The sequence below is a fragment of the Dipteris shenzhenensis genome, chromosome 17, assembly GCF_047967505.1.
Source record: "Dipteris shenzhenensis isolate YYH24624 ecotype China chromosome 17, Dip_SZ_1.0, whole genome shotgun sequence".
In the NCBI taxonomy this organism is placed as follows: domain Eukaryota; kingdom Viridiplantae; phylum Streptophyta; class Polypodiopsida; order Gleicheniales; family Dipteridaceae; genus Dipteris; species Dipteris shenzhenensis.
In genome coordinates, this window is record NC_141612.1 from 43,113,417 (window position 1) to 43,185,505 (window position 72,089).

Here is a 72,089-nt window from a genome sequence, read left to right on the forward strand (position 1 = left end):
AGAATGTCTTCTATGGATGTATAGAGGCACTTCCTGATGTACAATCATGTGATCATCATCGCTATCCAAATTTGCCCTTGTGCTCTGTTGACATGTTCACTAGCTGGTGGTGGATTCCTAGACGAATGCAGGCTTGCCTCATGTGGGAAGTCAATATCCTTGAGTGGTTGTTGCTCTAATGATTCAACCTATGATTCCAATGATGACTCTAAGAGTAAGCAACCTTTGTTCTTATTTTCTATAGAGTAGGGAGACTCAATATATGATTCCAATGATGACTCTTGCTGAAAATGATGATCATCATTGTTACTTGCCCTATGCACAGGGGATTCCACATTGGGTGCCAAGAAGTTGGATTGGACTTGTCTCACCACATTTTGTGGTGGGGTGAAGGAGACTCAATTGCAAAGACCCATCCTTTTGGGTTGAGGTTGATGGAGAAGTAGAATGGTAGGATGGAAGAGAACTAGTGCTCCTAGTCATTTGTTCTTGAGAAATGAGGAGAATGAAAGAATGGAGGACAATGCACATAACTTAAATGTGCATAACAGTGAAGGAGCATTGTTTGGTACGTCCTAACCCTAAACCCCAATTTTAGAAGCCCTAGAATCCAATATTACAAAAACCAAAAAATAAAGAAATGCACTGTTTGGGACATCCTAACCCTAAACGCTAATTGTAGAAGCCTTGGATTCCAAAAGTTTAAGTTTAAAAAAAAAAGCAATTCAAATCCATAGAGTATATAATAGAGGCCCCACAAGAACATTCCCCATTTGCAATGTTCATTTATGCTCTTACTCATACCAAGCTAGAGACAATATTTTAGAGCAAATTTGAGGAGTGAATCATAGTGTAGAGCTCGATACTTCAAGACGAAGAGAATGTTTGGGTATGTATTTTATATAAAAAATTAGAGATTCCACGTGGTCTTGCAGGTTGCTTTTCACCCCAAAATTATCGTAAACCCTTTAAAAATTTGCAAATTATGACAAAATTCAATGATATCATCGATTCATGTCATGAAGTCAACCCTAAATTCGATGACATCTTCGAGTTGTAGAGGGATTGTTATGATGAAAGTCGATGATGTCATTAAATTTTGGCATGAATGTGACAAAACTCAATAACAGCATTGAGAATTGTCATAAGTTATGATATAACTCAATAACATTATCGAACTTTGTCATAAGTTATGACAAAACTCGATGATGTCATTGAAATTTGTCATAATTTATGATATAATGCAATAACATCATCAAATGTTGTCATAACAAATATAGAAATAGTAAAATGGCCATAACTTTTGAGCCACGTTTTTGTTTTGGGACCTTTTTGGCTTAAAATTTAGAGCATGAATAGCTCTACAACATCATTTGTCCCTTGTACTTTGTTCAAATTTGAAGCATAAGGCACTCAAAAATTGGGTGCAAGGTTAGGGGGTCATTACCTACTACAAAATTCCTTGTAGAAGGAAATTTCATCTAACCAACACATATGCCCTACAAGAACCAAGCAATAATCTAGCATAAATATACCTCTAATTTCCCATTCTAACTCATATTATAGCTCATTATTATTTTGTTTCAACTTATGACATAACTTGATAACATCATCAACTTCTATCATGAAGCATGAGTACACTTGATGCTATTATCAAGACATATAGATGCCTTTGTCATGGGATGGAGATCCAATTTAAACTTCCACAAACATACTTCTTAAATTTTCCTCTCCAACTCGATGATGTTATCAAGTTTTGTCATTTGTTGTTCATAATAGCATTGAGTTAGGAAACAACACGTGACATAACTCGATGATCTTATCGAGTTTTGTCATAAGTCATGACACAACTCGATGATGTTATTGAGTTTTGTCATAAGTCATGACACAACTCGATGATGTGATTGAGTTTCTTCATAAGTTATGACTCAAGTTGATGATGTTATCAATTGGTCATAACTTCATCAACATTATGTAGATTTCTTTCAATTGATAAACAAAATATGTTATCAAGTTTTGTCATATGTTATGATAAAACTGGATGATGTTATTAAATTTTGTCATACATTATGACTTTATTTGATAACATCATCGAGTTGAGGCAGCAACAAGACTATGTTGAGGCAGATCTAACACATCGTCCCAAGAAAAGTGGTGCACATCAAAGGCCGCAATATGATTCGCAAGAGGAACTATCTCCTACACCTAAAAACAAGAGATAATTGGAGTCTTCCTTAGAAGCGTCTTCTCCTCATAGGGACATGGGAAAGAGTATAAGCCAAGAGCTAGCTATCAGGATTGAAGGAGACAACATTCCAAATGAAGCAAAGTAATTTTACATGAATCAACAGTGGGCACTAACAAAACATGCATCAGGTACTCGAGCAATCTTGATCATCTCAAGAAACAAAGGCATTGCTGAGTTTGGTACACCAAAACCCTTTCGTGTTCTTACTAGTTCTTGGTACGATGAGGATGACACTGATGCTCTGCACTTCAGTCTTATAAATAAATGGAAGGTATGTGATGTTGTTGTTGAATGGAATCTCTTTTTAGTGAAGATGTTGTTGTTATGGAAGGTATGTGGTGTTGTTGTTATGGAATCTCTTTTTAGTGAAGATGTTTCTACACCTTTGGAGTTTGCAAGACCAATAAGTCAATGTATCAAAAACAACATAAACATGATCACACTGAGCTATTGAAGCATATCACTTTTGCTCCCTCTCAACCTAAGCAGGTGCCGGCTTTACAACTCCAACAATCAAGACATTTAGATGAGGATATTGCGACCAAGTCCTTGCATGTTGCTAAAAGGAAAATATCCACGGTAAAATTTGGAAGATCTGAGACAAATAAGGATAACAAGAAAAAATGTGTGCAAGATCTTAAAGACATGTCCGTCATAAAGGTCCTTGGTGTTGCTTTGGGATTTGGAGCTATAGACTCAGAACAAAATAGAATAAGGGAAAAAATTCAAAGAGAAAATCTTGTGGATGTCAGGAATTATTACATACATATCAATAAGCTTCATCGACTTGTTATTGATGATGACACTAGAACGAGAGTATTAGAAATCCGTGCACCTTACCCTTTGCATGTCTATAACCTAAAGACTAGGATGAAGATCAATCCATATGGTAGTATTCTTCCATTTCTTGTAATGCTTCATCCTGCAAAATGTCCAACAAAATATGACTTTGATGCTAGTCAAGTGGATCAATATGACGATTGCATTGGTGGTGGTCATTCTGCACAAGCCAAGAGAGAGATAATACTTGAGTTTCTTGACTCCCCATATTTTAAGAACTATGAATGTAAGATATATGCAAGTCTTAATTCAGATAACATTGACAATGACTACAGATTGACTATGACATTCATTCAACGCATCAAATTCTTTCACAGTGAGTATGTGGAGTGGATTGCAGAATCTTGTAAAACTTCCATTGAATTGAGGAAAATATGCTGCTTTGAAACTAGATTGGTGTTTGATGAAAGTAAGGCTTCTGATGCCTTATGAAAATATGATAATTTCTTCTAGTTGGCATTTAGAAATGGTCCAATTTGGGATTTAGTGGATCAAATCTTTACCTTGTGGGACATTAAAGAATTGTTCAAAAGGTCAAAAGAAGGTTGTCCAGCGAGATGACCCAAATGTGTCCTACAAAGGGAGAAAGAAGAAGGTTGATGTATCTCTGAAGTCAGTTCTTATACTTTCATTGTTGATAGTTATAAATCCTTCCTTCCTCATGTACCTTATTGGACAACAATTTTCTAAATGAGCACCCCATGTATTTTTTGGCCACTCATAATTTTCACTGAATGGGCACACGTGATTCCATGTATTTTGCCCACATTTTAGGTACTCATAATTTTTTCTAAATGGGCACCCGATGTACTTTTCCTAAATCCAACATGGCTCTCCATGTATGCTTTAACCATGTACAATATAACGACAAGCTTTGTCCATGTTTCCTTAATATTCATGCTTACTGCATGGCAATTTTTGGGTAATGTCGATTGTATAGTTACTAAAAAGTTTACACTTTACTTATGGTTTAGGTGTGTTGCATTTATGAATTCTTTGAGTAGTTGTAGGATTGCGATGCACCTTGTGACATATATGAAATTGGCCTTTCATGAAATTATAAATCTATCCCTTAAAATTTCATGAGATAATAATATTTTGTGTAATCCTCATTTCATCGTCATATTGTGCCATCGATTATTGGTGAAAGTGTGCTAGAAAAGATTTATAATTGCATTAAAGGCTAGCACACAACAAAATGAATATTGCTATGCTCCCACCACTTGCATTATCGTGAAATCATTATTACGTGAATCTTTGCAACACCCCCATGATTATGCAAATGCTCAAAGTAACCCAATTGTACTTGTTGAAATAATGCTTGCACTATGAATTGATAATATACTAGGAAGTGAAAAATTTAAACTACTATATTAAAATAAGGATGACCACATAAAGTTGAAGAAATACACAATTTAAAAGACAATTTACAATGCCTTGGAACACTATTTCTAGTATGCAGAGCACAAAATGGTTGCAACAACAGCATTAGATCCTCATCCCTTGCATTTTGCAATGCCTCTCTGCACATCACCTGAGAAATGCAATCATATTATTTGGCCAATTTCACTATATTCTTGATGATAGACATTACATCTCCACCCATTTTTGGCTAGAATTATCATGTAATGTCAAACATTCTTGCAGACGAGCCTCTCGATTCTTCATGGCAAATGTCACATCTCCAATGATTGCCAACTAACATCATAACATATTGGCATGCAGACCTTGCATCTTAGGTCTTCTCTAAGGCCATAGTGTGCTGTCAAAGTAGGGGAAAAAAGAGTTCTACTTAAAAATATTTCATAATTACTGAAACAAATTTAGGGCTTCCAAAAATCTCACTTGCAACATATAAGTAGTACTTGTAAGCTTGCTAGAACTCAAGAGAGAGAAATCATCCAATTGTCTTGCCCCCTTTGGATGTAATCGGATGACTATGAGCCCATAATCTACCTCTCGAGGGGGTCACTCATCATATGTAACTATATCACGTGAGTTCAACAGAAGGATATTTTTATTTCTAAAATTTACAGAAATAAATATACATAAGGGACTATTTAAAATAGTTTTGAAAAAAATTTACAGGTTTGTATAGAAAAGGGGTACATTTTATTAATGAAAAATTTAGAGATAAGGTATTTTAGAAATAGGCCTTGAACGCACGTGATATAGAGGGTTTATACATAGTGACCCCCCCGAGATCTACCTATCAAAATAGGCTTGGGATGGCATATCACCCTTTCCCATCTCTCTCTCTCTCTCTCTCTCTCTCTCTCTCTCTCTCTCTCTCTCTCTCCCCCTCTCAAAAGCATCTATCTACACCATGATTGTTTGCAACATTATTCTTTGCTAGTGAATGTCAGTATTTCACACACACTAGTGCAGTAGCTAGTGTTACTTAAACAAGCACTTATAGGCTGTAAGCTATTTCACTTATTTCCAAGACAGAAACACATTTGCCAATGGTAAATATTTAAAGGCACAACTTTTCATGGGTCATAATGCAACCAAAAGCAAGAGTATCAATACTATTCCAAGTGGCATGGCATTAATCGGTAAAATTTAAATGGCACAATTTCTTTTGGTTCATCATGCAACCACAAATGAGTGTCAAAACGATTCCAAGTGGAATGACATTATACATCGCATGATCTTTGCATCCTCATCGTCTCGCTAGAGCTTACTTTGGCTTGCACTTGACCAACGATGGGAGGATCATTCAATAGACCTAGGAGATCACAATGTACCCACTTTCCTAGATCTCCATCATAAATCTCTCCCTTAACATCTTCCACCATTATACCATTTGCATAAACATATACCAATTTCTATCCTCTTTTTGTCTTCAACTGATTTCTTGCGACAGAATGTATAAACATGTACTTACTCCAATTTCATTCACTTGAGGAATTGCTGCAAGGATGGGATAACACTTTCAACACCAAGGTCTACAAATGAGGTGTTGATGCCCCACACTCTTCCCACCATCTCCATGTAGGCATCGCTTTTGCAAGGTCTTGTATTATTGAATATGCAAACACTCCTTCCCTATGGATAATTCCCTAACAATAGCATCATATTTAGCTTTATCCTCAAGAATTGTCCCAAGAGATTATGTGAAGGTTGCATTATCTACTCCAATGTTTTTGGATGATAATGCCACCATTGGGCATTTAAAATATGGCTAGCATAGTGAATTATAAATCATGGCTAGCATAATGAAGATCATTGTGGGCATGATTCCATTGTTTTTGAAAGCTCTTATGTAGAATTTTGTGACAAATGGCACTGTAGTTACTGTCACCAACTCTTGTATTTTCCTTTAGTAGGTCCCACTCAGCAGTGGGTCAGCAGTCCACCAAGACATGTTAATGTTGCCCAAACTTGGACCTTTCATGTCTAGTCCTCGGATGGTAAATCAAAATGGTCTCATTGCATTAGCTGTATCAGCTATTTTCTTCCAAAATTTAGTATTTTGATTGAGATGCTTCATCTTAGTGGAATCGACATGGGTGTTTTGGGAAGTTGACTCAGCTATCCACTCGTGAGCTCCTACACTAAACAATGTCTCTGTTATAACTCCTTGTAGCTTGAGAAAATGCTCTAGCATTATATAGTTTGTTCTAAAATGTGTTTTGCTAGGCTTCAGAAACTCAAGTGGATTATTAGTAGGTTGATCATTTCCAAACAATATCTTGTGGCTAACAAAGTATAATACCATTCTTCGACCTTCATCCATAACTATTTTGAACAAATGGGTCTTCATTGATTTAGACCAATCTTCAAGGATAAGGGCAAGATGATGGCAAGAGCATGGTGATGCTCAAATAGTCGAATATTTTCTATTTGTGATTCTTCCATCTTTTTGATAGTTCTTTGCATTATTAGTGATTACCTAACACTGTTATAATGCCAATGTCTAGAATTACTCTGTCCAACTATTCACCAACTATTCAGAGATGTATTCAATTGTCTCGACATGGCCACTGGTGTCGAGGGATTCATAAAAGGCCTGTCCCTTAAATGTTACAGCCATGATAATAATCAAAGGCCTCTTGGTGACCATTTTCCATCCATCGTCTACAATGGTATAGCTTGTTTTTTGTACATGAGTTGTTGGATATCTTGTTTTATCCTCTCATTATGTGCATCTAAGTAGTTGTTGCGACGACATTATAACTCGACAATGTAAAAATTGAACCAGCCCTTGCTATGGATACCATGGCTCTTTTTCAATGTGGGGTTCGGACCATGCTTAGCAAGATACTTGATGTGACAAATGGCCTAAAAAATGTGTTGTTTCACTTTCTCTATATGATCACTACTACACACAGGCCTTATTTTGATGGTTAAGTGCTGATATTTGTGCGCTAATCATCAGTACCTAAGGCAGGTTTGAAAAAGTGGCTATATAACGACTTTTGTAAAAGGTGGGTATATAGAGACCTTTGTAAAAGGTGGGTATATAGAGACGTTTACCAGACTTGTAAATGGTGGGTATATAGTGACCTTTACTAGACTTGTAAAAGGTCATTATATAATGACTCTGAGACACTTTACTGTACCGACATTTTAAGAGAGTGTTTTTCCCCATACCGACCTTTAAAGAGAGTTTTTCCCAATGATAAAAAATTTTCTTTTCATACTTGTTTGATCCTTTGAAAGAATAAAATACAAGAGCATGTACATCAAGCTTGAAGCTCATATATTCATGTCCAAGTTTGAGATGAAAAAAATCAATCAAGAGCATTTACATCAACAGCTTCATCCCCAGTGTGCCAAAAAATTCTATCTACAACTCTATACCGAGTTGATCTCCTATATCATCATCATACTCTAGCATCGTACGTTCACCTGAGGCTTGATCTTCTTCAATAAAGTCGGGTGATTATTGATTGTCATCTTCTTCCTCAATATCATGATCTCCATCTTCCTCCCATATAATGTCATTATGTGCATCTTCCTCTTGGATCATATTGTGATCTTCTTCTTCTTCTCTAGATCCATATGGATCAATCGGATCTGGCATTAGTAGTGGCATCTCCATATCTATATCTCTATCTTCAAAAATCTGTTTACTTTGTGGTGAAACTTGGATCACATACCATCATCTTGGATCAGAATGATCCGAATGAAAAACCACCTATATTGAAGATGGGTGTCAAATGCCATCAATTATATGAATTTATGCTTAAGTACATGTACCAATTGATCTAAAAAAATAAAAGCATTCGATTAATTAAATCATTAGTATGCACTTGCTCACAATGCTCAGGAAGAACAAAAGTATCACTTTCATCGGTCCAAAGTTTGGTGGAGTCTATCACAAAGAAACCACTACTGTCTTTCCTCACTGTCGCATGGGGATCGTTGTTAATAGTTCTAAACCATTTTACATCAAGAATGAAAATACTAAATCGTCTGAAATCAATTTCATAGATTTTGCATATGTTCCCACAATAATCCAAGAGAAGATTGGTATCCAAAGCACTTGATCGGCTATCTTGTGTGAAGTTAGCCATGACTCCATGATCATATGTGACTCTCTTTGAATCGATGCATTCCATGCCAAAATGTTGTTCATATGACCATAATGCAATGTACTTTTTATACTACAAAAGAGCATCATTAAAACAATGTGAGGATGCATCTATTTTATAGCGTATATTGCCACAAATAATTACTTAATTACGTCAAGAGGTAAGAAACTTACATGCATCATACATCCAGATGATAACTCTCGCTCGCGCTCATTTATTATCTCTCCACCACGTTTGACTTTACGTAGAGCTAGTTGCAGCCAATCAAGTGACATGTGAGTGGGGAGAGGGGTGCGATCCTATGGATATGGTTGCGCTCGCCAGTGCATTACTCTGAATCTCATCCTTGAAAATATTCTTTCTACTTTGGCCAATTCATATCTTTCAATCCACTTCCGCATCTCCTTGCTATTGAGGATACAAAACTGTAGTGTGGTCTCAGTGGTGACTCACGTGTCATGGGGTAGTTGAAGATATGCCGATGGAGCTTTCACTCTCGGCTACTCCGTGTGGGAGCAATGCATAGCACGAGCTATCCACAAGTGTCACTCAAGCGGCCTCCAGATTGTTGCAATGTGGTTTCATGCGAGGAAGAGGGAAGAGGAAGAGGGGAGGGGAGAGGGAGAAGGAGGGAGAAGGGGGGAAGAGGAAGGGAAGAAGGAGAGGTAGTGAAGGGGGATAGAGTGACAACCATAAAGGCACTAAAATGGAAACAAGAGAACACTTAAAACACTCTCTTGAAAGAGAAGAGAGAGCTTGTATTCAAGCTTGTGCAAACAACAATGAAGACCAAAGTCAACCATTTGGCCTTTTATACAAGTCACCTTTTGAAGGGAGGGCCAACCCTAATCTCTTTATACTACTCTCCCTATTCATTCTTTTACCATCCTCTTGGGCCCATCTAGCTCCAAGACACAATCCTGGCTCTATGAACTTGCCCTTGTCCATCAAATGTTAACCATTATGTTAACATGCCCCCCTTCCTGATCTCGATCCAATCGTCTAGATCATGTAGCATTCATGGTTGTCGGAGCATTGTCAATGAAGACCATACAAAGTAGTCGTTCATGTGCACTAGGCTAAATCTTCTTTTGGTCCATTGTAGCAGAGGGATGTAGTGGCTCCTTGTTATGGAATGCTTTTGGGAAGTATGGATGAGTGATTCTTCTAGAACTAGCACCTCAGCGTTTGTGTGAGCTGAGTTGAGTACTTGTGACCATTCAAAGAAGGAATAAGAAAAATACACAAAAAGTCTAAGGGTAAGTTATTAGGAAGAAGGTGTTAGTAAGATCCTAGAGGTGTTAGTTTTAGCAGAGTAAGTAAAGTGCATTCTCATGCTCTTCTTACGTCCTATATTTGATTTGAGTAGGACGTTTTAATGGATTCTCATCAGACTATGTCTTTGTAATGCCATGTTTGAACATCCGGAGCTATGCATGACATTTTGTGTTGCTTCTCTACATTGAAGTGCCTTAAAAATCCATTTTATGGATTATATTTCATCGAGGGATTTGCTTGGAAGTATTTGAGCCCAATAAAGTTATGGCACCATCTAGAGCTTTATTTGACTGAGTCAAATCAAGAGGAGTCTGATAATACACCATACAAATCCCTAAAAGGAAAACTATGGCTGAAGAGGTTTATGGAAGGCGGATTCTAGGAAAGGCTTTTGAGCTATAACTGAAAGAAAAGAAAAATAAAGAGAAGAGGATGGGTAGAAGTTAGATAGTTGATGGTGATGTTAGTAAAGAATGTGAAAAAATCTTTAAGGGTCACAAGAAACTCAACCAAACCCATATCGATGTAATCACCTTCATCCTGGAGTTGAATGCATCCTCAAGAGTTGCTTGTGTAGAACCACTTGTAATTCCATGTGTAAACTCAAATTCAAGACTGTGATGACTTAGGCATATAAGCCAGTGCCTTGTTCTATTTTGTCTCTGCTAATGGGATTTGTTGTTGTGGTGTACATCATCTAAGTGCCCTCAGTAGTTGGTGGATCTATTGTTGCCAATGAATGCATCCAATCAATTGAGTCTTCTAGATCTGGTAAAGGAGCACACCAAGGTTCATCAAGACTCTTCTCACTATCCTCTTTCTCATATTTTTTAACCAGCTTTACCAGCTTAGACCTATCAGTGGTATTCGACTCAGCTGCAAATAGATTTCCAGACATAGTGTGAGCCTTCCATGTTTGTAGATCAACCCTCATGACTTGCTGATCTTTCCTTAGATAGATGTTGTTGGAGCACCAATCATGGGTCAATCTTGCCATACACAAGAAAGGTCTCCCTAGAATAGCCTCATACCAGGGTTGTTTTGAAAATCCATTACAATAAGGCACACCCGATATGCGAGACTACAGGTTTTGATTTTAATGTCCTTGAGTACTCCTATGGGATGAGTCATGCCTCCATCACCTAATTTAACTACCAAGGAAGTACTCTCTTGGTCGGGACTTCCCCACTTTTCCCAACATTGTTTCGTGATGATGCTAACACCTGCTCCTCCATCCAAGATTGCCATAGCTTTCTTATCACAAAAGGAGATGGGTATCACTGCATTCGAGTCATCACTCTTTAAAATTTGGCCCAATTTGTTGACTGACACCCTTGGAAGGTTTTGGGCATGATTGGGAGATTCAACATTATCAGGATTTGTGGGTTGGGGTGTCACTATTTGCCCATTCATCCAATCCGAGAGGTCTCTCCATAGAGTAGGATTACCTTATAATAGTGTCACAATGGGTATGTTGATCTCAGTGGACACGAATGAGGCTAATCATGCGATGTCTCGAGGACCAGTGATAGATTCTGTGCCTATCGATTTAGACTCTTCTAAGCCAGAAAAGGACATGTTGTCATCCTCCTTTAGTTGTTGCAAGGTGGGGTCTTCTTCAAACATCCATTGCATTAGGGTGGATCCCTTTGTTGAAGGGCATGACACACCTTATTTCTCTACCCTTTTAGGCATTTGCAAGGCTTTTGAGGCTCGAGCATTTATCTCATGCCTAGGATAAATTGTATCAATACTCTTGCTTGGCTTGAAACTCTGTTGACATTCCTCTTGGCACTTGTGTACCAATTTATGCGCCTCGGTGAGACCTTGTTTCCCCACCGATTAGGTGTTGTGGCTTGGCACTTGTGTACCAATTTATGCGGGTGGTTGTTGCTATTACCGTTTGAGAGAGTATCATCAGCCGAAGATGATGTTGGTAGGGAGGCTGTCTCTTCATCCGATCCATCTTGGAGGATGACCTTATTTTTTCCCTTCCCAATCTTCATTGCACCCTTGGTGCTTACTCGTGCTAATTCAGTTGCCTCTCTAGGCTGTGACATGCTAGCTTTATCCCTTTTGGCTTGTTTGCTAAGCTCTTTATTAAGGGCTTTAGCTTGCAACCTCCTGATTACATTCAAGGGTACTGATGACACTTGGCCTTTGTCAATGCTTAACAAGTTAACTCTTGTGGACTTAGATGGCCTTCTCATCAAGAAATCCTTAAAAAGATGGTCCACACCACACCCTGTGCACAATGGCGATGGCGTATCAGATGCTGGTGCACATGTGATTGGCTGCTTAGGTTGCGCCTTATATGGACATTCATTGGCAGGGTGTGGCCCTTGGCACATATGGCATTGAATGGGTTGTGCCTTGGTTAAGTTGTTCCTATCTCCCATTTTTTGAGGAATCGGTGCCGTCTTGTAGACCGAAATATGTTGGTCACCTTGTATAATGTAGTGACTTATAATCTCCTTATAATGTTGGACCGATTTGCATTGTCACCATTTTGGGTATAGTTGTGTCCACTGTAGGTAGGTTTGGGGTCTCCCCAATCACTAGGTAGCTCTTCCACCAATACTTGATTCATGGGAGTAATTCATGGAGGTGGTGGTTGAGGTCCCAGTACTGGCACGGGTAATGGAGTATTTTGAGCCCTAAATTGCCCTTGATTGGCTGATATGGCTCCTTGTATTGCTAATTGTGTCTAATTGGGTGGATTGGGCAGTGCAGGAAATGGTAGATGTAGCCTTTGTTGATACATGGGTTGAGGAATCACCTTAGGATAATGACATTGGGATGTGTCATGATTTCCCCAACGAACACAATGGGCACAGTAGAGTGTTGGCCTGTCTCTAAGATGACGGCATTCTTGAGTGGGATGATTTCTAGTGCATACCCCACACCATATGTTCTCTTTGTGGAAATAGATGGGGGTTGCTAGGAGCATCTTTTGGTGCTTCCATATTCCATTGTTGGCTCAACTTGTTTAGTAGATCTGTGGCCAACTCTTCCATGTTGAGCACCTTGGGCCTAATGCTTGCATCCCTAGTTGCTTCAGAGGTTGAAGCTTGTGCTATTTGAGACATATCATAGGAAGCTAAGGATCTGTCCTTTTGGGGCATCTCCCTCATGTTATCCCCTAGGCGTATCACGATCTTGTTGTGTAGATCAAATGATGTGAGATTCATAGCAAACAAATGATCATGCAGCTTAGCATCTCATAGCCCTATGAGGAAGCGTGGCAGAAGTTGCACATCACTCATCCTCTCATGGGGTTCACATCGCGAGTTCAGATGCTTAATCCTAGTGATATAGTCTCTTAAGGACTCAGTGTCCTTCTTCTTCACCTCATAAAGTTGGTTAAGTGGGCTCCACTTGGGACCATTGTGGGCAAACCTCACAATGAAGGATTTACGCAATGTGTCCCAATTTATTTTCTCCTTAGGGTTTAAGACTTTGAACCATTGTCTAGCCTTGCCATCAAGGCTCAAGCTAAAAGCATTGACCTTGTCTAGATCCTTGATATCATCAAAGGTGTCACAAATTTGTTCAAACCTCTCAACATGGGAGACTGGGTCTCCTTCCCCTACAAACTTGGTGATTAGATTAGAGATTGTGATAGGCTTTCTCCTTGACGGGTTGGTATCCCATCGTGGAAACATTAGTGGTGGACTAGTGGCCCCCCTTCCTAATGCTTGCACTAGGATTCTCATAGCTTCATCTGTAAGGACCGTTTGTGATATAGTGGGAGGTTGTGGTGGACACTGTCCCATACATTGGTGGTCCTGATGAAGGGGTCCATGGATTTGATGACTTGAGGTTGGGATGGGAGGATTTAGGCCCACTAGTAGGCATTTGCATTGTGACTTGGGTTGGGTTGGGCCTAATAGGTTGGATTGGAGGTTCTCTCGGGAGTGGTATGTTTCTTGTAGGCATAGGCCTATAAGGGGTACTTGCTGGGTAGGGAATATCTCGCATGTTTTGTTGCCAAGGAGGCAATATAGGGGCTTATGTGGTGGAGGGTCTCAATTGTGGACCTCCAAGGTTACTCCTCTGCTCCCTTTGCTCTAGATTTTGGGACTCTTGTGAGAATGTGGGTCGAAATCCCTCCCCATAGGATTGTCTATCATCAAAGAATTAATACGATGGGGGTTGATTGCCATTTAAAGGTATTGTGGGACTTGGTTCCCTGAGTATGGCTTCTGACATCAGTGGTTGGGCCGACATTTGAGCCTCAGACATTGCCCTAGTTTGCTATCCAACAAATGGGTTTAGCCACTCTACTGGGTTTGTTAATGCAAACCTTCCCATGATATTGGAAAAGGTTTTCCTTAATGTAGCTGCTGCTGCTGTAGATGGGGTAGGAGAGTGGAGATCAATTGGGATGGAGTTCAAAGACACTGAGACTCTAACATTTAAGGGTTCACCCATGTCTATATCCTGACTCATGGACTCTTTTGAGCTAGATAATTCAGTTGGTGGTGGTTCTTGCAATGAGTGAGAATCAACTTTTGAGCTTACTGACCCTAAGGATGCCAAGGTTGTTATGGGGGTTGACAAGATGGTATTTGAGGAACTATCTTTAGTCTCAGGGACTCTTCCTGATCTCAAGTGCATGTGTTAGTATGTGCAGTTGATGCCCCAATTCTAGGTTGTGTCTGCCTCGACACGGGGTCAAGGGGCGTGGTAGCACCCTAGCGATTTTTTTGGCAAATGGGGTTTATTTCCATGCAAAATGGGGTTTATCTCATATGCTTTCTCTCTTTTCTTCTTTTCCCCTCTCTTTTTTCTTCTCTCTGAATCTCTTTCATCCTCTTCCTTCTCCTCTTTTTCCCTCTCTTTTCATCCTCTCTCTCCCCTCTCTTTTTCCTCTCTTTTGATAAGCATATACATTTGCGTATGCTAACGCATGAGCATATGCTCATATGCTAACGCATGAGCATATGCTCATATGCTCATGCATAAGCATAATCATATGCTTTCTCTCTTTTCCTCCTTTTCCCCTCTTTTTTCCTCTCTTTTCTTGTCTTCCCCTCTCTTTCATTCTCTCTTTCCCTCTTTTTCCCCTCTTTTTTCCTCTCTTTTCTTCTCTTCCGCTCTAGTTCATCCTGTCTTCTCTCTAATCATCTACATGAATGTCGCATGTCCTCTCAGTATAGAACCCCTTGTAGGAGGAGACATCATGATCTGTATTCTCCAGAGGACTTTGATTCCACTCACCCGACTCCTCAGGGTCCTACCCCTATGACTACCCCTAGCCCTGACTCCTCCCTGTGCAAGGGGGAAGACTAAACCTAGCTGGGTGGACAAAGCTGACTGGAAGTTTTTGAAGGAGTATAGGGACCAACCCCAAAAGTTTGATAGCTAGAGAAGGGCTGCGAGGAGGCAGCTGGACACCGTAGGTACTTCGCACCTCGGCAGTGGCAAAATGGCCGCGTTCGAGGCATGGATGGTAAGTTTACTTCTTCTCATATAATTTATTATGATATTTTGCTTTATTACATATCGCATGCACTTTATCTAACTCTCATAATTTGGGTCCAGAGCAAGCTGCGATGGGTCGCCTTCCCACAAACAAAGAGACGAGACTCGCATTATGCATAGGAGCAAAGCCGTGGTTTATCGAGATGGAGGCACAGGGAGCGACAGTCGATTGGGCTGAGATGGATGCTCGCTCGGTATAAGTCTACTCCTAATTGTAATCTCACTTTTTAAATTGTTTTATTCTTTAAGTTCCAATCTAATTTCCAATTAATATTGTTTCACTCTTAGGGTGCAAGCTCGAACGTACCATCAGCAAAGGTGAGTGGTGATGATGAGGAGGCAGGTCTCGAGGGATTTGGCTTAGATGACTTTGAAGAGGGCTAGGGATTAGGCATAGCTCACGAGGGCTAGGGATCAGGTCACTATGACCAGGATGACTCCGACGATTCGAATCAATAGCAGTAGTAGCAGCAGCAGCAGTAGTAGTCGTATTAGTAGTAGTTGTATATACCTTGGCATATATATGCTTTTGTATATCGGCTTGTTTGAGTGATTTTGTATCACCCTTTTCAAAAGGGGTATTTTGTAACAAACAAGGTTGTATATACTTTGGCATGTATATGCTTTTGTCTCTCTGCTCGTTTGAGCGATTTTTTGTATCACCTTTTTCACAAGGGAAATTTGGTAACAAAGAAGGTTTGAGAGTTTTATCTTGCCTATGTGCTTGTAAACATTCTTTTGTAATGTTTTAAAAAAAATTAGTGGGGCAAAATAGGGCTTGTTGTGGCCCTGTTTTGCCCCACTAATGTTTTTTTAAAGTTCTATTAAGGGTCGCTATATAGCGACGCTTTACCAGTGTCGCTATATAAAGACCTTTACTAGAGTTGCTATATAGTGATGCTTATATAGGGATGCATGTTTTCTGATGTTAATAGCGATGTAAATAATGACTTTTGCACTCATTAAAAAAAAACTTTTGAGTGTAAAAAAGGTCGGTATTCACGTCAAAAAATGGCATGTGCCTTGTAGTGGTTGTTGTTTGAACGACTCTTCCAATGACCTTTGTTGTGGGTGCACACATAATTATGAATGAGCCACATCACTGCCTTGTCCACTCTCCATATACATCATGGAGAAACTTTCCATTTGTGCCATTGAACCCATGCCACTACTCTGAGCTGCCACATTTTGTGAAGAACCATCTAATATTGCTACAGACTAACTAGCTTGAGATCCTCAAGGTGTGAGTATCTCATGAAATATGGACTCATGCCCTAGGGGGGGGAGGAGGCACTATGTAAAAACTCCATAGAGCACGTGCAATCAAGGGGTACTAAAAAAACCCCTACCTATGTGAAGAGAGTGGGAGAGAAGGAAGGAGTCTCACTTGCAGCTTTCTCACATACACAATGGGGGAATATACACAAAGGTGGAGGCTGAAAATAGTTTTCCTCTTCTTAGTTGTGAAAGCCAAAAGAACTCTAAGTACAAACGAATAGGTGAACCCTATATGTGGGTCTCAAACCAAACTTAGCTAACTAAGGTGGCATACTAACTGAGCCACTAATTAGAGTACATAAAGATAGCTATCATCCAGCTATTATTCATGGGCAGTGTACCAACCGCATCTGCAGCTAACAAGTCGGTGACATAAATGCACAATGGTCACCCTGGCATATCACGAGTGGAGCTCGATATCTCAACACTCCCCCTCGAGCTCAATCCCAATTCCTGCACACCAAGCAGGTCTCTGAACTTTCACAGCTTCTCTGCGCCCAATGCCTTCGTGAATATGTCAGCTACCTGATCCTCTGTGCTGACATGAACTAGATTAGTAAAACCTACTAGAATCTTCTCCCGCACCTAGTGATAATGCACCTCAATGCTCGAGGGGGTCACTATGTAAAAACTCTCTATATCACGTGCGTTCAAGGCTTATTTGTAAAATCCCTTATCTGTAGATTTTTCATTAATAAAATGTACCCTTTTTCTATACAAATCTGTAATTTTTTCCTGGAATGATTTTAAATAATCCCTTATGTAAGTTAAATTTTGTAAATTTTAGAAATTAAAAATATCCCTCTGTTGAACTCACGTGATAGGGTTACATAAGATGAGTGACCCCCTCGAGCCTCAATGTGCTTTGTTCTAGCATGATAGACTGGGTTATTTGCCAAGTGTATACTACTCATGTTGTCACAATAAATGACAACTGGCCCATCTGTAGACTGATGCATATCATAAAGTAGCTTATGCAACCAAGCTACCTCACATGCAGCCATTGCTACACCCCTGTACTCAGCCCCTATGCTCAACAAGGAGACTCTAGGCTGTTTCTTGCTGTTCCAAGTGACTACAACACTCCCAAAAGAGAACATATATCCACTTGTAGATTGTCTATCAGAAATACTACCATCCCAATCAGCATCAGTGTATCCATGCAATTGTATTCGAACCCACTTTCTCTTTTCCCTTTCGTGATACTTGCATACCACTATCTGTGTTGCTTTGAGGAGATCCTCCTGATCTCAATCTACGTGTCCATGGTGAAGTATGTGAACCACTGCTAGAGGACACTACAGGTCCACTAAAATTTTGTGATTGCTACTGTGAATTCTATGCAGCATTACCATTTTGTGCATCTACATCATCAATCACATTTACTGGTTTATACCAGCTGCTCATCTCATCAAAAACATCTCTGCTCACTGTAAACTTACGAGTAGAAGGGTTATAGCATCTATATTCTTTATGCTGTAGAGAATAACTAATAAAGATGCACTTCTCAGCTTTTGGATCCAACTTGGATCTCAACTCATCTAGCATAGGAACATAGGCAATGCAACCAAAAACTTTCAAATGAGAAATATCTAATTTCCTACCAGTATACCTCTCCTCTGGCATCATGCCATGTATTACTCTAGTGGGAGTCTTGTTCATTATGTAGATTGTTGTAGCAACTGCTTCAACCCAATAATAATCTGGCAGGTCTTTTTCATTGAGCATGGCACGAGATACCTCTCCAATATGCCTGTTTTTCCTTTCTGCAAGTCCATTTTGCTGTGGGGTATGACTGCATGAATATTGGTGCTTTATGTCATGCTCATACAGGAAACTTGCAAACTCATTTGAGAGGTACTCTCCCCCTCCACCTGACCTTAGGCATTTTATTTGTAGGCTTGTTTCTTTTTCAACCATAGCTTTAAAAGCTTTGAAATGCCCAAACACTTCACTTTTCTTTTTCATAAAATACACCCAAACTTTTCTGCTGTAGTCATCAATAAAAGTGACAAAATAATGACAGCCTCCAATAGGTGTAGCTTTAGTAGTCCACACATCAGAGTGGATTAATTCCAATGGCCTCTTACTCTCTTGAACATGTCTAGGAAATGGTTTCCTTGCCTATTTTCCAAATTGACAGGCTTCACATACCTTATGCATTTCTGCAACCCTGAATTTAGGCAATCCTGTAACAATATTTTGGTCATGCATTAATTTAAGTTGCTGTACATTAACATGACCAATGCGTTTATGCCAGATATGAATATTTGCAACTACACCGGTCCCATGTGCAAACATTTTTGCACTCAATTCAGGCATGTCCACATCCAATGAAAACATACTGCCCTTCTTCTTCCCTTTTGCTATCAAGCGACCTTTATTTTTCATATCCTCAACAAAGCATCCGTGAGGATTAAATCTGACCTGCAAGCCCTGCTCAACAATTTGACCAACAGAAACCAGGTTCTTGGTGATATTCGGGACATGAAATACATCAGACATGTATTTCCTTTTTCCATCCTGCATAGACAAAGGAATTTTACCAATCTGCACAATAGGATGTGCAGTATCATCACCAGTCTCCACAAATCATGGTCTTTCCATTTTCCTTGCATCCTGCATCCATTCTACATGACCTGTCATGTGGTTTGATGCACTTGAGTCAACATACCACACATCATTGCTTTCTTCTACACTTGTCACAGAATTGGTCATGTGCTACACGATAAATAAATGCTCATTTCTGTCATCACCTTGTCTACTAGAGGATGCATAATTGCCTTGCTGCAATTTTCCAATCATGATGTCATTCTGCTTTTTATAGCAGTCTTTAACCATATGACCCATTTTACCACAGTAGTAGCATTCAACATTGTTGTTTGCATTTTGGCCTCTCTGCCATCCACCACAACCTCTTTAGCTCCCCCTGCCTCTAAAGTTACGACATCCTCCTCCATAGGATTGGTTTTCTTGAATTTGCTGCATATTCTGATTTCTGCCACGGCCTCCAAATCGGCCTGCTCTACCTCTGCCTCTACCTCTTCCAGCATTTGAGTAGAAGACAACTTTTTTTGAAGTTCCGCCTGAAGAAGATGCACCACCATTTCTTTGCTCTTAAGAAATTAGAAGAGCAATCAACTCCTCAAAATCAGGAAAATTCTCACGAACGGCAATGGATGTTTGGAATTGTGCATAATCCTTTCCTAGACCATCCAAGGTCACAAAAACTAAATGATCATCTTCAATTGGCGACCCAATAGAAGCAAGTGCATCTACAATCTTCTTCACCTTCATGTGGTAGTCATTGATGCTCATATTTTCTCTCTACACATTATGCAACTCTTGCTTGAGCTGCATTTTCCTGGCTTGCGTATTTGTGCTATACATTTTTGTCAAAGTATCCCACGCCTCCTTCGATGTGCTTGCATCCTGAATATGCACAATCATAGAATCTGAAATACTAATAGATAGCCAGTACATAACTTTTCTGGCTCTCTCATGGTAGTCTTTAAATGCCCGCAAATCCTATTGATTGGGAACATTAGGAATAACTAGTTCTTGTTTAACTCCAGTAATGAACTCCCAATAGCCTTTTCCCTTAAGGAAATTCGACATTCTAAACTTCCATGCTTGGAAGTTGTTCTTGTCAAGCTTTTCAGTGACAATATATGAAAGAGCATCAGATGCCATTACAGGACACTGCAAAATATTCTGTCACTGCAAAAAAAAACACAACTTCTGCCTCATAAGGGCAAATCTGCAAAACTGACAAAAGTGGTATTTGACCACACAGTCACTTCCTAGTGATGATTATGCATCAACAGGCAATAAGAATGATTCTGTCACTCTCAATATCTCTACGCACATGCATACGATGTAATTCTTGTGATAACTTTTCATTGACTTGCAAAACAGTGGTCGCACAGCAAAAACATGGCACTTTCCTGAGTGTCTGCGGAAAACTTCCACCAGCAAAAAGGGCCCTGAAATGGCCTCAAATCAAAAAAATAATTTTACCAAGAGAGTGGGAGAGAAGGAAGGAGTCTCAGTTGCAGCTTTCTCACATACACAATGGGGGAATATACACAAAGGTGGAGGCTGAAAACAGTTTTCCTCTTCTTAGTTGTGGAAGCCAAAAGAACTCTAAGTACAAAAGAATAGGTGAACCCTATATGTGAGTCTCAAACCAAACTCAACTAACTAAGGTGGCATACTAACTGAGCCACTAACTAGAGTACATAAAGATAGCTGTCATCCAGCTATTATTCATGGGCAGTGTAACAACTGCATCTGTAGCTAACAAGTCGATGACATAAATGCACAACGGTCACCCTAGCTTATCACAATGGAGCTCGATATCTCAACAACCTATGGATTTTTATAACCTAAATACACCCCTTATGTAAATTTCCAAATGATTAAAGTATCCATTTTATGTATGAAAATTTACTTTTTGAAATAAAAATCATGTTATGTATGTATATTTTCTATAACTCCATAAAAATATCAAACCCTTTATGCTGATTGCATGTGCTATCTTACATATTTCTCAGTGATCCCTTGGGGGCTCACGAGTATGGGATTGGTGGTCTGCTACTATGTCACTCACTTTTAGGTATGTCTCCACCTAGATTGGCTATAACTCTCTCAACTCTTGGGCCCTTGAATTTTCCAATTTGTTTTTTAGGATCACCCAAGAAGTGACTTTGCATTCTTTTGCTAGATCCCGAGTACTCTTTGTGGAAAATGTTGCATTTCCACTTCTTACTATTTAACATCATAACATAATCTTGATCCTTTGTCGGGTTTCACCCTTGTTTCTCAGGAGCCATGGTCGTTGTCAAGGCTGAAAGACAAACATAAGCTATTTTGTATGTGATATGTTCATTTACAACCATTTCCATGTTTACATTTCAAGATATTTCTACCATGAAATTTAGGACAAATAACAATATTTGGCTTCATTCACACTTCTACATCCAAAAATTGATGTGGCCATTTGGCACATCTAACTTAGAATATTTCATGTAAACTTGCTAGACCTTAAGAGGAGAAATCATCCAATTGCATTGTCCCCTCGCGATGTGTTTGGATGATTATGAACATGGTAATATACCTATTGAAATAGCTGGTGTGCGATGGCATGTTGCCTTTTCCCATGCCCCCCTAATAAGCATCTATTTGCACCATCATCAATCGCAACATTATGCTTTGTTGACGAATGTTGGTATTTCACACACACTAGTGAAGTAGCTAGTGTTACTTACACAAGCACTTAGAAGCATGTTTTTTGCTAGACTCTAAGCTAGTGTACTTTTTAAACATCAAGATATATTTTCTACACAAGTGTGGTGTCACAGGTTACAAATTGTAACATTTGCAACACAATCATATCTAGATTTTCCCACTTGATAGCACATGAAAAACAAGGGTCATAAACCTATGTATACTACAATCTATCCACAAAAGTACACCATAATTTTGCTAGTTGCTATGAGCTGGCAATTGCAGTCTCCATGACTTGCTAGACTTCGAGCAAGATGCAAACTGTTGACATAAGTGAGCCCACAAGTGACTCAAAGTCTGCTAGTATTCTCTCTACACTCTTGAGTCTTACTAGTATAAAGTACAACTCATATATAATATAAGTTTTATATCCATGTGGGAGATGTTACACCACAAGGACTAATATTCTTCATCAACAAGCGATTTGTTACATGTTGGCTTATGCAAACCTCCAACCGTCCCATTGACTTTTCTCAAATAAAGTTGTAGCTATATATCTATAAATAAATGAATATGCTAAAAAAGACACGTGAAATATTTTATGCAACAAAATTAAAAATCCTAAGTCTTTCAAAGTAAAGTATTTCATGCCACATCTTAGGTCTTTCCAAAGACAGCTAAAATATTTCATGAGTAAAATTAAAATCCTAAGTATTTCCAAAGTAAAGTATTCATGGAACTATGTTCCAACATATTAAAATCCTAAGTCTTTCTTAAGACAAGTTAAATATTTTTTCAAAAAAAATGATGAGTCAAGGAAACTTGATTAAGCTAGCAACATTGAGAATGACAAAAAACATAGTGTCATTGACATTATGATGCGACTACCTACAAAGAACAGATTACATCAGGCCTATGAGAAGGTTGAAATGCACGTCATTGTCGATGAGTTTCCTTCTACTTATGATGATGATGTTTTCTTTGAGTTACCAGCTACTTCAGTGAAACATCACACAAAAGGTACGGAGTCAAAATTTGATGGTCATATTTGGAGTGATCCTGTTACAACAAATATAGTATTTCCTGGTGTGGTTCATAGAAAGGAATGTGGAGGTCACCTTCATTGTATGAATGCAGCTTGTGGTTATAAAAAAAGAATTGGGATAGAGAATGAGACACAATGGGATAAGAGATTGATTAGAGTGTCCCAGCAAATGTGTCAAGTGAATCATATGGCTCCTTATCATGTATACATTGTGGTCGTCCACCAGTTTCATTGGAGAGATGTTACTATGAAATGTTACTTTGCATGCCAAAATGTAGAGACGGTGTGAATCTTACTCATGAAGTCATACACCATGGTCATCATAATCATCCCATTGGATATGGTTTGACTAGAGCAAATGATGCCATTAGAACTAGACTTTTTGAAATGGTGTGAGGGATGGTGGTGTTGTATGCCCTAAAGGGATGCAAAATATAATTGTCCAAGACATTACTATGGAAATTTTATTGTCTAAAAACGTGCAAGACGGGATTAAGATGTTGGATGTTGAGCTACAAGACTTTCTAAAACAATGTGAACCTTTGCTCGACAAAAGAAGGTAATTGCCATATTATTTGTCATTGCATTGGTTTATTAAATTATCTTATTGACAATGAATATAATATTGACCAATTTTTGGTATGTGTATAGATTATTAAGATGGATTGAGGAGGGTCGACATGACTCTCGACCTATGTTAGATGGGCTAGATGGAATTTTATACTTGAAAAGACATTGTAGATAAAGTTTATTTCCAAAGTGTAGTGTTTCCTAGACAATCGCATAGTTCATTCAATAGGTGTCATGTATTTAAAATGTCTACCCAAGGTTGTGGTTCAAGGGTTGAATTGGGTAAATAAAATGAGACTTGGGGGAGAACTGGGTCAAAGATTGGACTACCATGGCTTGTCATGTGTATAATACTTTTATCCAAGAGTTGCAAACAATTGCAACTTGTGACTTCAAGGTGGAAAATACTAACACAAAAATTCTATTTTGGGATACTCTCAACAAAGTAATGGTTTTAGAAGGGTTTGACCATGTTGAATTCAAAGGGTTCATGGCAGAGATGAAACCCAAGCCAATTGGAGAGCTGTACATGCCACTTTCAATGGTGGCCTTGGCAATATAATGGAAGGGAAAGAGGGGTCTTGCCTTTTCCATTGGGAGCAAAGTCTTCATTCCCATGCAAAGGCATGTATAAAAGTTGGTTGCCAAGAGGAATTTAAAATTTGATGTAGATGCTGGAAGGATGGCTCTATAGAGAAAACTATAGAAGTCAAAATGAGAAGCCTAAGGGCATGGTGGAATGAAGGAGATGCAAGTAATCCAGACTTTCCATGGCTTGAAACTTGGTTTGCATGGTGGTAGGCTAGGATTTCCCATTGGGGCCCAAACATTATAGAGGTTGGTTTTGTATTTCTCTTGAATTTGTTTTTATCATGTTAATAATGTAAATTTTCCATTACAATATCTCTATACAATGCTTGGTTTGTAGAGTATGTTAGATAATGAGAAGTACTTGATACCTCAAACAAATCTAGCATACTCATGGTAGTTGGAGGGCTGGATTGAACCATGTCAAATATGTCGGTCTCTACAATGCCTTTGTCAGTGACCTCTCAAATGCAATTCTACAAAGTTCTAGATACACATATTTTTTGAAGGGCCAGTTCATCGGGAGGGGCCAAGTCTAGAGACCTTTAAAAAAATAAGATCTTCAAAATCTCGAATTGACATTAGCGCAAAGGAAATGGATGTTGCATCTGAAGTATGTTTTAATGATGGAGAGGACAAGACTGTGTGAAGGAAAAGGCCAAAGTCAATGCCTTCAAATATATGTGAGGATGATAGTCACCACCTTGAGTACAATTACGCAAATAAGAAAAGATACTCCATGTCTCCCAAATCTATTACTAAATTTGCAACAGAGAGTTTTGAGGATGATGATTCCAAGAATGTGCAAGAATATGAAGTGCATGATGCAAATTGGGCATTGCAAAGAGTTCCTGTAATAAGCGAAGTCCGTTGCTAGGCTTGGCTTGGACAAGGAGGAAAATGTAACAAGCTTGTCAATGTAAAGGATCATGAAAACTGACATGGAGTTGTTGCACCATCATTTTTTTGGAGGATTCAAACACCAAGTGGAGTATGCTCCCAAATGATTTGGTTTTGTGTAAATGATATAACCCACACGAGAAGCCATCAACTAGCATTACAGGTATTCCAAGGGAAGGTGGAAGGTCCAATCAGGAACATCCTTGATAAGTGCGGAGATTAGGAGTATCAACTCTAATGGTGGGTAAGTTATGCTTCACCAATTCAAGCCCATGATGAAACAATAGTATTGCATGAAGATCGACCTCGGCGTCGAGATGGCAAAGCAATCAGATGGCGAAACAAAATCACCAAAGAAATGGAAAATAGAATTCAGAGGTCATTGGTCATGAAATGCATTGTTAAGGATGCAACCATCATGAAGTCCATGGAGCATGCTGAGTTCATTGTGTCTACAAAAGGATCAATGCAAAAAGGTATTGAATACAAGGTTGACATTTCTCCATTTCCTCCTTGTAATTGTGAAGACTTCATTGGACAATCATGCAAATTGGATGCCTATATTCCATGCAAACATATTTATTACATCTTCTTTTCATACCTTGGATTGGATAGCATAAATAATATGTTTCTTCACCAAGCAACCTTGAGTAAAAAAGAGATCTTCTAGTCCTTGTCCCGCATGCCTTGAGGTTTAGTTTTTGGAGACTACACCTTCATGATCGTCAACTGAAAATGGAAGGGCTATTATAATAATCCTTTTTTCCATGAGGATTTGGAACCACAAAAATAGTATTTTTTTGGACACTGAACCTTCATGATGTTGAATACAAAACGAAAGATATTTATAATAATACTTTTTGCCATGAAGATCTTGAACCATAAGGATAATCTTTTTGGAGTCTTCCTTGTGTAAATTTTTGGTTTGTTTCTCTACTTGTTGATAATTGTGGCAGGACGCTTTGTAGGATGATTCTACAATCACAAGACTTTTAATATGTCTTTTATGTGATAAATCATGTCTTGCTTTACAGTGATGTAGGTTAGAAACTTATTTGAAATAACATGAACTCAACACAACAAATAGCAAAATACCAAACAAAGAGTGTAAAATATTTTTACTTAAAATTTGGCTATATTTGTTACATTTCCTTTTGTACCTTGGATTGGATATAAAAAATAATATGTTTGTTCACCAAGATTGATTTTCCAAGCATTGTCTCGCATGCAGTGAGCTTCATGAAGGACGACTATAATAATCCTTTTTGCCATGAGTAATTTGAACCACAAGGATAGTGTGCTAATTATTCTCCACTTGATAATTATGGTATGACATTTTGAAGGATGATTTTACATCACAAAAGTCTGAACATGCCTTTTATGTGATAAATCATGTCTTCATTTTCAATTACATAGGTTGAAACTTTATTGGAATACACAACAAATAGCATAATAGAAAATATTGTGAGTGTATTTGACTTAAAATTGGGCTATATTATTTACATGTTACTTCTATGGATAGCAAAGGTAATATTTTTGATCACCAAGCTAACTTGAGTACACAAGAGATCTTCACAGCATTATCCTACATGCCTCAAGGCTTGGTTTTTGGAGAATGCACACCTTCATGATGTTGAACAAAATTTGAAAGGACTATTATAATAATCCTTTTTACGATGGAGATTTTGAACCACCAAAATAGTATTTTTGGAGTCTTTTTCATTGCTCCTTATGGAAACTTTGGGTTTATTTATGTACTTGATACTTGATAATTGTGATCGGACACCTTGTAAGATGATTTTACAATCATAAAACTTTATACATGTCTTTTACTATGATAAATAATATCTTCATTTGTAGTGATGTACGTTGGAAACATATTTGAAAAAACATGTTAAACTTGTCCATATAAAAAAAGTAGAAAACTATGAGTGGAAAATCTTTTGAGTTAAAATTGGGCTAGTGTAACAAAGATACGGAATACTTGATTTTTCTAAGGTCAAATGTAATCTTTTCTCTTTTTTGGGACTATACATCCCTTTTAATTAAAAAAGGGGTCTAGCAACTTGATTTGTTTTTTGGTTATTGGTTATTGTGGTATTTAAGGTTTACAAGGATAACCACTACACCCCTTCATTTACAAAATGGTTTCATAATCATGGCTTCATTTCATGAACTTCAAGAATTAGAAAACTTCTAAATAGTCAAAAATGAGGATATCCATTTCTTTTCTTAAGCAATATGACCCCTTTATTCACAAAAGGGGTCCATAAACATGGATTGTTTTCATAAAGTTTGACACACAAAAAATTGCATTCTGATCGAATCTACTCAAATGCTCAGATGGATTTGCTAAAAATTTGGAAATCCCCGTTTAGGACCAAAATAGACAATATGGCCCTTGAGGGGTCCTCTCTAGGGCCAAGGGCCATATTGACATGCCATATCCATCCAATGGCATCCTAGATATTGTATGCAATTGTCAATATGGCCCTTAAGGGGTCCCCTCTAGGGCCAAGGGCCATATCAACATGCCATATCCATCCAGTGGCATCCTAGATATTGTATAATGCATGTCGATATGGCCCTTGCCTCTATAGACGAGACCCCTCAAGGGCCATATCGTCTCGCATATCATCAATTGAATTTTCCTTGGTTGCACAAGGAAATACATTTTCCTTGGTGCACTAATATATAACTCCAAGAACTAGCATAGTGGCTGTCATAGATCTCCTTATGTTTGCCAGTGTGGTGGTTGCCATGGATCCTTCTATAATAAGTAAAAATAGGTAAGTCCATAACTCCAAGAACCAGCGCGGTGGTCTCTCCAAGCTAACCTTGAATTTTCTTGATCTGCATGGGTGCGCTACCCGGTGACATGTGGCAAAGCTACTACAAAAGCTTGGGTGATAATAGGTAGTTAGTCCAGAGACTACACTACAGTGGTACTCAGAATGATAGATTGTGTCTCATTATTACACTAAGAACCAATTGTGGTCTCTCGAAGACAACATGGTCTGCATGGGCATGCTACCTAGTGACAGGTGGCAAAGTTGTGACAAAAGGATATGCAATGACAGGTGGTTAGGCCAAAGACTACACTGCATGAAGCACGGCAGAGCTGCCATGTGTTGAGCTCTGTAGTGTTCAGAATAAATAGGTTGTGTCTCATTATCATGCTAGTGCGACATCATGACATTGGGGAAAAATTTCACGAGAGCATAGGTCCACTTAAAATTCAAAATCTCTCCCAAAAGTGCATCATGTTGTGGCCCCAAAATGGCCTGAAAAATAGTTCCACGATTGGCTACACCCAAGCAAACGTTGATCCTATATCTATCCTAGTGAAATTTATTTGTGTCCTTTTTGTCCCTCATTAGTTTTTCTTACTTAAACTTATCATTAAATTCAATACTAACAAAGGTTAGTCTACATTTGATTTGTAACACCATGATGATACTTAATTCCCTTCCCTGTAGATATTCAAACCCCCTGCAATGTTCTATATGAACATTTTCAAATACATCTACACGTATGAATGTATGTATGTATTTACACACACACACATGTATATATATATATATATATATATATATATATATATAGAGAGAGAGAGAGAGAGAGATACATACACACATACATACATACATACATACATACATATATATATATAGAGAGAGAGAGAGAGTTGGTCAACCCTTGCTCATAGAAGGAATTGGGATCATGCTAATGCCTCTGAGCTCATACCATACTGTGGATGTACATGGCACTAAGCCTTCGCGGAGTATGTGAACTGGCATCAATATTATAGCATTTTCAAGGACTCACCATTGTGCCAATGCCTCACAGATCACACCATACTGTGGACATGCATGGCATTTGCAATACTATTACCCACTCTCCATATGAAACTATATACCTGAGATGATGAGCATGAAAGGAAAGAGAGATGAGCCATGTAATAGCCACATGTAATCTCAATTACCCACTCTCTGTGTGTGTCTCTATACATTAGACAATGAGCATAAAAGGTGACCATTGCAAGCCCCTCGAACACCAACTTCCTTTAGTAAGAATACCTTTCAAAAGCTTGAGTATAAGATGAATTTAATAGTTTGCCATGAGTAAAAAATAGTCAAATTAGCATGATTGTGTTCTACACTAAAAGAGTCTCAAATATGTCTTTACAACTTGAAATTTGGATAATAAATGAACAAGCTACATTATTTTTAAAGGAGGTTGGTTTTCATATTTTATTTTTTTTTCAGTTTCACCCCCCCCCCTTTGGGTCTCACATATTATGAAAAATAGTACGAATCTTAAAATCTTGCATATTTTTTAAGGTATGTACCTTATTATTTGTGGGAGTGGAGACTTGAGATTTTCATCCTTTTTCCTAACATATTTAAAATTTTGTAAGAAATCCATGCATATTTTATATGAACCTTGTCCCTGCATACCTCAATTTTTGGACTCAGGGGGGTCACTATGTATAAACCTCTATATCACGAGCGTTCAAGGCCTATTTTTAAAATCCCTTATCTATAAAATTTTTATTAATAAAATATACCCCTTTTCTATACAAATCTATAGATTTTTTCCAAAACTATTTTAAATAGTCCCTTATGTATATTTATTTCTGTAAATTTTAGAAATAAAAAATATCCTTCTGTTGAACTCACGTGATAGGGTTACATTACCATGCAATTAAGAGATTTAACATAGCTGATCTTCTATTAGAATATTTAGGTAGTCCTTCTTAGCTAGTAGTGGGAATAGGCTCTACTATAGCCAATGTAAAATTTAGATTATACAACATACGCAAAATGTACACCATACGCTTTACAAAAGCATATAAGTATATCCTCGAAAGCATGCCTTTCACTCTACTAAGGTTCTTTTTCTAACATTTGCAGAATTCGCAAAGGGAGAGTGAACGTCATTGCACATGCCAATAGATGTATCCTCGCTGAACGACGTGATATTACAGTGCACGTGAGCTTGACAAGCATAAAAGTGTCCGTCGGCCAGATAGAAAAAGCAGAAGCGAACGTAGTCCAATCAAAACAGAGCACCCGGCCAGGGTGACAGGAGAACGAATGAAATTGACTCAGAATTAGTCCACGTTCCAGAGAGCTGATAGAGTGCGCCATTCAATTTGCAAGCCAGTACACAAAACAGAATCCACGAGATTCGAAATTACAACAAATAGCGTCACGCTTCGTCATGTCGATATCGTATAAGCTAGTCACTCACGACAAGACTTGGCTGGAATTCATCCGTATGTTGTAGCAAGTTGCGACTTCGGGTATTAAAAGATCTACAGGACGCCTTTTTAAAGTCAAAGAGAGAGAGAGAGAGAGATGATATTACGGCGGAGATGGTTTGCTATTCGAGTTATTTGTGGCAGTGATGCAAGTAACTACAATCGGATTGAGGTAGGGTCGGCGGAAATTTGGAATACAGAATCGTGGTGAAACGTGCACTACCTTTCAAAAGAGGACACAAAACTTGTCGTGGCCTTGTGAGAGCCAACAAATCGTTGATAATCAGATATCGTGGAGCGTCAAGTTGTGCCTGATGCAACCTTTTGATACCATCATATGAGAATATACTACCTACAACACTCTCGTAACGAGGCAAGAAACACGCGCAACCGACCGCAAGAAGTCTACATCGTCCAACCGCTTTACGATAAAAAGTGATCGTCCCGTTAAGCAGCAATGCTCAGTCCAAATCAATTATTGAGTGACTTCTTGTTGCCAATTGCCTATTGTTTTGTGTCCGCCACATAATTCCATTCCCACATACTTATTCGAATTTCGGTGGATATTCTCTATTGTGTGTCTCCACCAATTCCTACAGTGCCAAAAGGTCCAGCCCTTTGATGGGTTCATTCTCGAGACACCTTTATATACCACTTCATAGCTCTCTTGCTACATTACTTCTCTTCCTAGCTTTATCTCATGGATAGGAAAAAGAGGGGAAATAGCTATTTTTGTTATGCCGTACAAATGTACCAGGGGAAAATAGGGGGAAAATAGAGTGGGACCAGGGGAAAGATCACCCCATGCTCTGGACCTCATGGTGCAATTTTCCTTACCTTCTAGAACCATTTATGTGCCATTTCTCTAGTAATGATGTGACATTTCCTTATAGCCCTCTCATTTTCCCTTGGATCATTATGTCATGCATCATAGGAAAAACATCCAAATTATTCTCTTCAAAGGGAAAAGCATCCAAAATAGCCTACGTTAGGTCCGAACTCCCTAGCAACTGCCTTATGGACTGGAAGCTCCAGCCAACCGCATTTTTCCATTGATCACCTTTTCTTGCCACTCTCTATGCATTACGAACTTGACTCCCTTGCTACACAACCTCTTAGAAGCTTGACCTCTCGTAAAAGGTAACCTCTTTGAGTGATGCTGCTTGGTTTTGTGGCTTCAATCCTTCATTTCCTTGTCATCTTATCTACTTTATCCTTATCTACTTTGTCCTTACTAGCAAAGATGGTAAACATGGGTATACATGTCGCAACTCTTGGGTAGACAAGGGTATACATGTTGCAACTTCATCGACTCTTGGAGTCTCTTGAAGTCTTTTTTCTTCTAGCGATCAACAAAAGGAGTAGACATGGTACACGATTCTTGCTTGTCTCTATGCCAACTTAGGCTATGACCTAGATCCTTGCTTGGTGCCCTTGTTCCTTTCATTCCAACATTTATTTCTTAGGCTGCTCTATTTTAATGCATTAGTTGTACCCATAGTCTTATTCTTTTTAGTTGTGTTCACAGCCTTCACACTCTAGTTTCACTCCTCCTCCAAGGAGCTTTCTTAAACGTGGTGTTCGACGAACTTAATTCAACTTGAACATATAATATGAACTAGGGGTCCTTTTGAAATGTGGAACAAAGGAGCAAAGAATGAATGTGGCACCATGAGGAAAAACAAAACCCATTCTGAGTGTAGATGTGAATATAAAGCCTTTTTGTAGAAGGTATATTATGATCAAAGGTTGTTACTTAACTAATCCCACCTAATAATGCTACTAATCTCATCTATTTCACCTACTAAGTTGTCATCTGCACACACCAAACCTTATCATCCTCATGGCACTCCTTATCTCTCAAGTCTCATAGGCATAATACACCCTTATGAGCCTTTTATTATATTTTATTCATGTGATGTGTGATTAGATCCGCATGACTTCCTCCCTCCCAAAGATGCATCATACTTGAGTGCATTTCATACATTTTAGCCTTTTCCAAAGTAAAAATATCATCCCCCCATAGCAGGAAAATACAATGTGGTGGAGTAATCCATCAAATCAATACAAAATAGATGTAGGCATATCCATGGTAGTCAACAAATAGATCATATGTTGGAGGATTGGTGTGGAAGGTCGTGTTGATGTCGAGAAAATCTCCATCATTCATACTAAGATAGGCTGTTGAAGGATTATCAAGAGTCATGGGTATGATTATGATAACCATATCAACATAATCAAAAAGTTGGTGCATATCTTATTGGTTGATCATCTCTCTCATATTAAAGGCAAGATGATGTCATTTTTTCCATTGGTCCAAAAGATTGAGTTGATGTCCATATTTATCTTTCATGAGCGTGTGATACTTGCCATTAGGCATACTAGCTTTCTTTGCATTGAGCTCATGCTTAGCTTGATTTTTAGCAAATGTCAAAGCCTAAACATATTGGAAATTTCCCATTAACAAAGTGTTCATTTCATCCAGTTGAGCCTACATGAAGTCAGGAATGTATGTGTCAATCCAACCCATGAATGTCACATAATCTTATCGCAATCAGCATTGTAGGTTCCATGCATGAAGTGGCCAATAGCATGCAATAATATCCATGTGTCTCACAAAAGATTACAAATAATGAATGGCAAACAAATATGCAAAGATAAGTTGCCAAAAGAAATGCCTTGTAAAATTATAGGAGGGTGCTCTCAAGCTACACCAAATAAATTGCCAATGTAAGCACCACATTGAATGGATCTCTGATTTGAATAGATCTAGAGATCAAAATCTATAATGCTTGCAATTTTGATCTCCAAGTTCCAATAAGGTTGAAACTTTTCTCCATATAGAGCCTTTGCAAATAGTCGGTACTGCCCATAGATGCACAAAGAGCTAAGAATGATCATAGGAGCTTCACCATGTCAGTTGTAAGTGCCAGAATAAAGCTACAATGCCAAATACATGCAAACATAGACTAGGCAAAGCAGTAGCTCAAAGCAAAGAGATAGGCCTTGTTTCTCTAAGGCCTAAAGAGATAGGCCTTAGAGAAACACGTATCAGACTACAAAATCCATTTTGAGAAGCAAGCCAAAGTAAACCACAAACATAATATTATCATGCTGCATTAACTATTAGAGTAAAAGGCCTAGGAGGTGGCATGACTCACCATCACCTTGGACTAGGATGAGTAGGCTCCAAAGAAGAGGTCACCTTCACCAAGTTTTCATTGAACTTTTCATATTTGGCTATTCAATCACAAAGTTCCCACTCATATAACTTCCACTTTACCACACTTACTATGAGACGGCTTCCTATCTCATGAAACAGCCATGCAATTGATGTCCTTACACTTTGATCCATCCTAATCATATGCTAGGGTCTTTGTTATGTGTTATAAAAAAGAAATAACCCACTACATGCATGCATCTAATAGAATCCATGCATTTTCTATGGACATGTAATGATAGAAGAATGCATATCCCCAAGGACCCTATAGACTGCGGTGAAATATGCAAAATGACCTGACTTGCGGGAGAATGCAACATAAGCATACATGAATAATATGTCAAATGAAGTGAAAATCCAAACATAATAAGATATCTAAGCCATCTTGACCCTCCATTCTCTCACACATTTGGTTTAATGGAGGCTTATGTTAGAAATGTTATCCCATCCTTCACTAATCTTGTACTGGCCATGGTGTGGCACCCATTCTTCATAAACTAGGCTCAATGCCTCCTTCAAAGGTGAGGTGGGACCCCTTCTGGGTCAAAGTAGATTGTCATGGTAGAAAATAGAGAAAGTGCATGTGGGTGATTGTGTGCACTTGGCAATGAGGCTCTGGTTGACTGGTTTAATATTGCTCCCACCCTACCTCTTACATCTAGAGATGTCCTAAGGGATGCCATGCAAGTGAGTGCATTGAACAAAGTCTAGAATTAATAAACAAAGAAGAACTTACCAGGAAAAACCCTACTAAAAATGACAAGTCAAAATCCTTGAGGTACCTCATAGCTAAAACCTCAATATTGAGGTGATCAGTAACAACAATGAGTAAGAGTCTCAAGAACTTATTGAAATCCCACTAAGAAAATAAAAAGTAAACAATGTTTAATGCTTAGTAAAACCTTAGACCTGCCAACATTATCAAGAAATCCTAGCACAATCATCAAGTCTATCCCGCTCTCCCCCTCAAAATCTAAAGACACCTTGGAACCTGCCAACCAATTCCACTCTAACAATATTCGCATCCAATTGATCCACTTGGACAATGAAATCCTAGCAAAGCTGATCCACATAGATTTCCAAGGGCACAGCATACTTTTGTTGTGAAATGATTAATTAATATAACTTTTGCCAGAACTCAATCCCCCAAAAATAAAATCCATAAGGTCCAAATTTATCTCAAATAAACATGCATAAGATCCAAATTTATCTCAAACAAAGTAACTCCATGCCCTCTATCATTCTTGTCCCTCATTCATTAATGATTGAGGAAAAAAACTCTTTTTACTAAGAACAAAAGATGTCTATCCTATGGAGAGAAAATGTCCACCCCTCATGTGGAATACCAAAAGGCGTAGTAAACTCAGTAGTGATAGAACATAAGTTGTTTGCAATAGAGCTTGTATCCTATAGAGAAAGAAAATTTTCACCCCTCATGGGGAATGCCCAAAGGTGTAATAAAATCTATAGTAATAGAAGCTATACCTAGAAAAATAATCATTGAAATATTGAACAATGATTATCGATGATGGTGATAGAGTGACTCGGCAGCAGTAGACTTAGAAGTTGAAACACAGCAAAAAACTCAATAGGGTTGCTCTAAAATTTTATTGCAACTAGTCTTGCTTTATGCCAACATTGAAAAGCATTCCCTAGTGTTCCAATTCATGACAATCTCTTTCTTGAGCTAGATATGAGGCTCATTGAAGTCCAGGAACTCTTTGTCCAGTATCCTTTGTTCCCATTCATCAAAACAAAGAATGAGCCCTGACTTTAGCCAATAAGCCTTGATTCACTTTTGATGCATCCTGTACAAGTATTTCTTCAAATTTACTCATCTCCTATCTGAAGCCAAACAACTTTACACAAATTCAAATTGATTGACTCTAGAATCCAATCCATCAAATCCTCATGTAGATCTTTGTCAATTGTCACACATACTACACTTACCTAGAGGAGGAGATGACACTCTTCTAAATTCTTAGCTCTCAGTGCAAAGTTGTAGTGGACTATTTTATGAGCTTTTTTCTTTTTTTCCAAATAGTTTTGTGCTTTTTTCATGTCAACATGACTTGGATACTACACTTGAGATGGCTTAAGCGGCATTCACTTATTTATTGCTCCATCGGGAACTTCTTTGCAAATGCAAGGTCCAAACCACGTTCAAATCAATTGAAGGGTGATCCTCCTTTATTATTTTCAATCATCTTTGTGTGAGAAGGCCAAGGAATAGAGCCGACTGCTACTTTGTAAGATTGTTATGAGTAGGGTCCTACAGCCAAGGCATTTGAGAGTCAGCAGAGCAGGCAATGGCAACATTCTTGTCGAGAAGTGGTGGAAAGGTTTAAGAATATTCTATTTCCCTAAGGCTAGTCTAGTCTTTGTGAACTATTTGTTTCACAGAGAAGTCGAGTTGTCAAATCTACAATTGCAATTCACATGTGGGTCTAAGAGTAGTAATTTAGTGTTGTTTAGTACTAGTTATAGTAACTATAGATAAACCATGTGTATTTAGTACTAGTAGTAAATAATACAATTAGCCTATAATGCTAACATAGTATTATTTAATTAATTTATTTTTTTGGGAAAAAAGAAGTATTTTTTTATATAATCTCTCAAGAGACAGAGAATCACATAAAGTTACAATTACAACTAGTTTCACTAGTACATATGAGAAACCAAAACAAAAAAAGGGAAAGAAAATGAAGATCATACATCAAATATAGACTTCAGAGGGTCTATTGATTTTGCTTTGAAGTCTTTGAATCTCGGTAGTAGATAGCCCATTTGCCTTACTTTCTAGCCACCTTCAACTTTGCAAATTGCAAGCTCTAAGGCTTTTATCTTTAGCTGAGTTTTGGTGAGTTCCTCTGCAATCCACACTGGAAGTCCTTTCAACTTGTTAGACTGTTTAAGAATCTGTGTTCTTTCCTCTCGTGTTGCAAAAGTGAGAATTGCATCAGCATCTTTCCTGTCCAATTTCAAATTCTACATCTCCCCACTCAATTCCTGGCAGAGCTTTGCTAAGTTTCTCGAAGGTTTCAATCTCACTATCTTCTGCTACATTCCAGTTGTCTAGTAGTCATCCAATATTGGAGTTGAGATGCCTTTCAGCTTTCTCCTTTACTTTCTTCTGAACTTGTAAAGAGCTCTTTATCTCTCCTTTGAGCATCTCTTGAATCTCTCCCTTAAGGTTCTTGTGCAACTCTTCCATTTGATTGAAACTAGCTCCTCATATAAAACTACATTAGGCATTGGATTGTTGAATTTGAGCTCAGCAATTCTCAATCTCTCTTCTAGCTTTTGAAACCTATATTTTAGCTCACTATTCTCTTTCTTGAGAAGGAGAACCTATTATAGGGGAGGGAGGATGACTTCATTCTGCCTAGTATTGGGCAGAGATGATGCTACTATTGCAGCATAGGAAGGCTGCTTTTCTGCTTTTTAGTCATTCATTAAAAAAATGACAAAATGTCAGGACCCCCCTACTTGCGATGGTGAAATCGCGCAAATGAAACATAATCTGACTTTGATCCAGAATAAAAAAGTGTATCTTATCTTCTAAGGAACAAAATTATTTTTACTTCAAAGTGATCCGAGCAAAACTCCAATAGTTATGCTTGATTCTTTATCTGTGAAAAAACCAATCTAGAGCAGCAGCCTGGCAGAACTACGTTTGAAGGTGAGAAATGGCTAGGAGGGGAGCTCCTAAATTTCTTCCTGAGTAAGATCATCTTGATGGCAGAACTATGTTTGAAGGTGAGAAATGGCTAGGAGGGGAGCTCCTAAATTTCTTCCTGAGTAAGATCATCTTGATGGTGACTCCAAGGTAGAATCTAACCCCCTAGTCTGGGCCATGGAGTTCAGCCCAGCTAGGAGCACGAAGGAAGAAGAGAGAGAAGAGGAAAAGGAGCAATTTCTCTTTGTCTCCTTCTTGTTGCATGTTTCAACATAGTATTATTTAAGCTTTATAATAGAATGTTTTTTATACTACAAAGTACTATATTGGTAGCCTTCTATATCATAGATTGTAAGGATTACTAAAAACAGTAAAATTTTAACACGCATGTTGCAAACTTGCCAATTTTTTTGAATTTCATGGACGCCACCCACTCTTCTGAAAAAAAACTTCTTGCAAGATGGAGAATGCACTATGTATGCTCAAAAATATGAACTACTTTACACAACAGATAATATGTATACAAGCACAGTGCAAACATCACATTAAGAGACTCTCTACACTACACACTTGCATATTTATGGAAAGGGTTAAGTATTACGTTAACAAAATTTTTATCTTATTTTTCATTGTACACCGAAAGACTTGCAAAGCATGTTGGATGCTATATTGGTGCATGGATCATAACCCGCAACCCATCAAGTGCTACATATTAGTGCATGGATCATAACATGCTTTGTCAGCTCCTCCATCAAGTGCTGCATATGAGTGTTGAATGCACCTCTTGCCTCTAACTACTATGGCCAATTCCAACCTTTTTGTGGTGGATTCCATCTCCGCTTCCAAATTTGCCAAATCCATTGCCAGCTCTTGTTCTAGTATCCCACTAGTGGTGCTAGGAACATTGTTGAGTTTGCTACATACCCAGTCGGCAGCATGTTTAATAGAGTCAACCTATTTTGTGGCTTCTAATTTACCTACAACCACCACCTATAATTTCTTTTTCTATATCCCACCTTCATCTTCCAATCAAATGTGTCAGTTTGTTGTTCCACAATCAGCCTCTTGCACATCGTACTACTCAAGTTTAGCTTCACAAGACTTATTTAATGGCTTCCAATGCAGCTCTTGCAGCATGCTCCTATCTACTACTAATAAAAGTTCTATCTTGACTAGAACTTTGTAGATTGCTTTCTACATGGTGGGCAAAATCATCCCAATCCACCTTAGTGCCATCAATGGCTGCAACATATATGCTGGAAAAAACATTACCCACCTCATTGTTGATGATTGTTGTTGACTAGTATACCTTATTGTATATAGAAATTGACTCTCTTAAGGCTACCAAATGTTGTAGCCATGATGGCTATCTTTGTCTTGGGCTTACCATGTGTCTTGCATCTACTCCTCCATGTCATGGATAATTTTGTTGTATATTTAAGGAAAAACTTATAGCCATGATTCACCCGCCCTTTCCCTTTTCCTTTCTTATAGATTTCTTTGTTAGAGAGTATTTGAGGATTTTTTTAAAGATTTGGTAATACCAAGATTTAAAGTAAGAGTTATTTTTTAGAGACATGTTTAGATCTTCTATTTACAAAGAGTTACATTGTAACTCATATGAAACATCGCACATAGATGGAATGGGGCAAAAGTCAAAATAAAGAGCGCGAGAGAGAGAGAGAGAGAGAGAGAGAGAGAGAGAGAGAGAGAGAGAGTCCAAATTGCTTAGCTCATGTTAATGCGAGTTTATGAAATTTCATACGAGTTGGGCTTTTAGCATGTGGATTTTCTAGGCTGAAAATAAACAAGACAAGCAACACAAGGTACTGAGAGCAATACTCTTTTTTGAAGAGAGAAAAACGGGAAGCTACTAAAAGCAACCACACGAGCTAGAGATATCAGATACAAGGCGACAAAAGAGGCTCCACGTCGATTGCTTTTTTTTCAAAACATCCTCTTTAGACTTGAAAGCAAATCGTCGCTATAGTCTACCCCTCGTGAGACAATGCTAAAAATGTTAGTGTTTGATTTTCTATGTACTATTCGTGGAATCAATAGCCACTATGTAAGGTAAAGAAGTGTGTCTATATGTAAGGTAAAGAAGCAACCATCAAATTGTGTATACTTAGAGTGCATCTTACAAGACCCAAATTCACAATTAAATCAATAGCCCAATCATACCTAACCAAGCACATGTATCATCAACTAGGGTGGAACACAATTTCCAACCCCACTCCCAACATGAGAACACAAACCCCCTCTTTTTCACCTCAAGCCAAACAAGCAACTCTCTATGTATAAGCTCTTCGGATGGTACACCTTAGAGAGAATGAGTGGCTTAGCTTTGAGAGGATACACAAACAATTGAAGGGAAGAGGCTATGCGAGGATGTCTTCATCTAAGCACAAAGATACCTACACATCCACAACACATGATATAGATAGCCATGGGTTAGCTTTAGACCTTGTCCAAGAATCCATATGAAGCACGTGACATTATGGCCATACATGTCCATAAAATAGAGACACACATATACAAGCACACGTGCACGTATATAGATGAATACATACAAGGACACGTGTACACATGTGCATGTACATAGATATATAGTGTATGCACGTGCACACGCATGTGCACAAGCACGTGTATGCATGTGCATGCGTGTGCATATGCGACTCTCTCTCTCTCAATCTCTCTGTGTGCGCGTGCGCGCATGTGTGTGTGTGTGTGTGTGTGTGTGTGTGTACACACACACACACACACATAGATATATGTATGCATGTATGCAGACGAAACAAACGACATAGAATTTTTTGCTCCTCAGCTTTCAGTCGAAGAAGCATACAAGTGCCTGAATTCATCTCAGTTCTACTACTGATAATACCTAGGCAAGCCCACAAGACTAAGCAAAATACATTCTACCTTAAACAAAGAGCCTGCATATGTATTACAAAAGGCCTGTGTATGCTTTCCTCACTCTGCAGTGATTTTCTTGCGAGGGACACTGCTTAGCCCTAAATGATGAGGCAGAACATAGCAACTAAATCAATACTCTCTAATTAAAAAGCAAGAAATTTTTTACTTAATATTTTTCAGCCAGCCTGCTTGCCACGGTTCTTAGTTTTGAGTATACTTTGCCTGCTGGAGAGCCTAATATAAGGCTGCATAGAGCATCTCTAGCAACTCTGATGTTTGCAAACGAACCAAGTATGTGAATGCGAGTGTCAGCTATAACAATCCTGGTTCTGGTGGAATTTTCAATGGCAAATTTAGTTTTGCCACCCTTACCAGATAGCCTACCAATCGCACGGGACAAGTGCTCTCCTTTCAAGGTCTTCACATCTTTGATCTCAAACGACTCAATGTAAAGATCATCAAGCCTCAAAAGGGCAACGGCATCGGCAACGTCAAAACCAAGAACAAAAGCATGCACAAAGTCTGCACACTTCTGGAGAGCACCAGCATCAGGTGTGTCCCGCCTTGTCTTCAGTTCTACTTTCCGGGACTGCATCAGGAGTGCAAGCAAAACCACTTGTCAGAAGAAAAGTAGTAAGATGCATAATATACAGAAAAATGAGCTACATCTCTGGCAATAGCCTACCATGCAGACATCAGAACAAGGTAGATCACAAAGTTCTTGAGTGCATGCATGGCATATCACAAGTGTGAGAACCACAATTAGTGCACATAGATAGAGACATAATGCAGAATAGGAACTTGAAGATTGCTTCATTCCTACTTGAAAACGGTATAAAATGTAGTGATCTAGGGTATCAGTCCCCCAAAGCTTTCCTATTGAACTGATTTATGCTGTCTCCAGGCTCCACAACCAACCTTCACCATGTGCGCTATGTTTCTTCATTCCTCAGTTAAAAACGAAGTGTATCTAGTGTATCAGGTCCTCAAGCTTCTCTACCAAACTGACTTATGCTGTCTTCAGCCCCCAATCGCAGGCTTCACCAAATGCCATATACAAATCTGCTTAGAACTTGTTACCAGATCTCACATGCGCTAACTATGTTTTATGAGCCTGCTTGAGGCTCTTGCATCACCCACTTGCCTCCTACACTTAAATTGCTGATCATTTGCATCCCTTGGGGACCGGGGTGGACATCACATCCTGTCCAACTTGTGGAATCGAACAAGAAGATCGTTCAAGATCTTTGTCCCTTTCCAAAACTCAACAATTGGAATGGGTTTGTCTATATGCCAACTTTGTTGATACCAGAGTCAGAAACTACCTTGCGTGGACTACACAAATTCAGGTTAATTTCAGGTCACTCAGATCTTCGAGATAAGAAATTACATCTCTTTGATTATTTTGAGTGATAGTGGAGCTGCCCCGACTCGCTCAAATATGTGGTCAATCCCCGACCTTACTAGAAAGGTATCAAGATGCGACATTATCCCTACATGCTACAGGAAATTTTAGATTTCTCATGGATTGTTTCATGTCTCACACTGAAAGACCAATTCTACTGGCAGCCTACATGGATATTAAAAAAATCTTTCAATCATAAACATGAAACTTCACTCTATAAAGTGCTCGATCTTCAAAATTTGGAACAAAGCTGATCCACTAAGAAATAAAATAATTAAGTGAACTATACAAAATTGACCTCAGTCGGGTTTAATTTAAGACTAGAACTTCATATACCTAGATGAATCCAAGAACATTCCCAAACTCGTCCTCTAAAAACACAACATAGTGCAGTTTCAATCTCATGATAGTCACTCACAAGGTTGAAAACCATAAACTCCATCATGCATAGCAGGGACTAGCTACTATGACATCCCCACTGACGTCATCAACGCCCATTAGTGGGTGTAGACCATATACCTAGAATAATCAAGGAACATTCCCAAACTCATCCTCTAAAAACACAACATATTGCAGTTTCAATCTCACGAGAGTCACTCATAAGATTGAAAACCATATACTCCATCACGCATAGCAGGGACTAGCTACTTATGACATCCCCACTGACGTCATCAGCGCCCAACAGTGGGTGTAGACCATAGTATAAAAGTATGCTCTCACACATACAAATCCACACACCCAAACATACTTGAGCATCCATTTATACAAAGTCTTCGTACTGAGTTTCTGTTGGCACTCCGGAGGTGAAGGGCAAACTCAGCCATGACGAAGGCTAGCACTAAAGGAGAAGGCTAGAACTTCAAAAGATCTATGGATGAGACTATTCTCTCTTTGAATCAAAAGCGTTATCCTCTAAAAAATTTATGCCTTTAAAGCAAAGATTCTAAGAGCAGTAGACTATATACCCAGTGTACATCTACCCGTAAGATAATGGCACCCTCAAGTAAGTCTATATGAGAAAACAAGGATCCTTGGGGACACTCCTTGGATACCACGACCTTGAGCAAGCCTATGCCTCGTCTAGCCAAACACCTACATTAGTGGACTCATGTGGTATGGTGCACAAGGGTTGTGGTCATGGACGTGGCGCAGTGGTTGCCTAACCTCAAGGGTGATCCTTTTTATTGGAGGTGGCAAGCTTGCCAACTGCCCCTATTTGGTCTTTCTAATCTTCATTGTTTTGTAGGCTTTGGTGTCACAATAGAACTTGGACTACACCTTGGCTTGGGCCTAGCTAACCCTCGCCTTGGGCGCCTGTTTCAAAAGGTTTGGAAATATTTTATGAAGGAGAAGTCATATACCTTTGGGAAGTTCAAAGAGTGGCTCGCAAAGGAAAACACTCAAGACTCTTTCACATTAGCAAAGGCGGAAAATGTGTTAGCAAGGAGTTCTTAGCATTCCACAAGCAGTTCTTAGTGGTCTGCAAGCAAAGGGAAATTAAGATCCAAATGATAGTTTCTCTCACTCCTCAACAAATTGATAGTGGACTGTGGAGCGCAACAATTAGAGGCATTATGGAGATCGCAAGATGTTTGATGGAGGCCAAAATCTTACGCAGATTTATTGGGCTAAGGCTATTCAGACTGCCCTCAATGGAACGAAGGGCAAAGCACTTGATGTAGTCATGCTAGAGGTAGCTTATTCAAGTAAAAAATCCTTACGTTTCCTAAAGCCCATGTTCATATCCCAAATCAAATGAGAAATAGAAAGTTAAAGGATGTATCTTCATTATGTACAACATTGAGACCAAGGGATATAAGCTGTATGAGCTGGCTACAAAGAAATCGATTGTCCTAAGCAAAGATGTGCCTTCAGTAAGGAACATCCCACCATCAACACTTCATGATATCCCTATTGAGGTTTCCCAATATTCCTATTGAGGTGCCCAAGACAAGGGCGAGGGTGTCCAGGATGAGCTATTTCTACTCCACCTCCCTCCAAATCTTTGGTGCAAGAATCAAAAGTCACAAGCATTCTCGAACCCAATGACACAATCGTGCGACATTTTTGACACAACCAAGAGAGAGCCGAGGCACATGTTGGATACACGGCTCCAGTATCAAATGTTAAGGAGCCTTGCACTTTTGAAGAGGCAGTTGTGCATCCACAATAGATGGCACACTCCATTATCGCATGTTGCAAAGCCTCGAGGTAGTTGAGCATCCAAAATGGATGGCAGCCATGCAATCTAAGATTGATTCCATTTACAGGAATCTCACTTGGGACCTTATTGCATGACCACACAAGAGCAAGGTCATAGGTACCAAGTGGATTTATGAATCCAAGTATAAGTCCAACGGAATCTTGGACAAATACAAGGCCAGGTTGGTGGCAAAAAGGGTATGCTCGAGGGACTGGATTATGATGAAGCTCTTGCTCTTACAATCTACATGACAAACATTCGAACCACGTAATCTTCAGCAGCCCCTCATGGATGGCCCCTAGATGAATAAGTCTGCGTTCCTCACTGGGGCGTTACAGGAGGAGGTATATGTTGAGAAGCCTCCAAGATTTGAGATTAAGGGAAAGTGATTGGTGTGCGAGTAAAGGAAGGAATAGAAGAGCTGCAAATAGGCCTTGAGAGCATGGTACTATAGAATTGAGCAATTCTTGACCACAATTAGACTCAACTGGAGTCTTCAGACTCCAACTTCTACACACGAGTATGAGATGGTCTTTACGCTCATTCTATTATACCTAGATGAATCCAAGAACATTCCCAAACTCATCCTCTAAAAACACAACATAGTGCAATTTCAATCTCACGATAGTCACTCATAAGATTGAAAACCATAAACTCCATCCCGCATAGCAAGGACTAGCTACTATGACATCCCCACTAACAATGGGTGTAGACCATGGTATAAAAATATGCTCTCATACACAAATCCACACACCCAAACATACTTGAGCATCCATTTATACAAAGTCTTCGTACTGAGATTCTGTCAGCACTCCGAAGGTGAAGGGCAAACTCAGCCATGACGAAGGCTAGCACTAAAGAAGAAGGCTAATCAAAAAGTAGTCCAAATCTCTTCATTCACGCTACAACTGCTTGTGAAGTCTAAACGATTTCATTTTAGTCTCTCACAAACGAGCATCTAAATCTAGCTGATAAGGCAATGCACCATTTAAGATAGAAAGAATTATCGCAATACTAGCAAGCCATAACTTGAACGAAAACTTCACAAGGTGAAATTTGCATGTCCGCTAATACGGCAGAAGCATATACCTAGATGAATCCAGGAACATTCCCAAACTCAACACAACATAGTGCAATTTCAATCTCACGATAGTCACTCATAAGATTAAAAACCATAAACTCCATCACGCATAGCAACGATTAGCTACTATGACATCCCCACTAACATCATCAGCGCCCAACAGAGGGTGTAGACCATAGTATGAAAATATGCTCTCACACATACAAATCCACACACCCACACATTCTTGAGCATCCATTTATACAAAGTCTTCGTACTGAGTTTCTATCGATACTCGGAGGTGAAGGGCAAACTCAGCCATGACGAAGGCTACCACTAAAGGAGAAGACTAATCAAAAAGTAGTCCAAATCTCTTCATTCAAGCTACAACTGCTTGTGAAGTCTAAACGATTTCATTTTAGTCTCTCCCAAATGAGCATCTAAATCTAGCTGATGGGGCAACGCACCATTTAAGATGGTAAGAATTGTCGCAATACCAGCAAACCGCAACTTGGACGAAAACTTCACAAGGTGAAATTTGCATGTCCGCTAATACGGCAGAAGCATATCGTAGAGTGATAAGCGACACATTCTATTATACCTTATCATCTCTGGGAATATCGTAGAGTGATAAGCGATACACAAGTCATGCTTCAAGACGAGTTCAAAATGATGGGCTTCACTACTTCTTTGGTATGAAGATTCATTGGATGGAGGACGCAGTTTTTCTTAGTCAATACAAGTATATGACAAAGAGCAGTCCAAGAATTGCTTTCTTTCCAAATAAGATCCTTCCCACTTGGAGATGGTACGTTGTATCATTACTTGGTGGGATGTCTTCTTTCTCTCACACACACATGCCTTGACACCTCACTAATCACATTGGATAGTAGAGTCACTAGTTCTTTGGTATTTAAAGGCACGTAGAACTATGAACCTTCTACTCCCAAAACGCTAAGCTTGAAGGATACGCTGACTCAAATTGGGGTGAAGACATTGATTCATGATAGTCTACTCCAAGCTATTGCAATTTGCTTCTTGCTTCTTGGTCAAGCAAGAATAGCATACTCATCAATAGAAGTAGAGTATTGCACAGAGAGAGTGGCTTCATGCGAGGCTGTGTGGTTGAGACAGTTGTTTGCAAACTTAAGATTATCCTTCATTGACCCAATGTGGCAACGAAAGTTGCATTGCTATTGCACACAATCCAATGTTCCACAATCGCACAAAGCATATTGAGGTGGACATGGTAGAAATTGTTCATTGTTCGACAAAGGATAACCCACAGCCAAGAGAGAGGGTTTTGAAATACGAGCCCCATCAGCGAGCATTAGGCCTGCCCAAGGATGTTTTGCAAGGTGTTATTATGCCCTAGGCATGGTTTGGAATGCAGGAGGGGGGCTGCAGCAGAAGCTCCAGGAGCTGCACAGAAGTAGTCCACCCATGGACTGGAAATGGCCTGCTACGCACCCTTTTATAGGCTCCAAGCCAATCGGCCACCAGCAGGTCTCCTCCCCCCAGCCTCTTGATTCAATTTCCCCTCACTTCATGTGCCTCCACTCTATTTCCTGCCTACCAGAGCCTACCTAAGCCCTGTTGGAACCATACTATCCCACTTAGTACACAGTTCACTCTTTTGTCTGCCGTAATTAAAACACAGGTCAGTTTAGTGCATGTGTTGTCAAATCACTATCCTGCACACATATTTCTTTTGGTTCTCCACATAGCCATCACTAGATAGCACCCATGCAAGACTTATGCTCTTGCTGTTAAATTATTTGCTACTTTTCTTTTTGAATGGGCAGCAGATCTAAAGAACCACATTAGAAGAACATACAAAACTACCCTGAAAGGGCATCGAATCTTTGATGATTCGAAAGCTTCAATTCATTGCAAACTATGACAGTGACGTAGAAGACAAGCCAATATGATTTGATGCCTCACGGGTGAGAGTAGAGCACTCAGCAAGTCAAACTAACAATTCCATAAGTTTCTTGAAGTTATGTTATGTTCCATCAATGGGACATTCCATCAGCTCAAGAGTATCCCTACATTTGGTCTAGCCCATGGTTCACTCCTAGGTGCTCATACGTCCATCTTGCAACATCACTATGGATGACATGACACCTCTTCATCCAACAATTTCACCCCTTCCTGAACCCTTCCCCTAAATGTCACAACCAAAAGCATGTGCGCATCACCGCTCCGTAATACAGCCATGCACACAATAATGTGTTAAAGACATCTTTGCACACAAAGGAACACCCAAGAGGGGCTGCCCCTTCACGAAAAGGGATTAAACCCACCTGTCCCTCCGATTGGGCCACATTCAGACCGCACAACCTCCCCCTTGCCTAAATCTCCCATCGACAACGACTCCGCCCCTTTCGTAGGAACAAACCCCCCTAAGCGCACAGATACTCACGGCAACCTGCCTCCCAGGCTTGCAAAAAGAACCCGTATCCGCATCCGAGAGCCGAAGCAGACGTCGACACTTTTTGCTCAATTAGCTCACATAGTACTTCATTTCTGATCTCTCCCTTCAAATTAGAAAATCCCAGATCTGCAAGAATCCAAGAGTTCACATGTGTGGAAAGCACCCGAAGTCAACCTTTGGAAAGCCGAAATAGGGCTTTGGGCTAGTAAAGAAACAGGTCCAAGAGCGGGAAATGGGAGGACCGAGCAAAAGGTTGAAGCGTGGCAAAAAACCAAGATAGGACGGACCAAACCTTCAAGTTCATGCGAATGTCGATCTTCATCTGTTCAAAGATGGGAGTGTAGATCTCCATCCAGCGCTGCTTCAAGGGAGAGTAACGATGAGCGGGGACAGCAACTTTACGGAACTGGAATCGGCCACCACTGATTTCATGGGCAGTGAGGGGCTGAAATTTAGGTTTAAGAATGGGGGCGTCTCCTGTGTCCATAGGCTGCGTTTGCTCCTCCAAAGCGGCCATAGCTCTTGCACTTGCTATCTTCCACAAAAGTATACACACCTTCCCAAGCCCAGAAGCAAATAGAAGGGCATTAGGTTTCCACGTGTAATTTCACAAAACTAAATGAATTTCATTCAATCTCCTTTTGTGTATTTCCACGTGTAATTTCACAACACTACATGAATTTCATTCAATCGCCTTACATTCGAGAGAGCCTACAACGCACGGTAATGCAAAATGGGAGACCCCCGGTGTAGGCGAAGTCACTGGTGTTGAGCAGATTATAGGAACCATTGCTGCTCGTGGACGTACAAAGAAGCGCTGGAAATAAGGGGATTCTCGAATGTATGGATGATCTCGAAGGAATAGCACTGGAACTAGATAGTCTAGGCAAACTAAATAGCAGTGAATGTGATGCATCGCGACCGTCTCCAACACACCCTCAATCATAGCCAAGCAATAAGGAAGGTGTCACGTGCACAAACACGTGGACCTATGGATTGAAGGAAAGATCAACACTAAGCCCTTCCCCAAGGGGCAGGCCAAAAACTTCTAATTCTTTTATTAGCACTGCCCTTTAACCCTTATAGGATGAACAAGATAGAATCCTGAGCTGCTTCTGGGGCTTGAACTCAGGACTAGCACATACAAACCCACACGTTTTAGGATATATGCAATATTTTCCAAAATATAATCCCATAGATGTGCTCAAATGGGGTTTTTCGATCAATTTGAGTGGCTGAATGACTATATTTGGACATTGGATGTGAAAGTTATGCCACTTTTAAAAGTGATGTCCATGGTAGTTTCGCCAACAAAACTACCTTAGAAGGAGAGAGGGTTTTCAATGTCACCCCCTATTAAGTAAAAGTTGTAAGAAGGATCATAATGGAGTTTTCATAAAGAAGTCTACTCTACATGTGGGTTTCTTCAAAAGCTAGAATTTTCATAGAGAAGTCTACTCTACATGTGGGTTTCTTCAAAAGCCATCCCATTATGTTACTCACCATTTCCAAAGATTCATGTAAAGATTTGTGTATAAAATAAGCATTGCTATAATACTTTGCATATTTCTAAGTGAAACTATGTTTTGTTCCGATCTATTTTTGCCATATTTTTACATAGTTGGAAGCTCTTTTTTTCCTTCGCCCAGATGCTCGGAAGAGAGAGAGAGAGAGAGAGAGGTAACCTAAAAATTGAGATCAGGTGTGCATTGGACATGTTCTGGGATTGAGTGACAGACATATTAGAGCTACTCCTGCCACCAAATAGTTTCTCAATGAAATGTCAGAGCAAGTATTTATAGAATTTTATATCACCTAGCCAAGGTGTGGAGAAACAGAGGATCCAAGGTGAAAGAGATCATGAAAACCTTCTTACCTCAATGATGGAAATGCACAATTGGAATTAATAAAGCAAACTATGCCTTTTTCCTTGCCAGTTTGTGGAAAAAAGAAGTTAGATAGGTGAGCCATGGAATGGAAAGAATCCCACGTGTCTATTCACAGGAAAAACCAAAAGGAGAGAGGGTAGTAGGAAGACCATCAAATATCGCCCTTGTTCACTATACCCAAAAGGGCTAGTGGGTTTCAGACAAGCATTAACGCTGCACATCCTACATATACTACACAAGATAGAGGTAGCCATGACTGTGATGCATAGAGTCATATGTTGAGCCATAGGTTATAGACACGACAAGTAGCTTTTGCTAATCAGTCCCTTCTTCAACGAAGGGAGTATCCATGAGATGTTCATGTGTCTACCTTCTAAGTACCAAACTTATATCAATTGGGTACATTGATACTCTCCCCATGAAGAATCTCGCAACAAATGGCATGAACCGCTGACCAAGTTACGAGCACAATTGTTCTATCAGAGTGCTTTGGAGATTTGAATTGCTATTGTTAGTGCGATGAGAGCAGTGCATGAGTGGGGTTTTAGGCACATAGATTAAAAGCATGCAACTATATGTTAGATTCCACGGTGGATAGTAGATTGGCACATGTGGGAATTATTGATTGGAATAAGATTCTACTTTGGACTAAGAGCAAGTACAAGCAAGACTTTCTCCCCTAGTAAGATTTCCTTGGTTTGCATAGGAGTTATATGCAAGGAAAGATGCACAACCCAAACAAAAAGGTGCATGGTTAAAATTGTTAGATTGCTATGCTATGGGCTGGTTATTTAGCGAAGTGGTATACTTCCTTGTGGGTTGTGCAAAGGCATTGGATGACAACCAATACATGCAAGGGAATGTGCTCAAGCTCCTAGTGGATTGCAAAAATGGTCTATGCAAAGCTCAGCCTACCGAAAGGATGAAGGTGGACACTGCCTTGACAAAATTACATGCGCACCATGTTGATAAAAAGTCACAATGTGACTAATAAATGAGGTGAAGACATGCTTATAAAATCATTCATTTGTACACCACATCATGTTCCAATGTACATGTTTTGAATAGTTTTGTATTTACAAAGAGATGTATATTCTATAAACTCTCCAAGTTGTACACATTCCAAATAGTTTTGTATGGAAAGTGACTATTTTTTATATGGGTCAAACATTAATTAATATTTCATTTTCAATCACAATTGTGATGGCCTTCAATATAACCATTTAGGGGTAGTCTCATTTGAAGATTCCACTCATTAAGAGATTGCCTTCAAGACCTAATAGTAACCTACCAAGTCCACTTCAAGTTTCTAAGAGCTAACGACAACACAAATGACATCAATGTAGAGATTAATTAAGGCAAATGCAAAGCCGATCCATCTTTGGGGAAAGGAAGACTCCCTAACTTAGTACTTTGTTGAGAAAAGTGTAGTATCTCACACATTCTAAGGAGAGAAAGGGCTCATAGGACCACACCTCCACATAAAATGGTGTTCTCAATCAAGGACTTACAAAAGAGAGTATATCGATAATAGATACTAATTGAACCAAACATCATCATCACACTAAATTAGTCATGCATCACCAAGCATACACATGCTCTACTAGCTTGTTAAAGCCCTGTTAAAGCTATCTTGACACTCTTGGACCCATATAAATGGTGAGGCACTCATTTGGTTCATCAAGGGATGTATGAATGTTCTAAATTTTGATATCACCATCCTATAGGAATTAGTCATGCATCACCATACACATGCTCTACTAGCTTGTTAAAGCCTTGTTAAAGCTAACTTGACACTCTTAGACCCATATAAATGGTGAGGCACTCATTTGGTTCATCAAGGGATGTATGAATGTTCTAATCTTTCATGCTTACTACTCCACACCGGCTCCTCTATGTCTACTACTCCAATCCTCTACACTCCTTTACTCATGGCACCATTCGAGGACATTTCCAACAAGTACCAAGTTCACTTCGAGTTGGAGGCTCAATATACAAGCACACAAAGTTTGGGATTGAGGGGAGCTTCCAAAAATGCGTTCCACAGTCTTAGTTTGCAAGGAAAGAAACATCTTGACCTTTGGGTAGAAGAAACCTTGTATACTATAGATCTTGCCACCCAAAACAGGTCTCCTTTTCATACAATACATGAGCTTGTTTGGTTTGTTGGCAATGAACATCCTGGGTTGCTCGGTTATTGCAATCTTTTGAACCATGCTCAGACAATGGCTATGCAAGCAAGCGAGGTGCGTAGATCCCAAGATTAACAATTAGCACATTTGGGAAATAGCACCATTGTTGCAATACATAACTCTATACAAGAGCTTTAAAGGAAGAACAAGGATCTTCATGATAAAGCCAATGCATTGGACTTGGAGCAATAGGAATTGCAAGAATCACTCTGTAAGCTAGCTAAAACCAAAAAAGATTTGGAGCGATTTATATACAACCATGTTCAATGGACCATAGAGAAGGAATGAGAGAAGGAAGAAGAACGAGTATAAAAGATGAAGGAAACACCTTTGGGACTAAAGGATAGGAAAAAGACAATTATACACATGGATGCATTTGCACCTAGTGGTGGTGCTAGAAAGAGGAGAATCCAGGCTACAAGGTTGGTTCTCCAATGTTCCAATGAAATTTCACTCTTTGTACTACATTGTTTGTGCTAAATTTTGCTTATGGTATTCTTTAGGAACTTCATGGAAGATATGATGGGAAGGAATGGATGGGGATGATATTGATTGTTCATATGCTTTAGCTAGTTTATTGAAGTCAAGCAATGTCATCGAGATACTAAAGGACCCAAGGCACAAATGGTTGCATGTGCAAGTTGCTGAAGAGTTGATGGACTTCAAGGACATTGTAGATGTAAAGGGGATGCTTGGAGCTTGTGATGCTATTGGTGTAAATTATGAAGCTTACACATCTATTTTTAAAATTTTCAAGTCTGGTCTTTGGGAAAGTATAAGAATTCTATGGTATCACTACCTGCATCTTGGTTTGTGAAGCATCCACGACAAGAAACAAACCAATGCGCAAGAGAAATTCTTGGAAGGTACCATTGCTTAAGGGGCACAATGATTGGAAGATTCAAAAAAATCTAGTTTGCAATCATTTGAGATTGGTGCTTTCAACAATTTCTACTTAGATGTTGAGAAACTATAGCAAGCAATGGTCAAATTCTATGGCATGAGAGAAGATGGTAAGAGGAAATCCCTCACAGCGTTGCACTTTACTTAGTTTCATTTTCTATATCATGTTTACCCTAAATATTTTTCTCTTTTGTTGTACAAAGTGAAATGGCAAGCTCATGTTTGTTATCAAAATGGATGAAGCTCACTTGGTCAAAGAACACAAGCTAGAGAGAGTGGGCATCTGTATTATGAGCAAAGCCTTAGCCTTTGGTCAAGGGGACAAGGAAGTTGAGCAATATTTCTCAGTTCAATCTGAGAAAGACACATGGTGGCTTGCAGCATTTGAGACTTTGAAAGAGTGTAATGAGACATTGAAGAAGTGGGTTCTAGAGAGAATAGGAATCCCATCAACTATCTGAAGACAAGAGGAAGGGCGAACATTGGCAGTGGATGGCCATGAAACATTTCAAGTTGAATGGCATCTTGCTGGTGATTTGAAAACCCTCAAGTGCTTGCATGGTTGTGATACAGGGGCAAATGCAATCTTCACATGCCTTTATTGCATGTGCTCTCAATGGAAGCAAAAGGTAGGATTCTGATGGGAGAATGGCATTCTTTCTTGTAGCCAAACGTTAGCCCTCAATTGCAAGTGACAAGAAGGATCCAACCAAAGTGGGATCCCATCTTGCTGATCCCACTAGCGAGAGTACACATATGTACTTTACATGCAAGACTACACATAATTCCCACATAATTGATGACTTCTTGTATTTGCATCTTGTTTATGCTTGGAATCTAATTCCCTAAGAAGTATCTACATGTTGCATTGAAAAATTTGAGAAGTTGCTTTTAGAGATGGAATGCCATGGAGGACATGTCAAACTTAAGGAGGACAAGAAAAGGTCCAAGCAACACAAAATCTTCCTACCAAAGTGTCCATTGGTGGAGTGAAGAAAAGAAGATTCTTATCCAATCAAAATCTTGAGAAATAAAAAAATACATTGTCTCAAAGTACCTTGGGTTGGGAATATTGGAAAGCATTATCTGAATGCACCCCCCCCTGCAATCTAAAATTATTAGATGTGAAACAGCCACCATAGCTTGGGCAGTCGGACGTCTGCCCACCAGAGGAGCTGCCCTTGTTCGGATCTTGATGAATGACTATGGACTCCTTGTTGTGCCTAGCAACGTAGGGCTCAGGCAGAGGTAGATGTGCCCCTCATAGTGGAAGCACTTTTGGATGCAAAAGAGAAAGCAAATGATTTTCTAAAGGGCATTTGGCTATTAATGCAATTTTTGTAGGATGATATTCATAAATGGCAATTTCAAACACACAACTAAGTAAAATTTAAAGAATACAAGTGAATGCCTAGGATCTTGGCCTGGTGGTTGAACAAGTGCTTGAGTTATAGGTGTGTGTTTTCGATCACCAAGGACCATGGACCCTAGCCTAGGACCCTAGCCTACTGCCTGCAAGTCTTGGGAGTGTGCCCATCTACATGGACCACTAAGGCTGGGTGTTGGCCATCCTTCAAAAGGTAGTGTGAAAGGCTACTGTCCTAGTTGGGTTAGGCCCATACACTAACACAAAAGATTTGTGTCCCACCCATGAAGGCTGACCACTCCATCGCCAACTCCTCCAAATACTACATGATTGGCCCATTCCATCTCTTGCAATTGCTACACCAATCACACCTTGGTGACATAAATTTGCAACTTGATGACCCCTGAGTGGTGTGAACCACCACACCTGGCGGCCATCCTTCAATTCTATTTCCTTGTCCATGGGCAGGCGGGTGGTGTGGTCTGAACCCACCCTAAGGGACAGGTGATGAGTGTGGTGAGTGGGGTAAAAAGGGTGGGGAAAAAAAAAACAAGAGTGCGCAAGTGCGTGTAGGCACTGCCTCCTAATATAGTGTTAAAGCATGTGCTTTTGGATTAAAAAGGGTGGTGTGGTTTGAACCCACCCTAAGTGATGAGTGTAGTGAGCGGGGTAAAAAGGGTGGGGTGGCAAGAGGTGGGGGGGAAAAAAACAAGAGTGCGCAAGTACACGTAGGAACTGCCTCCTAATATAGTGTTAAAGCATGTGCTTTTGGATGGAAAAGAGAAAGCAACTGATCTTCTAAAGGGTGTTGGGCTATTAAAAAGAATTTTTGGAGTATGTGTCTCCATAAATGGCAATTTGAAACACCAACTTTATTACTTTAAAAAAATTACTTGAAAATTCACAAAAGAGTTTCAATCCATCACTATAACACTCCCTCTACAAGAGATTTTTAATCCTTGCCCATAGCATTTAGACCAAGCTAGTATTAAACATTACATATATTTTATGAGAGTGATATATAAGCCCAAGTTAATACTTATTTATAGTAATTTAAACTTCTTTAGAAACATATCCAAAAATATCTTGTTATCTATGCTATTAAAATACTAGAAAGCTCTTGTCATATTGATATAAATGTGCTTAATAAGTACTTATATATGTATAATATTATTACATTGAGAGTGATTATGAGGGATGTTTCTTAAAGGAATTATTTTTCAACACTTTTAAGGTAATAATAGGGTACAAAAAGGATGTCTATGAAGAAGAAAATTTATGTTATGTAAAATTGAATGACTGACAATTCTGTATGTTTTTATGATAAAGGGATCTAGTTCTAGTGAAAATAAAAGTGTAAAAACCATGTTTCCTAAAGAAATACAATTTTTTAAATCTCTTGAAAACTATGCTCAGATAAACCTGCTCATAGGTTTTTGCTCATAAAATTGACATATTCCCCCCCCCCTCTCACTCTCTCTCTCTCTCTCTCTATCTCTATCTCTAGGTGATTGCCATGAGGAAAGGGGAAGCAATCATCTAATCCATGCAATAATCAGTACTTAAGCACTCAAATTGCTATGCTATGATGATGACAAGAATTAAATTTACACACAAAAACATGGAACACAATTGTTGTAAACAAAAATATTTAAATTGAGCACCCACACCATCAAACATCAATAGCTATTTATAATCTAAACTCTAAAACAATAGCCTACAGACATATAAGAAGGAATCAAAGCATATAGAACATATATGCATTCATTGTGACTAGTCAAAAAAACCCTATCAAAGGGGGATAGAAGATGAAATAGAAAAGATACAACAACATCAAGGAACCAAGATGATATAGATCAGCATTTGTGATCACACATCTGGTTGGGAAAGTTGTCATCATCGAGATAAATCCGGCCAGCCAAAGCGAGCCATCATCAGGATAACAACCAATTGTACTAGCACCTATATACAATTCTATATATATATATATGTATGTATGTATGTATGTATGTATATGTATATGTATATGTGTGTGTGTGTATGTGTATGTGTATGTGTATGTATATGCCTATATATATATATATACACACTAGACCAAAGTGAGATGAATTCGACCGATCGAGGTGAGTCATCACCTGGCTAGGATCCTATTTCTACCTAAAACATGTCACTCGGAGCAAGATGAATACGTCCAACTGAAGCAAGTCATAGTTAGCCCTAAATGATAAACACATATAAACATACACATGAACACATATATAAACATACATCTCTCTCTCTCTCTCTCTCTCTCTTTCTCCCACTTTGTTTGCTAGAGCGAGGTGAATCTAACTGGTTGAAAGTGAGCCATGACCTAATCCTGACTGAAAAAACCAAAGTCTAAAAAGCTAAAAACTTACATTCGAGGAGGTGACCATGATGATAGATAAGCGGCGAGGATTTTACAACTTATGATGAAAATGGTAGGATCAAGCCTTTTTATAGATCTTGCATGGTATCTCTACTTACTATACCGTGTGAGAAAACAAATCCTACCGCACCTTGTGTCTCGCATGCACATGTAAAATAAATACTCACATTGAGACTACACACTGCATAGTGATTTCTTCTACTGCATGGTGTTTCTTGATAACACTACGCGGTAAATAGAAATACTGTATGGTTTTTTTAATGACATCGTACGCTGAATAGAGATACCGTGTGGTGTATATCCAATCAATCGATATACTTTGACCGATTTACAAAAACATGTTTTTAACATTTGGAACATTCCCAAACGTTTTAAAAGTGAAAATCACATCCTTTTTTTTTAAACAAAATAGTATAAAAATCTTAGGTGAAAAGGTTACCCACTGGGGAGTTCTCAGTAAGAAATATGTTAGTTGACATATTTGCATGATACACATACGGATATTGAATTTTGTTAAGGGGGAATTATATGAAAAGTACATCCTTTTCTTTAAAAAAACCATAGTTTAAAAATCTATGGTGAAAAGGTTACCCACTGGGGAGTTCAGTGAGAAATATGTAAGTTGACATATTTGCATGATACACATAGGGATATTGAATTTGGTTAGGGGGCATTATATGCTAGATACTAGGGTTTGCTAAAAAGGGTCCCCTTGCTTTCAAAACTTTGCATTTAATGTGTGCATTTTATCATTTTTTTAAAAGTATTTTATGTTGTATGATTGTGTTTTTTGCTATTTGACTCATTCGGATTGAATGTAATCATGAATGGTGGTTCTTAGACCCATCTTTCTTTTGGGATATTTCTTGAATTTGAACTCCTTTTGAGGATGAATCATGATTGGATGAAGAATACACTTGGCCACCCTTGGTATCCTATATGGTAAGAAGGTAATTAGTGTTTTGTTGAGGGCATATTTCCATCTTTTGCAATTGGTAGACCTATCCCTCACTTAGAATCGAGGTGGGAGCATATAGAGTACGATGAACATGGAAATATGGTAGCTTGGGATAAGTAGTATGAGATATGTAGAGTTTATGATCATTAAAAATGGAAGATTGAGGTATATTATTGCCATTTTGAGTAGCATTTAACATTGTTGAAAATGGAATATGCAAATGGTACTATGACACCAATAGATAATCTTGTCTCTAGTTTGGATTTTAGTAGATATGAATTATATGTTAAAGTGAGGATGTTTGTCATTTGCGCACATCGGGTGGGTTGCTTAGTTCACATGCATGCTCAATTTTCAATTCACCTTATTGGACTCTATATATCCTATCCAGTTATTACAAATATTCCAGCACGAGTTGGGATGCATACATGTGTATTTATGGACACTATGGCATTCTTAGTTTATTAAAGGTTGGATGCAATGATTATTGAAGGTGAGATATGAGGGTTCTTAGCACTTGCAAGCAAGCATGTATTGGAAATACCTCAATTCTTACATTTTCATATTTTATACTATCACTTTTAATTGATATGGGTGATATTATAAGCATGTGATGTATACTTGTATGCGAGTTGTACGCTTTTATGGACCTCCTTTCTAGTATGTACACAAATAGAGTATGACTCCATAATGATAATTATAGACATACGTTAGAACTATTCCTTTATATAAAAGGTTTCAAAACAACCTCAAAAATACATTAAGTTGACCTTTTGATAAGAAGTTAAATGCAGATTATCCTTACATAATGGCCTACACAGGAAATATGGTATGGAAAGAGCATATCTATGACATTGTGTTTAAAAAGGTGCAAGTTTATTACAAATTAAGCAAATCTCCACACCATATAAAAACTTAAAGAAACACACTTCAACTTTGACATTGGAATTTTGTAGGTTTAGATCAAATCCTTATGAAATGTATCCCATCATCTTAAGAAATTTTTTAGTCCTCCTGTTTGCTAGCTTTGCTATTTGCATGGCTTGGAGATTGTGTTATTAGTCACTAGAAAAAATATTATATTGTTCTTTGTGTGGGTTATTATTATTTATTTAATGCACAAAGGCATGTAGCCAATCATAAAAACTACTTTTTGGATGCACCGTGATGTGGGAGGGAAGATAAAATTGATTGTGGGTTACGATAACATGAAATAGCCCACACACTCGTTGATTTTTGGTGGTGTGAAAGGGAGGGCCCCAATTCTCACCACAATAATTTTTCTTACCATTCTCCATCTTTCTTTGTAGACTCCTTTATTGCAGTAGCACTACTAGTGTCATTAGATCTATTTAGTGTTGGTGGTGTGACACATGAATTTATATGATATATTTAATCTATTGTGACCACTATGTTGGTTGTTGATGCAAAACATACATGGCACTGATCACACACCTTTAAGCCATGAACAAGATTATTGAAGGATTATTGGTGAACATAGGACCATGCCAACCATCGCGGTTACTAGAATACACCCATAGTGGTTCAAGTTAACCACCACAATTGCCACATCAACCAATTCAATATGGAGACTATAGTTATCCACTACAACCATCATGTTTATTGGTGATGTGGAACACATGGTGCCATGCAATTAACCCTCTTGCATGTATACATTTTTCAATGTTATTTAATTTAGACACCCCTTCATAATTCTACACATATAAATTACACAAGGTTGCTATTTTATAAATATGTAAACATCATGTAAGTCCCCCTATTAACAAAATACCCCTCTCTAGATTGACTTGCTATGTTATATGTTTATGAGTGACCCCCTTGAGAGTTGAGAAAGTAAGAGGGTGGTGAACGGAGCTAGAGTGATTGATGAGATCAACCAATGAGAGGAGATATCCCAATTAATGAGGGTGGATAATGTGATGTGAGGATGAGATTGTTGATAATGTGTGCAAGGTAATCTATGGGTTATACAACTCATGCGGGTTGTTATTCTATCTAAAAGGCACTAGTATTTGATGGTGCATGCATGTGAATGGAAGTAGTACATGTAAATCACAAGCACGGCATTTGTCTTATTGCATATGACATGGACTTTGCATAAAAATTTTGATTTTGTATTATGTGCCAACAAGGAGCTATGCACGTTCTTGGATGGGCACTATGTCATCTATTTTTGTGGACAATGGTTGTGGGTTGACTAGCATAGATTTGCCATAGAGTGGAAAGAGGTTTGTGATTGTGGCAAGCACTCATGGCATGGAGTATACTTTTTTTTATGAGTTAGAAAATGTGAGAGATGTGAGTATTGCCAAAGTATCGATTTTTAAAAAAGGTAATGTATAGGTTCTTGTATCTTCTATTCACTCCCTATTCACTCTCACTAAAATTTCCTATGGTAGCTTTTCACAATTACATCTTGTAGTGGGGTTTGTTAGGATGGATTACCCCATCCTTTGTTATGTTCCCTTTTCATTATGCATCCAATAATTTATTGATGCACTCCATTTCACTCGGATGGTTCACTCCATTTCACTCTATTCTACACTTTCTTTGGTAGAATTTGGTTCATAGTAGCTATGTGAAATGGGCCTTGACTCACGAGTAATGAGTTAGTTTTTTGATATAGAAAGATCCGTTGACATTTTGGATTTCCAAATTTGTTATGAGAATTATGGTATAGAGTTTAGGGTATAAGGTTTAGGATTTAGGGTTTAGCTAAGGGTTTAAGATCTACGATTGAGGACTAAGGATTTAGGATTTAGAATCAAGGGCTTAGGATCTCACCTAGGGTTTAGGGTATAGGATTTGGGATTTATGGTTTTGAATATTTTAGTGTTTAGGGATTTCATTTTAGGTTATAGGACTTAGGGATAAAAATATAAGGTTTTTATATAGGCTATAGGATTTAGGATAGGGTTTAGAGTTGAGGATAGGCTTTAGGGTTTATGATTTAGAATTTGGGATATGGGCTTTAGAGTTGAAGGATTAGGATATAGGGTTTAGAATTTATGTTTCAGATCTAGGATTGAGGACCTAGAATTTGCATAGTAGAACATGCACATCTTCTCATTTCTAAACATACACATTTTGTAAGTAACCAAGAAATTGTGCATCAATATGCTTTATACCATACGTGTATGTTGCTGATAATCATGAAACTTTATGAAGGTCTCTCAATGAGTAAAGCCCTTATGCTACCAAGTTTCATACAGGATGCTATACATTATTTGTATCATGGGAGATGCACATCTTCTCATTTTCAAATGTACACACTGTGAAACCTTACGATAAAGTTTCAAAGAGTATGGCCCTTATAATTGCAAGTTTTAAAAAGATTCAAAGATTGTTTGTATGATGCAACATTTTAATTCTACCAATTTTAGGCATGTATGGTGCCTTACTGTCGAAAAAAATTATGCATTTGTATGCTCAAATACCATATTTTTATGTTGCCAATGGGAATGAAAGTTTACAAAAACCATAGCTCTACCTCATCCCCTCCACACCCTTAAAATATTAATCTTCCCCCCTCTTTTTTGCCTCTTTATTATTGTTTCACCCCCTTTCCCCATCCACCCCTTTTAAAATTTAAATCCTTAATAAAGGTCGCTTGATAGAAAAAAGGAAGAAGAAGGGCAGGATGTTTACGTTGGATGAGCACATGCTTGAATTGAGTGTAGCAATGTTTGCACATGGGACTGGTGTAGTTGCAGATATTGATATCTGGCATAAATGCATTGGTCATGTTAATGTACAGTGACTTAAATTAAAGCAGGCCCAAAATATTGTTGCAGGACTGCCTAAGTTCAAGGTTGCAGAAATGCATAAGTTATGTGAAGCGTGTCCATTTGGAAAACAATCAAGGAAACCATTTCCTAGACATGTTCAAGAGAGCAAGAGGCCATTGGAATTAATCCACTCTAATGTGTGGACTACTAAAGCTGCATCTATTGGAGGCTGTCATTATTTTGTCACTTTTATTGATGACTATAACAGAAAAGATTGGGTGTATTTTATGAAAAAGAAAAGTGAAGAGTTTGGGCATTTCAAAGCTTTTAAAGCTATGGTTGAAAAAGAAATAGGCCTACAAATAAAATTCCTAAGGTCAGATGGAGGGGGAGAGTATCTCTCAAATGAGTTTGCAAGTTTCCTGCAAGAGCATGGCATAAAGCAACAATATTCATACAGTCATACCCCACAGCAAAATGGACTTGCAGAAAGGAAAAACAGGCATATTGGAGAGGTATCTCATGCCATGTTCAACGAAAAAGACCTATCAGATAATTATTGGGTTGAAGCAGTTGCTACAGCAGTCTACATAATGATGAATAGGACTCCCACTTTAGCAATACATGGCATGATGCCAGAGTAGAGGTATACTGCAGATATTTCTCATTTGAAAGTTTTTGGTTGCATTGCCTATGTTCATGTGCCAGATGAGTTGAGATCCAAGTTGGATCCAAAAGCTGAGAAGTGCATCTTTATTGGTTATTCTCTGTAGCAAAAAGGTTATAGATGCTATAACCCTTCTACTTGTAAGTTTACAGTGAGTAGAGATGTTGGTTTTTATGCAGTTGGTATAAACCAATAAATTTGATTGATGATGTAGATGCACAAAATGGTAATGTTGCACAGAATTCACAGCAACAATCACAAAATATTAGTGGACCTGTAGTGTCCTCTAGCAGTGGTTCACATACTTCACCATGGATAGGTAGATTGAGATCAGGAGGATCTCCTCAAAGCAATGCAAATAGTCGTATGCAAGTATCACAAAAAGGAAAAGAGAAAGTAGATCAGCCCATGGTTGATGTGAATTCAGGTCACTCTTATGTGGATGGTGAATCGAGTGGCTTAGAACAGAGCCTTGATGATGAGTTGGGTATTCCTTCTATTGTTACACCTGGAGTAAGGAAGACAAGGGATGTTTTGAGAGCACCTGGTAGTGAGCCTATTTTGCATAGGTCTACTAGAGCTCAGTATCATGTGGATAGGCTGAAATATGATGGATTTACAACCATTCACTATGCCTATATTTTCAAAGTGATACATGAACCAAAACCCACTTCTTTTGAGCAAGCCATGGGAAAAGAAAAATGGGAGAAAGCCATAGATGAAGAAATGGATGCCTTGGAAGCAAATGCTACATGGGAATCAGTGCCTTTGCCTAAAGACAAGAATGCAATTGGTTGCAAGTGGGTTTATAAGGTGAAGCACAATGCAGATGGTTCTGTGAACAGATATAAGGCAAGATTAGTTGTCAAGGGGTATGCACAGACAATGGCATTGATTATGAAGAAACATTCAATCTGGTTGCAAGGATGGCAACCGTAAGAGCAGTCATTGCTATGGCTGCATCAAAGGGATGGTTTTTACATTAGATGGATGTAAAGAATGCTTTCTTGCATGATTATTTGCAAGAAGAGGTCTATATGGAGTAGCCACCAAGTTATGTTCATGCTATTCATCCTGTTGTTTGTAGGTTGAAGAAAGCCTTGTATGGCTTGAAGCAAGCACCCAGAGCATGGTGTGACAAGATAGGAAAGTATCTTGTCACTATTGGATTTCAGATTTCCAAGGCAGATTTCTCACTTTATGTGAGAAAAATAGAGAAAGGCATTATGCTGCTTGTCGTTTATGTTGATGATTTGATCATCACAGGTGATAGTGATGAAGATATCCTTCATGTGAAAATGTTATTGAAGCAAAAGTTTGAGATGTGCTATACAAGGCTATACACCCAACAAAATCTACTATGTAGCACATAGTTTGAGTGCACACATAGATGTGGAGCTATGTATACTATATAGCTCACTATTTGTGCTACTCAAACCTATATAGTAGAAAATTTCAATATACATAGACATAGCACACCATGTAGGCTCTATAGCACACTATTTGTGCTATTCAGCCCACAAGTCCTACCTCAGAAGGCTTCAGCTTTCATTGTTCCCACTGTCAATTGCTTAGTTGTGACTTTGAATGATGTAGAGATAATTAACATAGTTCTAGGTCATGGTCCCAACTAGCCCCCTATCCTATTCAAGATGTGGGACCAAGAACCACTTCGTAGACCAGGCCCCTCGGCCAAGACATGGAGAGAGGAGGATTTTTACCTCTTCTCAATCCATTGTTAGTGGAAAATGAAACCAGCATTTGGCATATATTTTGGGGCGATAGTACTACTATTGGTAATTTGAAGATTATTGCCGGTGGCAGTAGTACCACCAGCGATAAGAAGAACAATACCACTAGTTGTAATAATACTACCAGCAGTTATACTTAAACTACTGGTGGTATGGTTACTACTACCGTCGGTAATAATGTGGCAGACTACTAGCCGTACTCTTAGAACTATCGTCGGTACCTAGATACTACCAATAGCGTTCCTGTTACCGTCGGTATGTATCTGGTTTTTAGGTCAAGGCCACTTGATAGCGTAAAGCCATGATTGTGACTGTGAATGCATGAAATACATCATCATGATACGTAATCACAAGAAAATTCATGTGATTATGTGAATATGCAATCCTTGACTTCTACTCTTGTTTAGCATTGTGCCAAGCCTTTACATGCCAACCCATTATTTCCTCCAAAAAAATACACAGGGTTGGAAGGTTTGGCTCCACTGCATGAGATTCTCAAAATCTGAATTTATATAATTCCTTATTGGAAGCATTGCTTTAAGCCCTAAGCCTTAAAGGGCAAATTATATTCAGGCCAAATTTATAGGAAAGTGATGGAGCATAAGAATGTTGGTGCTTGCCTTATGGATCTCTTCTGATTAATTCACTCTATCCCAATGAGCTCATTCCTAGCGGCATTACATCTCAAAGTTGGCTACTATGGGGAAAGAAAAAACTGTAAGCTGACTACAGATCCATCACTGCTAAAGATACCATCAGAGATAGTAGGATAGAAAGTGGATGAGCTTCACTTGAGTATGTCACAATTGTGGTTCGCTCTACAACCCTCCATTTTTCTTCTGCATGTTTCTCTATATTGTGTAGAATTTGCATGGTCTCATCTCATTAAGATGGATCTCTAACTTTAGTGCTGTGAATTGAGCTATTCTTTCATTGAAGATCTTACAACTTGTGTTCTCATGACTTGCATATGTAGGTTGAGAGGTAAGAATTACATGCTAAACAAGTTCCTATAATTATTGGTTTGCAGACTCCTTCTTTAGTCCCTAAGAAATGAGGCCTCAAGGGAGAATATGCCAATGGTTTTGTCATTGACAAGTCTCGTGAGAAAAGCAAGAGCATGAATAGGGCAATCATGTGCATGCCCATGGATGATTCTTTAGCAAAAGGACCATATAGTTTCTATTAGCAGAAAGCACATACAAGTGAACCATTGTAGGTAAACTTTCAAGATTTGAGCTTAGTAAAGTAGAACATCAAAAAATAGAGCTAAAAGGAAAAGCTAGTGAGAGAGGGGCATGCTCTCTCATATTAAATAACCGGAGAGGAAGTGTGCCACCTCTCTCCATACATCATGTATGGGTTTTCATTCCTTTTTCTTGGTTTATATCCTTTTTAATTTTCTCACTTTTTTGTTTAAAATCAAAAGGGCTTCCTATTCATTAGTTGACTATGTCGAGTTTCATATTACGCCTTCAAACTTAAATTGTATGAACTTTTGATTATACTCAACCAACCCTCTCTTTTTTTATGCATGTTCTTGATGGTGAGCGGGGGCTATGGATCAAAAGAAACAACCATGGTGCATGAAAAATCAATCGAAAATAACACCAATATTCATGTTAGATTCCTACAATGATCCTTAAGAGAAAAAATGACCAGTCATACTAGATAGAATTAATATGGGAACTAAATTAGATGATGATGAGTAGTATAATTTTTTGGATGCCAGTCTAGCTATGATTCGTGTCTGTCATGGATATGATGCCAAAAGAATAAAATCGCTTAGTAGAATTACAAGTCGTGAATTTGGATCCAAAGTTGGAAGAGATGGAAGTCTCCTTGTACCAAAAATATGGGGAAGAGCTAATTATCAAAGCAGAATTGTCTTATGACAAAAAGATGCAGAGGACCTCTCTAGTAATAGAAGATGATCTTGAGGAATTAAATTTTAGAATTGAGGACCCAAAGCCAGTGAAAATCAGTGTTCATGCTATGCAAGAATTCCAAGAGAACTTGACGACTCTATTCAAGGAGTACCATGATATTTGTGCATGGTAGTACAGAGATAAGAGGGGGGTCAATAGGAGTCAGTGTGCATTGGATCAACATGAAGAAGGATGCCAAACCTATAATATAGCAGTGTTACCATATGAATCCAAACTACACCAAGCTAGTAAAAAAGGAGATTGATAGACTATTATGGGTGTGGTTCATTTAATTGACTATAAGGTAACTTGGCTTTCTCCCATTGTCATTGTCCCAAAAAAGAATGGTAAGCTCTGGTTTTATGTGGGCTACCATAAGTTGCAGTGTGCAATGATCACTAATCCTTTTCCTCTCTTAATTTGTGACACTTTGTTAGATGTTGTTGCTAGTCATGAGATGTATAGTTTTTATAGATGGATTTAGTGTGGCTATAATTAAATGCAAATGGCAAAGGAGGACAAGGACAAGATGACATTGGGCTTTGTTTGTAAGCAATGTGATGACCTTTAGGCTAAAGAATGCACCACCAACATTTCAATCATTGATACAGTAGGTATCTGCACCATACCTCACTAGTTTTATGTGGGTGTTCTTAGATGATTTCAGTGTCTTTGTAAAAAGAGTGAGCATATGCACTAGTTGCGGTTGTGTTTTGACAAATGTCAAACACCCCATTTAAGCTTAAATCTGGCCAAGTGTGCATTTGCTATGAAACAAGGTGTACTATTGGGTAATATCATACCTAAATAAGGAATGGCCATTGATCCCCATAAAATTCAATCTATTGAAAATGCCAAGGTTCCCTGAAATATTAGGATTGCAACATTTTGTGGTCCAAGTGAAGTGGCACAACTAGTTCTTGCGGTATTTGTCATACATTTGCCAATCACTCACCGGAATAATTAAGAAGGATGTTCTATTTTTTGGGGGGATAGAGCACGAATGAGAATTCTGGCTGCTCAATAAAATACTAGTGGTATCCTCTGTATTGTAGCCATAGGATTGGATTCTACATTTGCATGTATTTGTGGAGTCTCTGATATAGCTATGGGTATAGTTTTGATACAAAAAGGGAAATAAAAACTGATCAACTAGTGTACTATGCAAGTCACAATCTAACTAGAGCAATCTCGAATTAGTTTGTAAAAGAATGGGAGTGTCTCGGCATGATGTATTCACTAAGAAAGTTTCATAACTATCTATTGGGTGAAAAAGTGGAATTTCATGTGGATCATCAAGCTCTATCATTTTTGGTAAACAAGGCACTACTAATAGGCAGAGTTACCAAATGATTACTGCTCCTATAGGAATTCGGGTACACAATATTTCATACACCAAAGGTCAGCAGTTGGAAGTGGATTACTTAAGCTGATTGGAAGCATATGAGATCCCAATGTGAAGGGCATTACTGATGATTGTCAGATGAAAAATTATTTAAAATACAACCAATCTATGGTACATACTGGTATGACTTGATGGTACAATTATTGATAGATGGTGTGTTTCCAAAGGACATGTCTTTGGATCAAATAAAGCAAATTCCATTGAACAACAAGCCATTTATTGCAGGGATGCTAGACTAATGCAGCATTGATCAGGTGGTGCAATGATGTGTATTGGATCATGAATAAAATGACTTCTTGATGGAGTCTCATCAAGGTGTATCTAGTGGTCACTTTTCAAGTGAGACAAAGAAAATCTTTCAAGCTAGATTATGGTGGCCGACAATGATCAAAGTGTGCACGAGTTTTCCAAACATTGGTTGGTACTATCAAAGGGATGGCCAACCAATGAATGTTGATTGAAAGCCACTGAATCTGATTATACACTTGGAACCTTTCTAAAAGGGGAGCGTGGATTTCATGAGTCAACTTAAACTACCACTGGCTGGGCACACTAGTAACAAGTATGTTGTGATGGCTACCAATTACTATACCAAGTGGGTTGAGACCTAGATATTATGCATGGATAATTTTGTGTCAAGTAGATGAATTCCGTGCACAACCCAGTTGGGATCTCCAATGCCTTGAAAAGAGTGCTTCTTTCACTTTACATCATTGTCTGTTCCCTCACTTTCTATCACTCTTGAAGGAGGGGCAGCTCACTGTGCATCCCTCACTATCACTCCCTCACTTTCCTACTTGCACTTTCCTTCCAAGACAATGGCCAGTTACTATGTGACTTCATTTACTGAACTCAAACCCTGTCTTAGATCTCTTTTGTATGGACCCATGAGCACATGGTTGCTTGATTTGAACTCAACAGAAGAGGCCAACATCTCTAGCTTTCTTTTTTGCTTCTTTTAATCGCGTACTTCTTATGCTAACCAGTTAAATTTTTGTACAGGATATGGTGGCGGCTAGAAGCTGTATTGAACAAAACGGTGAAGATGAGGAAAGCCAGGACAAAAAGAGGAGTTGTTGAATACTTGTAAACAAGTCGGCAGAAGATTCAAAATAGGTTGTGAGGAGAGTCTATGAGGAGATTTGTGATGCCAACCTTGGTTATGCATGGCCTGCAACTTGAAAGTCCGCTTGTTTTCATGAAGCCAATGCCATAGTGGGCACTTTCGAGGACATCTTCTCTCTCTAATAGTGTAATAGTCAAGTGATGGAAATTTAATTCCACAGAGACTTATGTGTTTTCTAAAGTTGTATTAGACAAGAAATGGAACTACAGTTCCACAAAGACTTTTCAATTCTGTTTTACACAAAATCTGTGTGTGTGTGTGTGTGTCTCCTTCACCCCGCCACCCCCCTCCTTCCATCTCTCTCTCTCTCTCTCTCTCTCTCTCTCTATGCAATTGCAGCAACTAGATCCTCCCCCCTCTCTCTCTTTCTCTAGCTCTACCTCCCCCCCCTTTCTCTCCCTATTTCCCTCTAAAGCTAGACCCCCCATCTCTGTCTATCTCCCCCCCCATCTATCTATCTTCTTGAGTTAACATGGACATTTCTATTTGTGATAACTGTCACAAAAGAAAGGAGGGAGCCATCCACAAACTCTCATGGATGTCTAGCATGGCACTTCTGCCAATCTACTTATGTTCTTTCTTAGCTAAAGGGATGTTTAGCATGGCACTGATGCAAATATAATTAACATGGAGATTTCTCTAAAATCTAATAGCTAAAGGGATGTTTGACATGGCACTACTGCCAATCTAGTTAACATGGAGATTTCTCTTTGTGATGACTATCACAAAAGAGATTGGCACCAGTGCCATTCTGAAAGAGAATGGCACCTATGCTATTCTCTTTGTGATGACTGTCACAAAAGACATTGGCATTAGTGCCATTCTTAATCCATGAGAGTTTTTGGATGGCTCCCTCATAGCCTAAAGGTTGAAGTAGCTAAAGGGATGTTTGCAATGGCACTGCTGCCAATGTAGTTAGCTTGGAGATTTATCTTTGTGATGAATGTCAAAAAAAGAGATTGGCACCGGTGCCATTCTAATAGAGAATGGAACCTGTGCCATTCTTAATCCATGAGAGTTTGTGGATGGCTCTCCCATAGCCTAAAGGTTGAAGTAGCTAAAGGGATGTTTAGAATGGCATTGCTGCCAATCTAGTTATGTAACCTTTTAGCTAAAGGGATGTTTAGCATGGCACTGATGCCAATATAGTTAACGTGGAGATTTCTCTAAAATATAACCTTTAGTGGGCACTGATGTGATCCTCTTTGTGATGATTGTCACATAAGAGATTGGCACCAGTGCCATTCTCATTGAGAATGGCACCTTTGCCATTCTTAATCCATGAGAGTTTGTGGATGCTTCCCTCATAGCCTGAATGTTGAAGTAGCTAAAGGGGTGTTTGGCTCTTGGCATGGCACTGCTGCTAATCTAGTTAACATTGATATTTCAAAGCACAAATGAGATTTGCACTGATGCCAATATAGTTAACATGGTAATTTCTCTAAAATCTAACCTTTAGTGGGCACTGATGTGATCCTCTTTGTGATGACTATCATAAAAGAGATTGGCACCAGTGCCTATCTCATTGAGAATGGCACCGTTGTCATTATTAATCCATGAAATTGAGAATGGCACCTTTATCATTTTTAATTGTTGAGAATGGCACCTCTGCCATTCTTAATCCATTAGAGTTTGTTATTGGCTCCCCCATAGCCTAAAGGTTGAAGTAGCTAAAGGGATGTTTAGAATGGCACTACTACCAATCTAGTTATGTCACCTCTTAGCTAAAGGGATGTCTAATTAACTTGGAGATTGTGATCCTCTATGTGATGGATGTCACAAAAGAGATTGGCACCAGTGCGATTCTAATAGAGAATGGCACTTGTGCCATTCTTAATCCATGAGAATTTGTGGATGGCTTCCTCATAGCCTCAAGGTGAAGTAGCTAAAGGGATACTTAGAATGGCACTGCTACCTATGTTCAAAGCACAAATGAGATTGGCACGAGTGCCATTCTTAATCCATGAGAGTTTGTGGATGGATCCCTCATAGCTTGAAGGTTGAAGTAGCTAAAGGGATGTTTGGCATGGAACTGTTGCCAATCTAGTTAACATTGAGATTTCTCTTTGTGATGACTATCACAAAAGAGATTAGCATTGGTGCCATTCTGAGAAATAATGGCACCTGTGCCATTCTCTTTGTGATGAATGTGACAAAAGAGATTGGCACCTATGCCATTCTTAATCCATGAGAGTTTGTGGATGGGGATCCCTCATAGCCTGAAGGTTGAAGTAGCTAAAGGGATGTTTGGAATGGCACTACTGCCAATCTAGTGAACTTGGAGATTTCTCTTTGTGATGACTGTCACAAAAGAGATCGGCACCACTGCCATTGTAATAGAGAATGGCACCTGTGTCAATCTTAATCCATGAGAGTTTGTGGATGGCTCCCTCATAGCTAGAAGGTTGAAGCAGCTAAAGGGATCTTTAGCATGGTTGATGTGATCCTTTTTATGATGACTGTCTCACAAAAGAGATTGGCACCAGTGCCATTCTCATTGAGAATAGCACCTTTGTCATTCTTAATCAATGAGAGTTTGTGGATGGCTCCCTCATAGCATGAATGTTGAAGTAGCTAAAGGGGTGTTTGGCTCTTGGAATGGCACTGCTGCCAATCTAGTTAACATTGATATTTTAAAGCATAAATGAGATTTGCACTGATGCCAATATAGCTAACATGGAGATTTCTCTAAAATCTAACCTTTAGTGGGCAGTGATGTGATCCTCTTTGTGATGGCTATCACAAAAGAGATTAGCACCGATACTATTCTCATAGAGAATGGCACCTGTGCCATTCTTGATCCATGAGAGTTTGTGGATGGTTCCCCCATAGGATAAAGGTTGAAGTAGTTAGAGGGATTCTTAAAATGGCATTGCTTCCAATCTAGTTATGTCACCTTTTAGCTAAAGGGATGTTTAGCAAGGCATTGATGCCAATCTAGTTAACATGGAGATTTCTCTAGAATCTAGCCCTTAATGGGCACTGATGTGATCCTCTTTGTGATGTCTGTCACAAAAGAGATTGGCACCAGTACCATTCTCATAGAGAATGGCACCTTTGCCATTCTTAACCCATGATAGATTGTGGATGGCTCCCATCGCCTAAAGGTTCAAGTACCTAAAGGCATGTTTAGAATGGTGCTACTACCATTCTAGTTGTCACCTCTTGGCATGGCACTGCTGCCAATCTAGTCATGTCATGTCTTAGCTAAAGGGATGCTTAGCATGGCACTGATGCCAATATACTTAACATGGAGATTTCTCTAAAATCTAATCTTCAGTGGGCACTGATGTGATCCTCTTTGTGATGACTGTTAGAAAAGAGATTGGCACTAGTGCCATTCTCATATAGAATGGCACCTCTGCCATTCTTTATCCATGAGAGTTTGTGGATGGATCCCCCATAGCCTAAAGGTTGAAGTAGCTAAAGGGATGTTTAGACTGGCACCGCTGCCAATCTAGTTATGCCACCTCTTAGCTAAAGGAATGTCTAGTTAACTTGGAGATTTCTCTTTGTGATGACTGTCACAAAAGAGATTGGCACCAGTGCCATTCTAATAGAGAATGGCACTTGTGCCATTCTTAATCCACAAAAGCTTGTAGATGGCTTCCTTAGCCTCAAGGTTGAAGCAGCTAAAGGGATATTTAGAATATCAGTGCTACCAATCTAGTTATGTTCAAAGCACAAATGAGATTGGCACTAGTGCCATCCTTAATCCATGAGAGTTTTTGGATGACTCCCTCATAGCCTGAAGGTTGGAGTAGCTGAAGGGATGTTTGGCATGGCATTGCTGCCAATCTAGTTAACATGGAGATTTCTCTTTGTGATGACTGTCACAAAAGAGAATGGCACCAGTCCCATTTTGATAGAGATGGCACCAGTCCCATTCTAATAAAGAATGGCACCTGTGCTGTTCTCTTTGTGATGACTGTCACAAAAGATATTGGCGCCAGTGCCATTCTTAATCCATGAGAGTTTGTGGATGGCTCCCTCATAGCCTAAAGGTTGAAGTAGCTAAAGGGATGTTTTGAATGGCACTACTGCCAATCTAGTTAACTTGGAGATTTCTCTTTGTGATGAATATCACAAAAGAGATTGGTACTAGACCCATTATAATAATAGAATGGCACCAATGCCAATCTCTTTTGTGACATTCATGTCTATGGGAGAGCCATCCACAAACTCTCATGGATTAACCATTCTCTATGAGAATGGCACTCGTGCCAATCTCTTTTGTGACAACCATCACAAAGAGGATCACATCAGTGCCCATTCACAAACTCTCATGGATTAAGAATGGCACAGATGCTGTGCCATTCTTAATCCATGAGAGTTTGTGAATGGGCACTGATGTGATCCTCTTTGTGATGGCTGTCACAAAAGAGATTGGCACTCGTGCCCATTCACAAACTCTCATGGATTAAGAATGGCACAGCACCTATGCCATTCTTAATCCATGAGAGTTTGTGAATGGGCACTGATGTGATCCTCTTTGTGATGGCTGTCACAAAAGAGATTGGCATGAGTGCCATTCTCAGTTGTGACCTCTT

At 38.9% G+C, this 72,089-nt stretch overlaps 1 protein-coding gene across 1 annotated transcript; it reads right to left on the reverse strand.

Annotated features, from left to right (window-relative positions):
* Positions 1–40,208: 40,208 nt before the first annotated feature.
* LOC147892155 (RNA-binding KH domain-containing protein) lies at positions 40,209–47,756 on the reverse strand. The gene is made up of 2 exons (XM_087388698.1): positions 47,488–47,756; positions 40,209–40,679 (listed from the first exon to the last, which is right to left on the reverse strand). Exons 1-2 carry the CDS (start codon positions 47,710–47,712, stop codon positions 40,257–40,259), a joined length of 648 nt encoding a protein of 215 aa, XP_087244824.1. The 5' UTR covers positions 47,713–47,756; the 3' UTR covers positions 40,209–40,256.
* Positions 47,757–72,089: the final 24,333 nt, after the last annotated feature.

Excerpts from the sequence above, each read along its gene's own strand:
- LOC147892155 (XM_087388698.1), bottom strand. The coding sequence starts at position 47,712 with ATGGCCGCTTTGGAGGAGCAAACGCAGCCTATGGACACAGGAGACGCC. Across the intron at positions 40,680-47,487 it reads ACATTCGCATGAACTTGAAG|TCCCGGAAAGTAGAACTGAA; the intron begins GTTTGGTCCGTC and ends CTCCTGATGCAG.